At 51.9% G+C, this 70782-nt stretch overlaps 1 protein-coding gene across 1 annotated transcript; it reads right to left on the reverse strand.

The window, feature by feature from the left end:
- Positions 1-19007: 19007 nt before the first annotated feature.
- LOC111154801 (dispatched RND transporter family member 3) lies at positions 19008-48004 on the reverse strand. Its single transcript, XM_022514719.1, has 20 exons — positions 46903-48004; positions 45811-46030; positions 37333-37469; positions 36307-36441; positions 35859-36019; positions 34462-34601; positions 33367-33515; positions 33001-33162; positions 32081-32242; positions 29920-30033; positions 28982-29118; positions 27698-27882; positions 25695-25825; positions 25448-25620; positions 24341-24467; positions 23636-23781; positions 21588-21747; positions 20919-21032; positions 20271-20437; positions 19008-19629 (listed from the first exon to the last, which is right to left on the reverse strand). The coding sequence occupies exons 1-20, from the start codon at positions 48002-48004 to the stop codon at positions 19267-19269; spliced, it is 4185 nt and encodes a 1394-aa protein (XP_022370427.1). The 3' UTR covers positions 19008-19266.
- Between the last annotated feature and the right edge of the window lie 22778 nt (positions 48005-70782).

Raw genomic sequence — 70782 nt, forward strand, 5'->3', positions numbered from 1 at the left:
GCTCCTGGGAAGAAGAGGGATATTAGCCCTGGAGAGTTCTTGTCGTGCTCATGGGGGTGTGACAGGACAGAAAGGATTAACCTGGGGTGTCCCTACCCCACTCGATAAAGGGGGTTCTGGTGTTGTCTCCCGGGATCTTTCCACCCCAGTTGGTCCCCCTCCCCACTCCAGGGAGGGCCTTCATGTTATCAGACCAGCTCTTTGGCTGTTGGGATACAGGATCAGGGAAGATAGGGGGGAAGATCTGGAAAATCTGTAGCTCAGGAGTAGGAGTTAGGGCGGGGGGATTTGGCAGGAAGGAGGCACCAGGGGAGCCAAATACTGTATGGAGAGAGGTGACAGAGACAAGGACACTGGGACATTTTTCTGACTCTGTGTCACCTTCAAAAGGCCTGAGATATGGATCTGAAGAATGGAAATAATTTTAAATAACTTTTTGGTTGCTGGACTGTGTGCCTTCGCCATGGGGCCACTGACCATTTGGGTGGTGGTTTTCGTAGGGTTACATGTCATAAGAACAAAGACAAGAAATAACACCTACCATCTCCTGAGGGTTACTATGTACGATGTATGAATAAGAATTATCAAATAGCCCACATTTCATTTAACAACACTATTCTGCTTTTTTCTCTTTTACACTGCAAGTTTTGACCTCCTCAGGACTGCTTTTTTTCCCTTCTGTGCTGACTAATGGAATTCCAATATCGGGTCTTGAAGCTGTAGGCCGTTATAACTGCTGGTGAAAGAAATCTCAGCAAGATAAGAGGTTAAAAAAAAAAAAAGTCTCCATTTTCCCTGCAGCTATAGGAAAGCAGATTCTAGTCTGCATGAAAAATCCATCCTTGCAAATGTTATTTCGAACAAAAGAGTTTTATATGGCACCCTGACTTCAGAGATGGTTACAATACTCCTTAGTAAACAGTTCTCACTCTTAAAGAAAATCCCCCGTAATTCTGATTGATTGTCATACTTAATAATTTATTACCCTGGTGATAATATATAAGTGGATATTTCTGTTTTCTGGAAGGCATAAATACTTGTGAGTTGTCTTTGTAAAACCAAAGAAGAAGATGGGCTCTGTCTCTTCTCCTGCACGAATGAGCATGATCAAACCCAGCACTGTTGGAATTCATATTTAAACAGGGAGTTTGAGAGAACCTTGTCTCATTTCAATTAATAGGAACAGAGTGCAGAGTCCTTACCTGGATTATCTTGTTTAATCTTCACAGCTACTCCACTAGGTGGGGGCTATTTTCATCTCTCTTTCACAGACGGGACAATGAGACACAGTGAGACTAAGGTGCCAGGGAACACACAGCTGACAGGTGGTAGAGCCAGGAGTTAGAGTCAGGCTGGCTTAGAGACCACAGTCTTAGACTGAATGCTGTGTACCTGGGGGAAGGCAGTTCTACTTTGTCATGTGGTTTGATGATTCTGGAAAGTAGAGGATGAAGAAACTGGGGACTTCTTGAGTATCTAAGCATTCAGAAAAGGGGAGAGAAAGACCTGAGAGACAGGGCAGTTTTGCAGAGCCTGGAGGGAAGGAATAAGCACAGAAGCAAGCAAACAAAAAGGAGCAGAATTTAGAGAGTGTTCCTGAGTCAGAATCCAGGAAACTGTAGGGGGAACAGGGGAGTGAGAGGGGCTCAGGAAGGGGCTGGAGGGGCTCTGAGAGGGACTCGCCTGGGTTTGGTGGGTGAAAAGGACAGGGACCTCGAGGTCGATGCACTGACATAGTACAATGGGGTGGTGGGCACCATTTATAAGGAAAAAGAGGTGAGTGGTAAACCCTGGACTTGGGCAGTTTAGAGACCCTGCTTCGAGACACTTTGCTTAGAGGAGCAGCCAGCACACTGAATAGAAGAAGAGGGAATAAACAGGAGAGCTCACTAAGTGCTCTGACACTCTGCCAGGCTAATTGGGCAATAATTGAGGCCCAACACCTGGAACAGACCAACTTGTACATCGTCTTTTCCACACAATCACTCCGGCCAGTAATGAAAGCTGGTACATTTAGAAATGGTGGGCCCCGTGGGCGTTCTTCAGGTGTTAGATATAGTACTTGTTTGCCTGATGTGCTTAGCCATCTGCCTTCTAATTCCTATGGGAAATGACCTCTCCAACACCACCCCCTTACACACATGCACACACACACTTCTAGTGATCTTTCACTACATAACCCAATACACCTAGACTTAGTTGCTTGAAACAACCATTTTATTATGATCGTGGATTCTGTGGGTCAGGAGTTGGGGAAACATGCAGCAGGGGTGGCTTGTCTTTGTGTACATGATATATGGGGCTTTACAAAGGAGGACTGACTCTAGGGGCAGGAATCATCTTGAGGCGATGTCACTCACGTGTCTGGTGGTGGTGTTGGTTGTCCGCCTTAACCTCCCCTGGGTCTGTCAGTCAGAACACCTGCCCTTGACCTCCCTACATGCCCTGGGCTTCTTCACGACATGGTGGCCTTGAACTTCTTAAATGGTGGCCCAGAGCTTCAGAGATGAGTGTCTCAGAGGTAAAAAAAAAAAAAAAAAAAAAAATGGAAGCTGCCAGTTTCTTTTTTTTTTTTTTTTTTTTTTAAGATTTTATTTATTCATTTGAGAGAGAGAGAGAGAGTGAGAGAGAGAGAGAGAGAGCACACAAGCCAGGGAAGAGGCAAAGGGAGAGGGAGAAACAGACTCTCCATTGAGCAGGGAGCCCGATGTGGGACTCGATCCCCGGACCCTGAGATCATGACCTGAGCCCAAGGCAGATGTCTAACTGACTGAGCCACCCAGGTGTCCTGGAAGCTGCCTGTTTCTAAGGGCTGGACCTGGAAATGGGAAAAACGTTACTTTTGCCATATTCTAGTGGTCAAAGTAGCCACAAAGTGCCCGGATTCAGGGGAGGGGACATACACTTGCCCATGAGATGGAAAGAGAGTCAATGTTACACTTTAAGAGACCATGTAGGATGAGACATATTGTGGGAGCCATGAATGGAAAAATACAACCTACATATACTTAGTGTGGTTGTCAATAATGGTGTTCTTCTAGTCTGGGAGTATATTTTGGACCTATGGTGACCCTCTTGGCTACTGGCAGAATGATTCTAAGCTGACACATGCAGAGCTGAGAGTTGGAAAGAGACAGAGTTCTATCAACATTGCTTGATCCTCTGGGTAGAGTCATGCGCCCATCCAGGTCTTCTCCAGGATTTTCATGTTTCTGGCACAACTGAAAGAATTCTTAACAATAAAGCAAGGGAGACAAAGATGATTGTAACATGAAGGTAGTGTAAGGACCAAGATTTTGGGCCCAAGTCTCATTCTGTCGGGGAGAAACTTCCTTCAGAAGGAGGCAGAACACCTTTCAGGAGAGAAATAGTGGGAGACTGCTCTGGGGAGTTTCCATCTCCCATGGAGTATATCACCCCCATTCCTTCCTCTCCTCTCACCATGAATTTATCCCCCAAAGAATCCAAGAATCATGGAGATAACCTAGAAGTTGGGCAATTAAAGGTAGCTGCTTTCCATTCCTGTGATATTGAGCAAGTCACTTAAATCTCTCCTCACCTCACCATTCTCATCTAAAATGTGGAGATCATAGGGTTTTGGGAAGTTTAAATGGGGTAACACATGGGAAACCCTGAGCACAGTCCTGGGCACACTGCAAGCTCTTCATGACTGGAACCTATTACATGAGCTCTTTGGGTGGTCCAGTTTCCTCTAATGTTAACACAAAGAAGTGTTAGCACAAAGGAGGTTCCTCACCTCTCAGATAGCCTCAGGCTCTGCCCCGCCTTCTCTCAGTGCAGCCTGTGGAACTATTAGAAATGACAAGAGGCTCTCTTACAGATTTATATGTATGGGCGAGTGGTAATTTCCATAACAAACACAGGCACACACGGGCGGGGCACACATTCCTCCAAGGTCCAGGAGCTGCAAAGGGAACACCTACTAAATCAGAATGGGTGAATAAAGCCCAGATTGTCTTCCTCCCTTTCCCCATGCTAATGAGCTGATATATTCCAATTATGAACCCAGTGGAAGGGCCTGGCCATGATGGAATTTGCCAGTGGCCTTGAAACTGAAGTAGCAATGCATACCCAGAACCTGCAAGTAGCACAGCCATCTTTGTGCCTGTGTACTCCTCCTGGGTATGACCAGAAAGGTTTCAGGATAGCCAGGGCCCAGCAGGCGCTTGAAGGGCCTGGCAAAAGGGGAAGGGAATGTCTGGAATGAGGTGAGTAAGGCTCGCAGAATGCACTGCTGTCAGTTCCTTCTGGAAGAGTTAAGATATACCTGAGCGAGCTGTTACAGCATTTAAACCTTCTGTTATGTTATAGCATTCAGTTGGTAAATTTCTGACAAGTGCTTGTGACCTCAAGTCCTCAGTTTTCCCATCCTGAGAAATGGACGTAATATTACATGCTTTCCATACTTTTTTGGGATTTGGAGAGGACAAAAGGAGATTCAAAAGAACGTGGAAAATTAAGGTCCTAGGGCCATTACAGATTCAGAGACTTTTTGAGCTAGAAAATCACGAGGTTCAAACAAACCCCCTACTTTACAGTTGAGAAAAATGAGGCACAGGGAAGGGAAAGGATCTGCCTGACATTCTCAAGTGCATTCATGAATGAAATGAGACCAAGTGCCAGAGGTCCTGATGCCAAGTCAAGTAATCTTTAGTTTTTTCCCCTCATTGCTCAGTTTGCTCCCTTCCAGGTGGTCATGTTGGATGTCAATTCCTAAGGCTCTTATGGCTGGCAAGATTGGGTAGAGCAGGGGCTTGCGCACTATGCATTTGTAGTCTCTCTGGGTCCTCTGGCTGGTCTGGGAATTAATATCCCTGTTACATTAATGCTTTAAATATCATATATGTTGATGTTTTTATTCACTACATAATTAATAGTGTATAGTCTCCCCCATTGGCATCCCATCAGCATGAGCCTACAATTCTCACTGGCTGCATGAGGCTATTTCTCAGATGATGAGCCATGAGGAGTGGATTAAGTGCTCTGCATGTCCTTCCTCCCCAAGTGGTAACCCATGAATTGAAAGAGTGAGAAGAACTGGCATCAGAGAGGTAATAGATTCTATTTCTAGATGAGACAGGCAGCTCTGAAGCCACCATTTATTCATTCTTTCAATGGCAAATAAACCATAATATGTGATCCTGTGCATATTCTCTCATAATATCTCACAATAACTAGTGTATGGCACTGGTTACAAGAGGGACTGGAGAAAGGGAGCATGGATGGCTCAGAGAAGTGCATCCTTAATCTTGGAGATTAAATTGCATATGGTGGGAGGTGAGAAGGGGTTATCAACACCATTGTCTCTCAGTGAACCATTGCAACAGCCTAATTTGGTCTGCTATCTTCCTCTCCTACCTCCCCAGTCCATTCTTCACATAGTTAAAAAAGTAGGTTGTTTTAAACACAAATCAGATCCCTCCCATGCTTATGATCCAAATGTCTTATATGACCCATAAAGCCCATGTTGTCAGATTCCTTCCTACTTCCTCTCCTAGTTAGAATAGTTCTCACTGTCACCACATAGCCCGTTTCTCTACTTACTTTCTTCATAGAACTAAAATGAACGGAAATTACCCTTGTTATTGATATATTTGGCTCACCATTATTTACCCAGGGCTTAGCACAAGGCCTGACACACTAGGCTCTCAATAAATATTAATTGAATGAATGAATGAATTGATTGTGCACATAGGTTAAAGGAAAGATTCTAAATGACCTTGCTTTTCAATCTCTCAGAGAGGAATGTATTCTTGCATCTAGGTTTCAGAAGGAAAATAAGTTGGGTCCCAGAGGTTCTGTCCTTCTATCCATGCATTCCACTGACAATTCTACATATGAGAAACCCCATTTACCTGGGCATTCCCTGAAGCACAGGTCCCTTGGGAAACACCTGCATTGGAGGAAGGAGGTGGAGGTAGAAGGGAGGTAAATGTTGGGTGTTTTCCAAACCAATCTTCTCATCACACATACATTTTTAATGCTGTCAGAATTTAATTTGTTATACAAAACTGGAAGCAGTAGCGTTGTGTGTAAATAGCAAACTGTGGGAAGATTGCTCACTGCAAATACGTTTCGCCGGACCAGTGTATCCACAGCAGGTTAATGCATGGGTCGCTGTCCCCAGTGCTGAAACAATAGAATCAGCAGCACCTGGTGTTCACCGCCGGGGGCGGGGGAACCTCTGTGCGAGGTGCTGAAGTAGCCTCAGAGCTACCAGTGGCATGCGGTCACCAAGCCCGGCCACGGTTGGGTCATTGCAATGATAGCTATTGGAAATCATAAGGCTGAACTATAATTCAATTGTAATTTGGCTTCTCTTGAGATTAATCCAGGAGCTTCTGCGACAGCCATCCTATTCTGCCGTAGGGAGGGTAGCAGGGCTATGGGACGATAAGAAATTTGGCAGCTCCAAGGGGCATGTCCAGCCTCAGGCGTTGTCAGCCACATCAATAATGTCATGAGGAAGGACAGAGGTGGCACAGATTGCGGTTCACAGCTGTACTCACCATGACATCTGTCAGTTCAGCCTTACACTGCATGGTCTGAAGCAGAGCCTCTGCCCGAAGATCCCATGCCTCATTATCCTCATTTGCACAGTGGGAAGGTATGTTTCCATTTCCCTCAAGATGGAGAATAAAGCACAAGTTTTCTGAATTTCATGGTTCTTGAGAAGTGAATGACAGGTGATGATTTAAATTTTGGGCTGATGTAGTGGAGTGGAGTGACCATTTAAAAATACTTATTAGTCATTTTGAGGAGTAGCTTGTATAAAGCACACAGATCTTCAGTATACAGCTTAAGTGTGTGTGTGTGTGTGTGTGTGTGTGTAACCACTATCCATTTTTCAGTACCTGCTCCTTGTGCTGCCTCCCGCCAAGGGTAACCCTTTTTCTGACATCTGTCACCATAGATTAGTTTTTCTTGTTCTTGAACTTCACATAAATGTATTTACTCTCCTCTGTCTGACTTCTTTCATTCATCATTATGTCTTGAGATTCATCCACGTCACTGCATATCAGCAGTTCATTCTTTTTTATTTCTGTATAATACTCTTTTGTGTGAATAAACCACAGTTTATCGATCCATTTGAATGTTGATGGACATTTGAGTTGTTTCCAGTTTGAGGCTGTTATGAATAAAGTTATGAACATTCTTGTGCATGCCTTATGATGGACAAAGCACACATATTGGGCTTATACCCAGGAGTGAAATTGTTGATCATGGCATATATATATGTTTCTAAAATGGTTCCATCAATTCACAGTAATGTTTTGGGGGAAAAAAAAGGATTTCTCCTTTCTGATTTTGCCTTTCTTCATCCTTTTAATCAACAGAGAAGATGTTCTAGGGAAGACTCTGTTTAAATAATGTGGGTTTAGTTTTTTTCTGGAACATATTATTGGTCAATATTGATTCAATGACTATTCCATACTAATCTCTTCCTAGAAACCAGAGACAGTCTTCTCTCAGACCTTTCTTGTCTTTGGTTATCACCATGACTGCCCCCTGATATGGAATGTGAATGAAGTGATGCAGAGCTTAGAATGAATAACCTTCTCCTTCTTCCTCCACACCCCAGGTATGACATGTCTGAGAGAAGAATCTGGTCAAGAAGAGCTAAGAGCATGGTATTTACCCCCACTCCCCCCAGTGCAATGGAGGAATCTTGGGAGTTCCACACACTTAAAGCCCAGTTAAAAATCTGCAAGGAGTTTTATGTTCCAAGAATGGGATGGGGATAGGCAGCAGGGGAAATAGCTAGTGCTTCCTCCTTTGTTCTTTCCCATTCTTGTCTTTTCCGCAGATTTTATGAGATTTGGGAGCACTGTATCTACTGTATCTACTGCTAGTATACAATGTTTAGATAATTTTAAGATTCAAATTAGGACTGTATTATAGACAGCTCAACAATCTCAAGGGCACACAAGGATTATTTTACAAATTGTCCTAAACATTGATCCATTCATTAGGAGACCCAGTGCTCACAGTCTGCTTCACCTCCCTGATCATTCTCCCTGACCTTGGGGTCATGAGATGTTCCATTACACATTTACTCCTCTGTAAAATTTCTCTCTCTCAGTTGCTCTATGCTCTCCTTTTTAAACACTAGGTCTCTGTCATTCTTCTCACTCCTTTCCTCTGGACCTCTCACTTTTCCCTCTCTGCTTCCCCTCCCACTCCTTTGGTCTGGCATACCCTTTGGAAAAAAAGATCTCTGGGTTCAGAACAGCCAAAAAGGCTGGTGAAAAATAAAATGAGACTTCAACGTTCTCTTGAGATGGAGCTAAAGTTTCTTACAGCCCCTTTAGAGGTAGCAATAGAGGTGGGTAATGGTTTGTGCTTTATGAAATGGAAGCAATCAGAGCTATGCCAAAAGAACCTAAGAACTTCCACCCTGCCTTTCTGAGTTGAGGTTGGAGAAGCTCTTGGCTGAGCTGAGAGTTAAAGGACTTGAAACTTAGGATGAGGAAGGATAGTAGAACACATTTTTGGTATACCTTGACTTGGATCCCTTTGGCCTAGGGAGTTCGGGGTCAGATAGGCATGGTGGGACAAGAGAGGATGCAGTGTTCACCCTTAGGCCCTGGGGATCTTGGAGGGTCTCATGGGTTCTTGACATGCCTCTAGGGAGTTGCTGCAAGACTAGGATTAAGAGTTTTGCCTGTATCAAGGTTATTTAACTTCTTTATCAGCCATCAAGTCTATCTGCAGGTCATACAAAAAGTGATCTCCAAATCTGCCATGACTGCAGGATTCTCCTCTGGCCCACCCCATCCCTCTGGCCTGAAGATGGTCACTGTCAGCACTTTCCCTCTCTATGTAGATCAATAGGGCCCTTGGATATGACCTCAAGTTCAATTATGACTTCAATTATGGAATAAAGAGGCCGTTATTGCACACCTACCTCTTATTAAAAACACTGCACTGGGGGGCTGGCAGAGAATGGACCTGGGGGAACTCATTAGCCCACTAATTTGAAATCAATTTAAAGTGCATTTGCTTAATGGCTTAAGCATAGTGAATTATCTATAAATTGTTAATTTAGTTGAATGTCACACCAGATTTTCATTTTATAAATTGCATTTTGGGGTTTGTAAATGTATGTGTCCTTTCTCTCCCATCCACCCATGCTTCTTTTCTTTTTCTAAAACAAAGCTTGATAATCTATCTTCTGGGATTCAACCTATAACAGGAGGGTTGAACACAATTCAAGCCATAATAGGAGGCCTTATGTGCTCCCACTCATTCTCCAGGAACACACTGCCTTGTGAACGAGTCTGGTGAGTGACATATGGCCCCACGACCCCCCATTCCTCCAGCCTGACAGTCAGCAAAGCCCCCAAAGCAAAACCACTCAGCTAACCTACAGCTGACTGCAGATGTAGGAGGGAGCCTTTAGGATTGGAAGAACCACCCAGATAAGCCCAGCTTAATTTAATTAGTTTACAGAATCATGAGCTAAATAAATGGCTACTGTTTTAAGCCACTAGTTTCTGAAGTGGTTTATTAGGCAGCAATAGATAACTGGTATACTGAGACTCAGAGAGCTCATGTGGCTTTCATAAGGTTGCACAGCTATTGGTGATGGTCTGGTTACCACACCACTGGGAAAGGATGTGTTCCAAAGTCCCCCTGGGCAAGGGTCCCAGGGTCCCTGAGTGTGACCTCCAGAATTCAGTGATCCAGGGGACAAGGTGGGAGGAGTCTTACCTCAGCTTCGTTATTTGCTATGATACCTTGGGAGAAATCACTTCACCTTGCCAAGCCTCAGTCTTCTCCTCTGTAAAATAGGTGGTAATAGGTCTGCTTGGCAAAGTTAGGAGAAACTGGGGGGATGGTGGCTTGTGAATTGCATAGTGCTGTACACATTTTAGGGCATCTCTCTTTTTATTGTAATAATGTCATCGATGCTCTCTGTCCCCTTTGATCCTACCTGCACCACTGAGGCACACCACATCACTGCTCAGTGTGGAGGCAGTTGCGTGCGGGAGAAACCGACCTTGGAGTCAGACAGCCTGATTAGAATCTGACCACTGGGTGAAGACGAGTGACTCACTGTTTTCTTTGAAAAGTGGGGATACAATCCTCCTTTCAGGGAGGGTGGTAGGGAAGAAGTGATTTCAAGGCATGTGGAAGGGACTCGGTTACATGTCAGCTTCCCTCCACCCCTCCCTCTCTCGCCTACCCTGCAGAATTCTACCTGTTCTCACCAAGGCAAGGCAGATCTGCCCTGAAGGCACTCTGACAGGCAGAGTGTAGTGACTGTTTGGGGACAGCCTGGTCAGAAGCCCATCTCCTCTTCCCACACAGGCCAGAGAAGTACAAGCAGCATCTCTGTCAGGTAGGCTTGTGTAGAGCAAAGGCTCCACTGATCTGCTGAGAAAACATGTCCTTCACCTTGAGTCCTTTTGACAAGAGGTGGGGGAGGAGGTGAAGGCAAGGAGGGATGCAGGGTTGCTGGAGAGTAAAAGCTGCTAATTAATCCCCTTGCAGTGAAGCACAGCCTGGACATTGCTCTGCCCCGGTTCTGATGAGATGGTTCCCGTTTTACAGGTAGGCAGATGGAGGCTTGAAGGGGCAAGAAATTAATTCAGTCAATAAATATTTACAGTGAGCATGCCCTGTGCCAGGAGCTGGGGATTTTTAGCCTTTTGCCTTCACGGAGTATGCCCTTGTGGGGAGAGAGAGACAAGTAGAAGATCACTAAAAATACAGGACAGAAGCAATCCAAAGGGCTATGGGGTCACATCCCAAGATGACCAGCCCAGACTTGGTGCACTAATGAGGGCTTCCTGGTGGAAGCTGAGTCTGAAGGGTAGAGAGGAGCTATGAAGATGCAGTAGGGGAGGAATGTTCCAGGCAGGGAGGACAGTCTGAGTGAAGGCTGGAGGTGAGCCACAGCACCACATGCATCAGGACTGAAAGTTTGGTTTGGCTGAGATCTGAGGTGCAAAGTGGAGGCAGTAAGTGTGAGATAAAAGTGGGGAAACTGTCAGTGAGATCCTAAAAGAACTTGAAGAACCTTCAGCTTTATTCTGAAAGTCATGACCAATGCTTCAGTCAGCTACTGTTGCAATAATGCTGCAAAAAAAATCTCCCCAAACTCAGTGGCTTAAAATAACAGCCACCAGTGTCAGTTGAGAGTCAGGTGATCTATGTTGGGACCAGCTTTGTTTGGCTCCAGACTACGGCTTGTGTCGAGTCTACTCCACATATCTCTCAGCCTGCTGGAGCTAGTGGGCTCCCTGGGGAATGTCTTTCCCTTGGAGAATCAGAAAGTCAGAGGGCAAGTCCCTTCGGACAGACATATTTCAAGTCTTTGCTTGCTTCTCTCCTGCCAGCATCCCAATAGACAATTCAAAGGCATATGGCTAAACCCAGCATCAATGGGACAAGAAAACACATTCCGCCCACAGTTGGAGAAAGACTAATTGGGGAGCAAATAGTTCCTGTTTATTGAAGAGCTTTGCATCTCTAAGTACATAAATGCTACCCTGAGTTGGGAGAAATCTATTTTGTAACAATGCTGATGGTCGTGATGATGGTTTAGCAGGTATCGCTATGACCAAGCCCTCGGCATTATATTACCTCATTCAAAATGCAACAACCATGCACCATGGATTATTCTATTTAATGGATGAACAAACAGGTTAAGATAGAGCAAATGACTTGCTCAAATTCACACAGTTAATGGAGGCAGAATGAGAACACAAACCCCAAGTTCTAGGACTCCACACTGACACGGCTACGGAGCCCAGACCCAGGCTTTTCCTATCACCCTGTGCTGTCCCTCCCAAGCATTCCTTCTGCATGCTCAACTCCAAGGGGGAGAGGGAGAGGCATCAGGCAATGCCACACTCCCAATCACTTCCAAGGCTCTGATTAAACTCTTTGGCTACAGAGCAGGTGACTGCCCCATGTTTCTGCTTAGAGAAGGAGGCAGGGAGGGTGCCGCTGGCCGCACTAGCTCCCAGCAGTGCCTGGGTTCGGACAATCTCAGCTAATGTTCGTTGTCGTCTTTTCTGAGTGGGGAGGTGCACCCCTCCTCTTCTTCCTCACTGCTCTCCCTGCCTCACTCTGCCTTCCTCCAGCCCACCCTCTGCCCTGCAACCAGAGTGAGCTCTCTAAGGAACAAATGAAAGCCACATCTCTCCTCTGCTTAAAAAAAAAAAAAAAAAAAAAAAAAAAGAATCATCTAGGTACTACATTCCTGCAGTCAAAAGAATCCAGAATGTGAGAAGATTTATAAAAAATCTTCCTTCAGTTGTTTTCTGCCATATGCCTGGTACCGGCCCCCCACGCCATACCCACAGGTAACCAGTGTTTTAGCTTTTCTTGTGCTTCCTTCAGATGCATACACAAGCAAAAATGAGTATATATCCTCTCACCTGCCCCCCTTTTTAAAAACATAAACTAGCACATTTTACACACTGTTTTGCAACGTCGCCCTATTTGACAGCTGGGTGATGTTTCACATACTAGCACTTAGCTTCCTCGTTCTTTCTTTATAGCTACAGAGTATCCTATTGTCTGAAGAGACAACTTTATTTCATTGGTTCCTGTGCTGATGGACATTTAGGAACCCCCAGTCCTTTGCTATACCAGACAAGTTTTCAGTGATTAGTTTCTACATTTGACCGGTGTAAGTTTATCTTCAGGATAAATTCTCAGAAGTGGGTTTGCCGAATCAAAAGGATCGTGCAGCTGTGATTTTGAGAGTTATTGCCAAATTACCCTTCATAATGGCTGTTTACACTTCTACCAGCAATGCGTAAGAGAACCTGTCTCCCCATAGCCTTGCCAACAGAGGGTGTTATGAAACGTTTAGATTTTTATCAACTGGATAAACCCCAAATGGTCTCCTGCTTAAAGAAACCCTTCATTTTATTCCCATTTCCTTGGGATAGAGTCCAGCTTCCTTGGGCAGTCCTGGTGGAGGGCACAGCTTTTTCCTTTCTCAAGGGCTTATTGTCAGCCAGAAAGGTAGATGTGGACACAACTCATGATAGCATGGAGCTTGGCATTCCAACAAGGAGCCATGAGAATGAAGAGGAAGCCTTCGTGGAGAAGGTAGCATCTGAACTGAGCCTTGAGGGACAGGTCAGAGTCTGACAAGCGTTAATGGGGAAAAGAGAGGGAGACATGGGTGCATAGTCCAGAATGGAGATGGGGAATGTCTGGGCCAGAATGTCTTGGATGGCTGGAGGACCTTGAAGGAGATGAACCTGAAGCCAGGGTTGAGGCCAGATCATGATGGACCTTGAATGTCTTGCATAAGAGTTGGGGCTTAAACCAGTAAATGATAGAAATACTTGAAGCCTTTGGGGGAGACTCTTTAGTTACGATTCTTGATTTAAGGTGAAATAGAACCTTACTCAAAGTGGCTTAAGGAAAAGGGGATTTATTGGCTTAAGAAAGAAATCTAGGCACATTTAGCTTCAGGCATGGCTGGATCCAGAGGCTTAAGTGATATTATCAGAAATTTGACTTTTACCCTTTGGTGTCTTTCCTCTGTTTTGGCCTAACTCCTAGGTAGGCTCCAGACTTTCCTCCCACACCTAGAAATATTGGTCAAAGGAGAGTCTACCTTTGCCATAATTCCAGCAAGTCTGCAGGAAGACATTCATTGGACTGGCTTGGGTCAGCCCATCCCTCAACCTATCACTATGACCAGAAGATGGAATGTACTGATTGGCCAGGCCTGGGTTACGTGCCATGCACACCTGGTTGGAGGGTACTGTAAGGGGGTAACTGGGGGAGTGTATGTGGGGGACGGTGGCCTCAGCTTCACCTGCACCACAGGTCTGGGATGGGGAGAGAGCCTCAAAGAAAAAAGATTAAGGCACAGTGACCAGAAGAGGGAAGAATGGGTTTGTATGAGAGACTGATTAAAGGTGGGGAAACCAAGGAGGAAACAGTCAAGGCTGGGAAGAGGATGAGGGAACTGGAAGAAGCTCCCTTGGAGCCGCTCTGTTGGAGCTGTGGTGTGGGCATGCTGAGTGCCTCTCTGTGGCTGGGAGGCGCACTCTACCCTCCTGGTCTCAGGATGCAGACCTCGTCTCTAAGGCAAATCCAGGCAGCCTTGGAGGGTGGAGAGAGAAAGGACATCAGGCCCCATGCCAGCCTGACCCCTAGGGACAGTCATGTGTGGACCCATGGCCCCCAGAGGCTGGGCTCCTGTTATACATCTGTTCAGAGTGGCCAGCGTTTCACAGGACTCCACTGGGCCTTGAATGCCAAAGGCAATGGTATTTAGCCTGCTGGAATGGGTGTGACTACCACCCCGAACTCCTCTAGAGGCCTCAAGAGCCAAAGGAGACTTGGTTCTTTCTGAGCAACTTTCTCTGTAGGAAGGGAGGCTGGCAGGACAGCCCTGTGCACAGGACACTCCATGTGCTTTGCTCGGCTCTCGTTCGATTCAGCTGGTGGGTTGTGTGTGTCCCTTTGAAGCAGATGTTCTCTCCTGGGCCAGTGTATTGTCCCTTTCCGTGTCTGCTGCCCCAAGAAGGCTCTGGCCTTAATCCCTCTAAGGTCCAATGAATCCCTTCTTTTATGCCTTCACATCAGCCTGCAGTAAGATGTCCTTTGGCTCCAGAAGGCATGTGTCTGGTGGGATCAGCACCCCAGAGGCAAGGAAAGTGGTCCTCATCCTTCTCCAGGGACCCCTCTGCCAGCCCCGACTTCATGGCTTTGTGCCCTTATGCCTCACTCCTCTCCCTCACTGCCCTCGGGTTTGTGTTTTTATGTTTGAAGAGTTCTTCTATGAAAGTTCTTTTCCCCACCTCAACAGTAAGGTCAATGAGGTCAGGGATCTGGGTCTGTGTTTGCATTCCCTTGTATCACTGAGGCCTGGAACGGCGCCTGGCACATAGTAGGTCCTCAGTAACCAAGTTGTTGAACACATGAACGCCCAGCTCCAGTGTGGATTCTTCTGCTTATGAGATGTGAACAACGATGAGAACAAGACTCACAGGGGACGGTCACCGGTGGTGGGCATAGGGCAGCTTGATTTCAGGAGACTCAAATTCTGCCAGCATAGCAGAGAACAGATCAGAGCTCTGGGTGTCATTCCGTCCCCTGCCCCATTTCCCAGATTAAATGTTCAGTGGCTTGTTCAAAGTCACCTGGGTAGGACTGGAGCTAAGACTTGGACACTGGACTCTCAACTCCAGATCGGGTGCTCCTTTCTCTCAGAGCAGCACACAGGTGGGCAAGCAGCTGTTGGAAGCTGGCCAGCTGTCCCTGGAGTCAGATGTGGTGCATGCTGGGAGGCCGTAGGGGACACAGAGCATGTACTCAGGAGTCAACAGCCCTGGATGGGAAGCCTGGCTCTGACTCTCACAAGCTGTGTGAGCTCAGGCCAGTTACTTCATGTCTTTGAGCCTCAATTTCCCTTAGCAGTGAAATAGAAACAGAAACATTCCCTTCTGAGGAAGGCAGCGAGGATTCCCAAAAGTGCATGGATAGGACCCAGGACACAGCAGGCGCTCCAAAAAAGCTGGCTCTCATTAGTACCTCCTGGCCTCCAAGAGAAGGAGGGAGAGAAGCAAAAGCAAAAGCCCCTTTTGGAGGGGACAGGGGTCTCTCTCTCCTGGGCTCCCTTTGTATCCTGTGGCCCTCCTTGGCCTGCTGAATGCCTGCACCTCCGCGCAGACCCCAGGCTAACTGCTGTGCCCGAGCTAATGAAGGGCTTCTCATTAACGCTCAGCAAAAGCCCATTAAGATCGTGAGCTGTGCATCAGTAGCAAAGGAAGGTCAAGTTTCTTCTCATGGGAGTTAGTGCTTCTGGGACTCAGTGTCAATATTCACAAATAAGAGAAAGGGGGATTTATCTGTAGGCAAGTAGACAGCCGAGGGTGTGGCCCCAAACAGTCACCCAAGTCCTTCCCCCAGCCCCTGGGAGGGAGAACATCACATCCCGGGAGCTGGACAGATGTAGGGCCTGAGGGACCAGGACGGGTCAGTTTTGATGAGGAAATTAAGATCCAAAGTTGAGAATGTCACCCTCAGGGGGCAGGGTGGGGAGGCGGCCTGGTACTGCCCAAAGCTGCCTTCCCCTCTCGGGGCCCCGGGAGCTCATCTGTGAGATGGGAACCCAGCTCTGTGGAGAGCCGTGAGGGGCACCAGAGCTGTACGTGGGCTGGGCAGCCCTAGTCACCTGGGGGGGGGGGGGGACAGTGACACCAAGGCCTACCTGCTCAAACCCCGCGCCCCCCCCAACACTGGGAGAGAGCAAAGATCAAGGGGAAGGAAGTGGAGCAGCTTCTTAAAAGGAAACGGGCTAAGTGAGGTATTCTTTACAAATGGGCATTATTTGGACTGCATGCAAATGACATGCAAACGACTCTGCATCCCCATTAAAACTAGGTTGTTGGAGAGGTTATTGGACAGGACAGTCCCTTCTCTGAGCGCCTCTGGGATGCCTTGTCACCTTGCCAGCTGCCTCCCTGTCACCCCTCCCACCTGAACTCCTCCCACAAGCTTGCCTGTTCCTCCCACAGCACCAATCACCAGAAGGAGCCCTGGGATCTCCGGCCTGAACCCCTGAGAAGCCCCTTCAGGGCTGTGTGGTCCCGAGCTCCACCTGCCTGAGCCTCTGCTCTTTGCTGGGCCTCCGAGGGCTCGGGTTTCACTGAAGGTTGATGGGAGAGTACTTAAGGGTGAAGTATTATACACATTCAAGGGTTTCCATGCCAGCTTTTCTAAGAACAGGCCTCTTGATTTGACCACCAACCTCGAATGTCCCCATTGTCAGGCTTTGCTACAGTTATCCCCGAGGTTGTATACCTTTAAAGGTTGAGTACACCTTAGGGCAGATTGGCTGGGGTCAAAGTCTGGCTCCGCGCTACCAGCTGTGTGACCCAGCCAAATTAATCTCTTAGAGAGCTTTGGCTTCCCCATCTGTAAAATGGGTATGATAGCACACACTCTGTAAGGCTCATGAAAGCTGATACACGTTGACCCCTGCTGGTTCCGGGCTGAAACGTGTCCCCCCCCGGAGATACACTGAGGTCCTAACCCTGGTACCCATGAATGTGAGCTTACTAGGAGACAGGGTCTTTGCAGGTGATCGAGTGGAGCCACTGAGGTAGACCCTGACCTGATAGCACCAGTGTTTTTGTAGAGGGCAGAGGATGTGAACATCACAGAGAAAAGATGGCCACGTGAAGACGGAGGCAGAGATGAAAGTGACGTGTTTCTACAAGCCCAGAAACACCAAGAACTGTCCACAACCAGCAGGAGCCAAGAGAAATGCCTGGAACAGATTCTCCTTCGAAACCTCCAGAAGGAACCACCCAGCCAACACCTCGAGTTTGGATGTCCAGCTTCCAGAACTGAGAGAATAAATTTGTTGTTTAAGTAGTCCCCCCCCCTCCCAGTGGTGGCATTTTAGTTCTGGCAGCCCCAGCAGACGATACAAATCCTGAGAAGAACATCTGGCACAGTAAGTAGAACCGTGAATTACTTGGGGTCTGGCTTCACCATAGATGGTGGGTCCAAAGTCGGCTATTCCCCAGACAAATACCGAGTCCCCACTTGGTCCCAGGCATGCACTGGGTGGGGACACGCTGTTACACCTCTGCCTTGTAGACCCAGCCCCCAGATAATATTTCCAGATGACCAGATGAGCTAACCCGAAGGTCACTCAGGACTCAGGGCTCAGTTCCAGCTGTTTGTGTCCGGCTTCCTAACACTCAGGGGGCAACATGTGCCCCAAGGAAGGACGGTGCCTGGCACACCAGAAGTGCCCCGAAATGCCCCGGCTGGGGTGCCTGGGTGGCTCAGTCAGTTAAGTGTCTGCCTTTGGCTCAGGTCATGATCCTGGGGTCCTGGGATCGAGTCCTTATCAGGCTCCCTGCACAGTGGGGAGCCTGCTTCTCCCGCTGCCCCTCCCCCCACTCCTCTCTCTCTCAAATAAATAAAATCTTTAAAAAAAAAAGCCCCAACTGACAAGCCAGACAAGCTCCTTAAAAGAAGGTTCACTGGGGCGCCTGAGTGGCTCAGTGGGTTAAAGCCTCTGCCTTCGGCTCAGGTTATGCCCCCAGGGTCCTGGGATCGAGTCCTGCATTGGGCAGGGAGCCTTCCTCCCCCTCTCTCTCTGCCTGCCTCTCTGCCTGTGATCGCTGTCTAATAAATAAATGAAATCGTAAAAAAAAAAAAGAAGTTTCATCTACGGAGCCCCATTCCCACAGTGCTACTGAGGCTTCCAACCTCAACCTGGGCCCGCAGAGCACTGTGGGGCCTCGGTCCCGGGGAGTCTGGCACCCTCCACCCACCTCCATCTCCCTCCAGCCTCCACCCCCCACCCCCGTGCTGGGCTCTGGCCAAGCAGCCTGTGAGTACTCGTTACTACAACGTGGAGAACGTGCAGCCCGTGACGCTTACGAAGCTCGTGTTAGTGGCGGCCGTCTGCAGTGTTATTTCTCTTGAATAGGAACCATCTGCTGTGAGCTGGTGGCAGGCACAGCCAGCGCCCGACCCAGGGACTGCCTCCCCCAATTCCAACCCCCAGAGTCGAGTGGGGGAGATGGGGGCTTGGATCAGTGAGGAAGGCTGTATTGGGGAACCCACAGCACCCCTGGGGAGAAGGAGCCCCTTGAGGCCAGGGGTAGGACATGCAGAACCCAGGCCAGTCTCTTATGCTCTCTGGCCAGGACCAAAAGGCCTGGGAGGGACCACAAGACCACCCAGCATTGGCCTCCACAAAGCTGGTGGGGAGGGGAAGAAGGGGTAGAGGGGTGCAAGGCCCCTGCCCTTGAACCCACTGTGCTCTTCCTGCAAATTCTCTGACCAAGGCACAGGGCTCAGGAGGCAGTTGGGCTCTGCCACCGAGCCTTCTACATGTCAGTCAGTTCGCCTCCTGGTGCCTCAGTGTTCACATCTGTAGAATGGGGGCCCTGTAACAGCCCTGTGGGAGGGCTGTCATCAGCACTGAGGCAGTACAAGGGGGAAGTCCCTGTGGTGAGCCGGCATGGAGGGGGGCTGGCCGCCCAGCAGAAGGGGGGTGGTGGCCGGCTTCCCACCCAGCTCTGGCTGGGTGCCGTCATGAAGGCAGTGCGGGCCACGCGGGCAGGCGTCCACTCCCACACTGAGCGAAGGGGTGCCTTTCCCGGCCCAGGCCTGGGAACAGAACTAGTTAGAGCCAAGCCGGGAAACAACGGGCCTCTGGGGTCAGAACGAGTACCTTGTCCCACACCCGCCGGACAAAAGGTGCGCTGGTCAGGACCCCGAGTGCCAGGGCTATAGGGAGGCCCCGGCGGGCAGGGGAATCTTATAGCCGCTCCGGAGGAGCACGAGGCAGGCAGCCAGCCCCAGGGCCCCTGCCAGGAGCACGGCGCCCAGGGCTTTGAGGAAGGAAGTCCTGGTCCGGGTGAAGGAGCCGGGGGCCATGATGCCAAGCAGGGCCGTGCTGACCGTGAGCGTGTAGAGGATGGACACCCCCGTGTTGAGCGCGACGATCTTGCCAAACTTGGCAAATGGGGCGATGATGCAGAAGAAGAGGGGCACCGTGGCGATGACCGTGGTCAGGGCGCTGGACACGATGGCCACTCCCACGTGCCGCACGGCCTCCAGGGTCCGCCACTGGCGCTGCGAGTGGGCGTCCTGGGTGCAAAGGTAGGGCAAAGGCTGGGGCCAGGGACCCGACGTGCCAGGGGGATCCCTCCCTGCGTGGGGCCAGCCTGTTTCTGGACGGCCCCAGCTCTGCTGCCAGAGACGGGGCCAGAGACGGGGCCAGGGACGGCCCCTGCTCCCCGGGCTTGGTGGGAAGATGACCTGGTTCCCTGACGAGGGCGCGCAGGCAGGCGCTTAGTGGTTGCTGGGACAACCAGGCTGCGGCGGTGTGCGTAGTAGGTCCTCAGAAATGGCCCGGAGGGGAACGGATTTCTTTCTTTGGACCAAAAGCAGCTAAAAACATAACTGACTTAATGTATGTATTTATGAACGTTTCCACACCACCACAACTCCAAATTAGGAGAAAACAAAGCCCTTGAAAAGACCCGGAGCTGGTGCTGAGTAGATGAGCGCGTTCTCACGAAGCCACAGACATGTGGGGGGTGGTGGGTGGCTTCAGAGTCACGACTAGAATGGGCCACCCTGTTCTCCAGGCTGGAGAAGGAGACTTGGACTCAGGGAAGCAGGGAGGCCTTATGCTCATTAGCGGAACAGGCTGGTTGGGAGTTGGGCACCAGGGTGTCCAGCTGGCCTCAGGGGACGCCCTGGGGTCGGGCCGGCAGGGTGCTCACCTCAGCCTGGTGGGGGGGCAAGCTCTCTCCGGCCAGCAAGTAGCCCTCCACCAGATGGACACAGTAGTCCACAGACGAGCCGACGAGGATGGACAGGGAGATGGCTTCCACGGCCCCCATCTCCCAGCCGCTCCAGTACATGATGGTCACCACGAGGCAGACGATGCCTGCAGGGGGCAGGGGACAGTGGGCAGGCGGCTTGGACCCAGCCTTACCCACACAGTCTAGAGGGGCACTGGGTAGACTCAGAGGGCCCCTGGGGGAGGCGGCAGAGCCTAGAGTGGAGCCCCCATCTCTGGAGACAGGAGGGACCAGGAGGGCCAGGGTCAGAGAGAAGTGGGGGTTCTGGGGGAGGGACAGGTGCAGCAACAGGTTACTGGGCCAGGAGCTACCACCTGGCGACATCCGGGTCCCTTCCGGGAGCACACACGCTGGTGGGGGACAGTCCTGGGAGCGACCATCACACGGGGTCTTTCTGCTGGGAGTGGATGTGGGGGTGGCTGGGAAACCTTCAATAAGGACATGTGACAGTTAAGGATGGAGAGGAACCTGCTGGCCTGAGACCACCTTCGGGACTCCTGCCCACCCCTGGCCCCAAGAGCCTGATGTCTGCGTATTAGCCCCCACCCATCCCCCCGGCCCACATACCAAGGATGCTCAGGAGCACGGGCAGAAGGAGGAGCACGTGGGTGGTGAACACGGCCACTGCGGCCACGCAGATGAGCAAGGACAGGGCCAGGCCGTACAGGGCACTCTGCACCCCTGGAAGGCATGAGAAGAGGGTCCTCAGCTGGGCTTCATGGGGGGCACCTATAACTACCCCCCACTGCCCCTCCATGGTTCAGAGGTTACTGGGGTCCCAGAGATGGCCACCATCATAGCTGGCCATGTCACTCTGGGTGAGCCACAGGACCTCCTTGAGCCTCATCTGTAACACCGAGCAACAGGAGTACCCACCCCACAGGCCTTCTCTGGGGTTTAAAGAACATGGTCAGGCCCTTGGCACAGGGCGTGGTCCCGGGAAGGGACCAGAGAACTGCCACAATGGTGATCATTGTCACTGTTCAGGGGACCAAATTTAGGAGAAAAGAGTGGGGCTAGGTGCCCCTGAGCAGGAGACCCACACTCCAGCCTCTGATTGGTGCTCCTGGCCACTGGGCCATTCCAGTTGCCCCGGGCTCTTGGCCAGGCTGGAGAAGATGACAAGTGGGCAATTCAGACAGGCCACACCCTGCCCTCCCTGCCCCAGGTAACCTGCTACCATCCCCCGCTTCAGACCCGGGGAGTTAGGGGGTGAGGGGCTGGGCTGCCGCTTGCCTATGATCTCCATGAAGATCTGTTTCCAGTGCTCACACGTCTGGAACCCTCGGCGCAGGGCTGAGCCCTCAGGGAACGTCTGTAGCTGCTGCTGCAGGAAGCTCTCCCAGCGCAGGTAGTCCGAGTACGTCTGGAAGGAGGACTTGCCCTTGTACGTGGTCTGTGGGGCACATGAGCCAGTGAGATGGGTAGGGGGCAGTGTCCACTCACGCTTCCCAGGTGATGGCTGGTCCGCCCTGTGGCAGGTGCAGCCAGCCCTTGGGCACCTGCACATGGACAGTGCCCCAGTCCGGGAGTACCTCCCACCAGCCTCTGGGTGCGCGTGTGAGCCTTACAAGGGCAGTAGGTTCTGATGCCACCAAAGTCCCTGCCCCTTCCCAACAGAACCAGTGGCAGCTCCCAGAGCCCCCAAGCTCTCACGCCCCAGCCTGTGCACACAGTTCCCTCTGCCCGCACAGCCAACTCCCAACATCCTTCAAGCCTCTCACGGGCTCTGTCTCCTCCAGGAAACCTTCTTGGAAGCCCTGAGACGGGCCTCTGCTGGGCTCTGCCGGGCTTCCGCATCAGAGCTGTTGTCACGGCCCAGCATCCTGCCCGTCTCCAGCCCCGAGCTCTGCAGAGCTGTTCCGCGGGAGGACAAGCACTCAGCCTGCTCTGGGACCTTCGCACGCGCACTCCCACACCCACTTCTGCTCTCCCCGAGTGTACCACGTTACGGTGTGTCTGTGCACATGTGTGTGTCTGAGCGTTGGTGGGGTCTGCTCGGAAGCGACACTCTGTGGTGTGGCCAAGCCCGAGAGGGTTTCTGTCCTCTCTCAAACTGTCTAGGGCCTCAGCCTCTGAAAGGCAGAGGATTCTGACACAGGCCGGACCTGGGTGAACTTGGGGACCGTTATGCTGAATGAGATAAGCCACACACAAAAAAACCAGTGCTGTCGATTCCGGTTACCTCGGGGGCCCGAGAAGCCAGGTTCCCAGAGACACTTCGTAGAACAGTGGGTGCGAGGGCTGGGGGAGGGGCGGGAGGGAGCTGGTGTCTCTCGGGACAGAATTCCAGAGGCGGCATCACAGCGTAAATATCCCTAAGCGTTACTGAAACATTCTTCCAAAATGGTTAAGATGGTCAATTTTACGATGCGTATTTTACCACAATTTTTTAAAAAACTGCCTGGGGCTTTGAAGTGGTGTCTACATGAGCCTGGGGCTCCCTCGGAGGAGGACTGGGAGGGGCTCTGGGGCCTTGTGACTTGGTGTGGTGAGTGGCAGATGGCGGGAAGGAAAGCAGGGCCCCAGGCCAGAGCACGAGGCCTGGTTTTCATGCCCCGCATCTCTAAGTGACGGCCCTGCTGCTTCCCGGGACTGCCAGACAGCGGGCAGGGACATATCACCCTGTGCTTCAGAGGAGGCCTTGGAGGCCGGTGGGGAGCCGTGATTGGCACAAGGAGACACAGAGCGCTCCAGCATCAGCGCTGGGACTGGACCCTGGGTCTCAGCACACAGGCAGCAGCGGCAGGCTCGGCAAGCCTCTGGAGCCAAGCGCCATGGCCATGGGGCCTGCAGAGGCCCAGGTCAGGCATGCTTGCGCGTGCGTGTGTGTGTGTGTGTGTGCATGTGGGCCTCCCTCCTTGGGCAGAGTCCAGGCAGTGTCAGGATGAGGGAGAAGGCAGTGAGGGGTGTGGATGGCTGGTCCCCTGGCTCCCAAACTTCTTGGAGGCGGCCCAGCACCCAGGACTGTGGCCTAGAGCCCAGCGTCCCAGAACAGCAGAGGGGAGCGTCCTGAACTTTCGCCAGGGCTCTCCACCCCAGAGGCGACAAAGCAACACAGGCCCTGGCATGGTGGGAACAGCCTGCATGGTAGAAAGGGCAGTTCCCCGTGGTCAGACAGCTGGCGTCACACTCGATGTTGACACCCATAACCGTGTGAGCCGGGGGGAGTCTCTTCAGCTCTCTCGGCTACAGTCTTCCCCCCTCTATAGAGCCGCCTCTCAGAAACTGGGCTGGGCACTGCAAAGAGAGCCCTGGGCCTGGCGAGGCCACAGGGAGCTCACCGACTCGAAGGCCATGGAGATCCACTGTACCCGGCCCTCCTTGACGCCCACCGCCCCATGAGACAGCTGCCCCGGGAGCAGGTTGGGCTCAGGTAGCTCCTTGCACTCAGGATGCAGCATCTGCAGGAAGGACGAGGTGCTATAGCCTGTAGGGAGAAAGGGAAGGGAGAGAGGCGGTGGGGTTGGGGACCCTGGGAGCATGTCCCTTCCCCTCCCCACCTTGTCCCATCCAGGGCATGTATGCACCTGCTGGGAGGGCATGTGGGAGGGGCCCTGCCCTCCCCACAACCCCCCGGCCTTAACACATGTCTGTCACCAGGGGCAGTGACCTACAGCAGTCATTTGCCACTGGGGTGGAAAAGGACACCTTGGGTCTCCTTCAGCAGAGCCCTGGCATGACCTCACCCGGGTTAGTGGCGTCCACCCCAGCCCTGGCTGGGAAAAGCCACTCTGGCAGGTGTGCCCACACACACGGCACACATCCCGCACACGCATGCACCTCCACACCAATCCGTGTCTGGACACGATCTGGCTCTAGAAGTCTCACCCCCTGCCCCTTGCCCCAGTGGGGACACAAACTCAAGCAAGGACGTGTGTCTGCCGGACTCCTGCCAGGCACGGAGGTCCTCGTGGCTATCCACCCTGGGAGTGGCAGCACGGCCGCCCCGGTGTGTCCTCCCTCTGGCAAATGGCTCTCCCACACACCTGAGGGCAGACACTGGGCCCCGCCTGGCTTCACCAGCTCCGAGTTCCCCGCGATGGCCTTGCAGAGGCGACACAGGTGCCCAATTTCTTTGAAGAGATCAAAGCTGCTGTCATAGACGACACTGCCCTTTCCCAAGGAGACACAAGTGGGCACGGGCCGCTCAATGAGTTGGGAACTCGGTCCTGAGCCCCACCCCAAGGGAAGAACCTCCCCAGCCCCCGGCCACCCTTGCAGACATCAGGCTGGAGTCTCTGCACGGTTGCCTGAGCCCCCTGACCGAGACTGCTGTGTCCTGCTCCGACCAGTACCTTCTGCTCCCAGCACAGACCCCTAGGCTCAGCCCCGCTTTGACTCACAAGCTCTTACCCTGGGCTTCCTCCTGTCTCTCTCTGCTCCACCCAGCCAAATCTCCGTCCTCCCTCAACTGCTTAGTGTCCTCCCCGCCTCCCCACCCTCCTCTGAACACCTGGGGGACTCGCGGTCAGGACAGAGCACATGGATCCGGATTATCCCGGCTCCAGAACTACTTCGGGTCTGAAATCCTGTATACCCAACCGGACGGACTTCTCAAGGCAGGAGCTCTGACCCTGCCACACCCACGGTCCTTTCCACCACACACTCAGCACCCACCCGTGTCACACAGACCCCACGGCTCCAGCAGTTTCTCTCCCTTCCAAAGCCCAAGAGCCCAGCGCAGGGCACAAACATCTACAGGGGGAGGAGCCTACACAGAGGGGAGGGCCACTTAGTCAGGCACAGAGCAGGGGCTGTGGGTGCAGGGAACGGCCTTCTGCAGGGAGGGGAGGGCGGGGGGGGGGGGCGCGATTTACACACCTACATCTCCCTTAGCTCTGTTCTAACCCCTCACGGTGAAGGGCAACCGGCTCAGGCCCACAATGTACCCAGATTCCTGGGTGATTCTGAGAGCCCCACCCTGATCGCTCCTCAAGAGAAACCACCCCCGAGGGCCCGTCTGGGCCTCAGGAGCAGTCAGAGGAGCAAGAGGATGTGTGGGGAGCTGGGCCAGTGGCCACCCGGGCTGGCGTTTGTTTGCACATCTGGTGTGGTCTGGCCCCTTGACATCTGCCCAAAGTGGGCCCACGTACCGGGTCTCCGATGACATGGTTGTCCACCTGCCGCGTGCGGTTGACACCAATAATGCCAAAGACCACGAAGACCATGGCCCCTGTATCCACCAGCGGCCGCACGGCTGGCTTCCCGCAGCCCGTGTTCACGCAGGGGTTGAAGCCGAAGGTGGCCGAGAGGCGGGCCTTGGGCACTGCAGAGGGAGTCACATCTGTATGCGAAGGTGGGGCTCAGCCTCCCAAGGCCCCACAGCCTCCCCACATGTACCTTTCTCACTGGGCACATAGAAGAAGCCTTTGGTCGGGCCGTCGGGGCTGGAGCTGAGCAGGCAGCCGGGAGGCGCCGCGCACACGCGCCCGTGGAAAGGAGGCTTGTGGGACTGAGCAAAGTACACTTTCCTGTGGAGGCAAAAGAGACTGGCTGAGGATGGGAAGGCCAGGAGGTGCCTGGGAGGTGAGGCCAGCACCGCCGCGTGTGGCTGTGCACAAGGACAGGAAGAATGCGGGGACGGATTCGGGTCCCTACCCCCCCAGCACGAGGATGTAGTCTCAGGTTGGGGGCTGGGATGTGGAGGTCACTCCTGGTCCCGCCCCTGCCAGGGGCGCCTGCTCAGCAGCCTCCTGCTCTGTGTGGGTCTCCCCACCCGTGGCAAGGAGGGTGGAGACCAGGAGTTTCCAAACCATCCTCCAGGGAGTGTAAGAGTTTGCAGAGGGGCCCCGGGCCAGCCTGGCGGTTCCCTGCTCGGAAGCACCCCTGCTTTAATGGGAACAGTTACTGAGCCTCAAGATTTTGCGTGAAACAAGGTTCCATGGTTAGCTTGTTCACCACTGGACCTGACATAGCTCAAGGTTCTTTCTAGAAAGTTCAAAGCTCCTCCAGGCAGACTGATTCCATTTGCTATTGTATATATGCAAAGCAAGCCCAGTCCTGGGCTCAGGGGAGGATGGGCAGAGGGACCCCTATCCCTGAGCCCAGGTACCCTGGGCTGGAAGGGCCCAGTGAGCCTGTCTTGGTCACCTCCCCCCACCTCCATGCCACTGCCCTCTGCCCCAAGGGGCCTCCAGCCTCTGTGGGTGCCCAGTGCCCAGAGGTCAGGCTCGGTCAGAGACTAGAGCCCCATGTGTCCCCAGGGCAGGGTCCGCACTATCGCTGTCCAGGCCCAGCACTGCTCCCCCTTCCAGAGCAGAGCACGTGCCAGCATTTGCAACGACACTGGTTGACTTGTTAGCTGTTGTCTCCCACTCGCCAGCCTAAGGGCAGGAGCCACATCTGTCTTGTTCACCACTGACGCCCCAGCAGGAGCAGGGTGTCGGCACAGACTCGGTGCCCCACGTTTGTTCAGTGAGCAACGAAATACAGTCTCAGTGGACACATGAATGTGGGGCCCTGGTCTGAACACAGGTGCCCCCAGCTGCTTGGAGCCCCCCTGCCTCCCCAGGAACAGAATGCTGTCACCCATTAAATACTCTGGGGCACCTTCATGTGCCAGGCACTAGGCAGGGCCCAAGTATACAGAAGGTAAATATAACAGACAGTCTCCTCTCCCGCCTCCTTACGGTCTGGCGGAACGGGGGTAGGGGGGAGGAGTGGTGTGGGGGGTGGCATTTATTAAATATTTACTAAATTAATTATATGGAGAGAGTGAATAGTGCCTTGGAGAGGAGGTAGAAAGTGCACACGTCCACTCATTTGGCCAGTGTTCACCGAGAACCCCCTGGGTGCCGGCCCGACGCTGGGGACACAGCGACAGAAACGGTCAAGGAGCCTGCTGCAGGATGCTCCCGAGGAAAGACAGGTTATAAACAGGTCAGAGTGATTCCAGGTGGTGATGGGGGCAGGAAAGGGAGCAGGGGGAAACACACAGAGAGGGACCGGGCTTGGTTCTTCTGGACGGGGAGGGAGTTCCCATCAGGGACAGCCTCTCCCAAGAGGGGGCCCTGGAATGGACACCTGAATCCCGGAGAAAAGTCATCACACCCGAGGAGCTAGGAAAGAGCATTCGAGGCAGAGGGAGCGGCAGGTGCAAAAGTAGCACCTGCTACTGCAGTGAGGGGCGGTGCGAGCATGAGGCAGGGGGCAGACAGGGAAGCAGGTCCCCCGCCCATCCTCTGCGCCGGCATCCCCCGCTCCCCAGCCCTGGGCCGGGAACTAGTTGAACACACGTGTGCACATGGACGGGTGCCTAAAGGCACCTAAAGGTGCCTGCTGACATCTCTCGGTGGAGGGTATGGTCCGGCTGGCGAAAAGGGGCTGATCCACGAGGCTGTTACCGCGTGTGCTGCTGCTCCTTGGCGGCCGCGTAGAAGCTGAAGTCAAACTTCCAGCCCCGCTTGGCATCGCAGCCCAAGGTCGTCACCATCCACTTGCGGGAGGGGCTCGCCGGCTGGAGCAGCCCTACTGTAGACATACAAGCGGTGAGCTTCTTGGTGAAGTTACCCAAAGGCGCTCTATACACCTAAGCAGTGGATCGACAGAGACAAGACAGGTGACTCTGGGGGGCTGCCTCGGCCTGGGCCCAGCCTCAGGCTCCGGCCCCTCCCTCCCTCCTGGGCAGCTCCCCTGACCCTGCCCCAGCACCCGCGGAGGGGTGGGGCAGAGCCCTGGGCAAAGGCTCAGGAGGCCTGGGTTCGAGTGTGAAGATGGAGCACGTCCTTCCTTCCCTGTCTGAGCCTCGGTCCTTCCCCCAGTGGGCACCTACTCCGCCCAGGTCCTGAGCTGGGCAGTGAGCGTCCAGCAGCGAGCAAGATGGGCTTGGGCCCTGTCTCCGGGGAGCCCCCAGGCACGATGGCTTTAGGTTCTATTGGGGGCTATGAATGTGCTAGGACGCGAAGACCGGGGATACATGGGCAGGGGAGGAGGAGGGCAAACCGAGAAGTGGGTCAGTGCAGGGCTATATGAGGGGGTGACATTTATGCTGAGGCCTCAACGAGGGGCCTGCCATGCGTTCCGCTGGAAGGAAAGCTTTCGAGGCAGCGGGAAGAGCAATGCAAAGTCTCAGAGTCAGGAAATGCCTCAGACACCTCACCATTCAGATGGAAACAGAAACCGTGAACAAATGAGTTGACACAGGGCGTAACTTGTCCAAGAAACACAGATGATTCCTGAGAGGGAGAAACTGGAGGACTGGGGTGGCCCTTAGAGGCTCTTTTCTGGGGTGCTGGGGCAGCTGCCAAGAACAGTCACCTAGCTACCGGCTACCAAGCCCTTCCTGCGTCCTAAGCACTACCTATCATTACCTCATGTACCTCCAACCCTGGCTGTCATTTATGCACCCCATTTCACAGATGAGGAGACTGAGGCTCAGAGAGATTAAGCAATCTGCCCCAAGACACACAGATTATAAATGGCAGAGCCAGGACTCGAACCCAGGTCTGCCTGACCTGGAAGCCCGTGCTGTCACTACTCTGTGGGTACCACAGACCTCGCTGGGAGAGGGTCCTCGTCTGCCTCACAGACCCTGCCTCGCCCTCCCGATGTGGCCAGGGTCCACCAGCATGGCTCTGAGGGCCCCCTTCCCCATACTGGCAGTCCATGTCACTGCAGCCCAGGCTTACCTGGAAGGAGGGCACCTCCCCGTCCCCAGGGGACACGATCTGCCAAGGGGCGGGTAGGCTGGCGTTGAGGGAGAACCTGTACACAGCCGGGTGGCCTTTACTCTTCACCTTGGAGACATACACGGTGCCTGGGGAATCTGGGAGACAAATGAAGGATGGAGAAGGGGCAGACGGTCACCTTGCCTGGCTTCCCTGGACTTGGAGCAGCCCACTCTCTGTTCTGTGGCCCGAGGAGCTAAGCCCTGACTTGGGCTCTGTTCCTCTCTACTGGACCAAGCCCATGGCCATGATGGGGGATGCTGGTGGTGGACGTGGGGATGGGGTGGTGGGCATGGAGGAAGTGGGAGGTGGTAGTGGTCCCTGGGATGGGGTGGCACAGTAGGTGGCCAGATTGACAACGACGTTACAAGTCGTGGGAAGATGTGGTGTCTGGGCTAGGGTAGCTGCTCTGCTGCCTGTGATGGGGGTAGGGGTGAAGGGCAGGGCCAGAGCTGTGAATGACAATGGTAGGGAACGCAGATGGGTGACGACAGCCATGGGGTGACAAGGACACACAGAAGTGCCCCATGGGGGAGCTAATTCCCACACGTGTCCCTGTGTCCCAGCGCTGATGGGGATCTGGGCAGGGATAAGTCACTCTTTGGGGCTCAGGACACTCCTGCCCACCCCCAGACTCTCAGGAAGGATCTGGCACGCACAGCAAGTCCATGGGATGCCAGAGGCCTGGCTGGGGTGGTGCAGGAGGGGATGCCACTGTTCTGACTGAGGAGAGCTAGTAGGATAGTGGGCGAGGGCCCCGAGTTCAACTCCCAACCCAACCCCACCTCAGTGTCCCCAAAGCACAGACTCTTGTTCTCATCAGGAGCACCCTAGTACTAAGGCAGGATCTCCTAAAGCCACCCCCCTCCCCCACCAGCCAGACCACACTCCCCACTAACCCTGTGGGGTGGCCTCAGGCCGGCCGGCCCAGGAAACCCCTGAGCCCCGCTTCTTCTTCTCCAGAGACGTCCGGATGTTGTTCTGCAGGCTGTGGGGCTTCTCCTGGAACAGACCTACCCCCGCAGCTCCTTAGGGACAGCCGGGCCTCCCTGGCTGAGCCCGGCAGGGAAAGGCAGAGACTAAGAGAGCTGGCCACCCTAGGGACATGGGCCTCGGGGCCCTCGGCTTGGGGGACGGGTGACAGGGGTCTGAAAGAAACTGGATAGAACTGAAAAAAAAAAATGCCAAATATTGATTTTGCAGGAATCTTAAGGCAAAAAGAAGGCACCTGTCTGCTCCATCTGGAGAAAGACACTCTGACACTTTCCCTCCTCATCCTCGCCGCGCCTCACGTCCCTCCTCTGTCAAATGGGGTAATGCCGAACCTCCAGAGGGTGGGCGGCAGGACCAAACAGGACACTGCATCTCACGCATTTAGCTGATAAATGCTCCACGAGCAGGAACAAGTAGAAATGGGACGCCATCCACCAGCCGAGATGACAGGAGACTGTCCTGTTTTGCCTCAACAACTGGGGATGAATTTTCTGGTTTCCTTTGTTGTTGTTTCATGAGAGGAATTTTACACCTTCAAAGATGCAATCTTCACAGTAATTCTTGGAGGTCGCTATCATTAACCCCATATGACAGAGGAGAAAGCAGAGAGGTTCGGGGAGGTTCTGTGACCTGCGGAGGAAGTGACAGGAAGAGCCTCATTTGGATCCTGTCTTGGTGGCCCTGAAAGCCCTTTCTGCCACAAACCCAAAAGGCCTCCCAAAGGGCAGTTCAGGGAGACAAGAGGGCCAAGAGGCTGGGGGCTGGACTTGGGCCAGCATTCTGGCCCTTCTCTGGACAATTTTAGGAGCTTCAGCACCATTCTGGGTTTCACCTAGCTAGGAAACGGGGACTGGCTTTTTGACTCTGAGCCCCGAGGGACAGCAGGTAGCCTCCGAGCAGCAGTGGTCATGGAGTCTGATGCGTACGCACGGGCGGGAGAGGAGCTGGGGATGCGGCCGGGGCTGGCTCCAATTTCGGAGGCGCTCTTCAGGCACCTCTCTGAGCTGCAGTCGATTATCGTGCATTTGGCTAATGCCATTACCGAGGGGAAGGCCAGGTTAATGCGAACACCGCCCTAATTAAATGAAGGCAATTACAGCAGTCGGCGAATCTTCTCCTAGGAGCTGGAAGGACAAGCCCAGCATCTTCTCATTTGATTCTAACGGACCTGGCAAAGCTGTATGACCTTGTGCCAACCTCCTCTGGCCCCAACCCCAACCTCCTGCTTCCCTCGGTGAAATGAGGGCCTGGATCAGACAACCTTTAAAGCAAGGGGACATCTTCAACTCACCTCCTTGCTCATTCCTGACACCCACTCCTCATCACTGTTTCTGTGGATTTCATCTCCTCAAAACCTCTTGACTCCACGGCCACCGTAAGCATGCTGGCCCCAGGCCCACTGTCTCGTGCTCAGATGAGGGCACCGGCCCCCGGTCCCCAGCCGGCTTCCACCCTCACCCTCCCATCCACATCCCCACAGTGCCCGGGAGACTCAATCATGGCCCTTCTCTGCCTAAAATCCTCCAGGAGCTCGCCTGACAATTAGAATCAAATGCAGACTCCAGTCCTCCAGTCCTTGGCCCGGCCTGCCTGCCTTGCCTTAGCTCCTGCGACTGACTCTCTCACACTTGGCCTCGGCCTTGCCCATCGCTGGTGCTTCCCTCTGCCAAGACCTCTTCTCTTCTCTCTCAGCCTGGCTAAGTCTTGCCCTTTCTTCGAGTCTCGGCTTAGACACTGCCTCCTCCAGGAAGCCCTCCGTGATGCTGAGCTCCCCAGGCTCCCCGTTCTTCCTCCATCACAGCTATCTACTATTCCAATGCCGGCCCCTAGAAGGCAAATGGACTCCCAGAGCTCAGGAAGCCTGTCTGGCCCACGACAGTTTCCCCAGCACCCGGTAAATACCTGTTTCAAGAAATGGGGAAACACTGAGGCTCAGACGTGAAATGATTTGCTGAGGTTGCACAGTGATGGGAGCCTGGACCTTGTATCTCACAGGCTGACAGTCTTTGAGACCTGAACTCCAAAGAGAGCAGGGAGCCCAGGGGTACACCCCGACTGAACTCTCACCTGAGCAGGTGATACAGGATATGCCCTCGGCACTCAGGTTGTACTTGAGGTCCAGCAGCACCTGGATGTTGGTGTCGGGCCGGAAGAGCAGGGGGGCCCGGCTGGCGGGGCGGAGCCGGCTGACGAAGACCAGGGACAGGATGAGGACAGAGATGAAGAGCCCTGCCAGGAGAGGAGGCATGCTAGGTGGGCCCGGGAGGCTGGGGGCGGCCTTCACAGCCCTGGAGAAGAGCTGCTCCCTTTATGGGGGAGCAGTGAGGGGGCAGGGTCCCCAGGGAGCTGGCAGAGGTGTGGCACGGCAGCCTGCGGGTGAAGCTGGTCAGGGACTAGTCCTCTGGGGTTCGGGGCTGGATGTTATTTGTGTCACTTGGGGAGGCAGACTAGAAGCTGCAAGGTTGCACTCTTGGGCAAGAGAGTACCTAACAGTTTCTAAAGAGCCTATGCGTCTGCTTGATTATACACAGCCCTAAATACAGTCCGTGATTAGAATAAGAACAGCACTGAGCCTTTATTGGGCACTTACTGCGTGCCACACCCTGGGCCGAGTTCTTTCCTTGCACCGTGGTTTGCCCTCCTTCTGCCCTAGTAGATAGATACTATTCTTATCCTCAGGAACCAGTACATGGTAGAATTAGGATTCCAACCTGGCCAAGCTGGTCTGACTCCAAAGCCCAAGAATCTGCTCTACAGCCCGGTGTGATGACTGGCACACAGCAGGCGCTCCATCAGCAACAATTATGGGGGACCAGCTCCGTTCCACACAGGAAGGGGAGATGCAAGACGCCAACCCAGGGTCATTTGCAGGAGGGATGCTGGACTCCCACAGCCAATGCGTCCTTTGGGGGAGTCTGTTCCTTGTGCCTTAGGCACTGGGGAAAAGCTGCAAGTCAGAGGGGAAGGAGGGCAGAGACCCCACTTACCCACGATCACCCAGCGGCTCTTGACAGCAGACCACAGGGCCCAGTGGTGCAGCAGCTCCTGCAGCTGGGCAATGAGCTGGCCACGGCTGCCCTGGTTGGGGGCTGGCTGGAGGCTCTCGGGGGGCACAGACACCAGGGACACATCTCCTAGCTCCAGTGACACTGCCAGGACAGAGCAGCAGCCCCTCAGAGGTCAAAGGCCACCCTGGTCCCCATCCTCTCTAGGGAAGCCCAAATGCTTGATGAAGATGCCTGAAACTGTGAGCACCAGCCTGTCCTCACACTGTCTCGTCAAAAGTGACCTCCCTGACAGAGGTAGGCTCAGCTCCCGCCGGGGTCAGCAGGGCAGGTTGAGGCCACACTCACCTGGCTCCTCTTCAACATTCAGCAAGGGAATGTCATCGTCCAGGTAGGGCACGGGGCCCTGGGCAGGGCTGTCCCCAGCCCGCTGCGGGGTGGCGAAAACGTCCCCAGGAAAGTGCAGGGAGCTCTTGCGGCCACACTTCTGGTGGCAGCTGTGGAGACAGTGGGGGGACAGGTTGAGCCCCGAGGACCCCAGGTGTGCAGGGCAGGTGGGCAAGGCCCCAGCTACCATATTGAGCCCCAACATGCTGCTGTGGACGTCTCCTGGGGGACATTCAGCACAGACTCCCAGGAGCCCATTGCCTGATTTCTTCCCGGGTCCATCTCCCACCCCCTCCACCCAGACCTCCGGTGCCACCACACTTCCTCTAGGGAGACAAAGGATGACGGCAGCCATGACCCAGGGAGAGGGTCTCCTGCCCTGGTGTGGCCCACCCCAAGCCCAGAGCCCCTGTCATTCTTAGTACCCAAGCCCAGCCAGCCACCCAGGCCCGACTCCATGTGGCCTCCCACCCTCCCTCCTTTCCTCTCTTACCTTCCCAGATCACTCAGCCTGGAAGACCCCAACCCTTCACCTTCTGGCAGCAACTGGGGGCTGACCCATCCAACTTTGCACACAGTTCACTATGTCTAAATATGTTTACTCCACCAAGGCGAGAACGCGAGAAGCATTTAACATGGAGGCTGGCGTGGGGGCCATTCAGACCACTGGGTTGAAATCTTGCCTCTGCTGCCTGCTGAATGGGCGACCTTGAGAATGTCACCCACCCTCCCCCAGCCCTTGCTTTCTCATCAGTAAACAGGGAGAAACAAGGGAACCTAGCTCCAAGGGTCCTGGGGGGGAATAAGGTCTTATATAAAAGCACTTTGCCCACTTCCTGGCATGGAGTAGGTGTTCCCAAATGGTAACTACCTGGCAGGATCCTCTTCTCCCTCCTCGTACCTGCAGGAGTGCCCAGCAGAGAACTGGGCACACAGAAGGTGCTCCATAAAGGATCAGAAAGCTTTTAGAAGGGGGGGTGCTGGGGTTCCCGGAGGACCTGTTATGGACATTCAGTGGGAGGAGGGCACGGCCCCTCCAGCGCTATGGCCGCTCACCTGGCCTGGCAGGCGCTCTCCAGCGGTGCCATGTAAAGGCTCCAGATGCCCAGGGCAGCTGGCATGGTGAACAGCACAGCCAACCAGCAGCAGGACACGATGAGAGACATGAACAGGCCAAAGTCATGGACGGCTGGGATCTGGCAATGGAGAGGTACAGGTGGGCTGTGAGGCTGCTCGGGTCCGGCATCCAGGGAGCCTGCATGGCTGCCGCCAAAAGCACTCAGGACCCCAGACCACTCCCAGAATGCGGGGCGGGGGGAGTCAGGAGGCCGAGGCTGCCAGGAGGACCTTGTAAGGCAAGGGACTGGTGGAAGCTCAGGTCCACATTCCGCCTCGCTGCCCACAGCGGTGTCCGGCACGGAGTAAGCGCTCGCTAACGGTCGTTACCCGAGTGACTGGTGCTCGGAGGAAGACAGCCTGTTAGAGCAGGCCACAAGTGAGTGAGGGAAAGGGAGAGAGTACTCACAGGTGTTCCCGGGGCTGCGGAGCAATGGGGTGTCCCAGGGACACACACGGGGATGTGGCGGTCAGAGGAAGACTAACCAGCAGCATGTAAGCCTTCGCTGCTTGTGAAAAACTTGGACAACCACCTTGTTTCAGTCCCTGAATAACCCACAGAGGAGGTGAGTGAGGCCTGGAGGTCCTAAGGTCACACAGTCAGTCACAAAGGGAACCTAGAACCCAGCTCTGCCTGTTTTCGGGACACAGTTCTCTAGCGAAGCCTGGATACTCCCAAAGCATCTAGTGGTTTCTAGATGCGATACTTGGCCCAGGTCCTTAAATGTTTTGAAGGCTCAGGTGGGCTCACTGCTTTTCCGGTTCTGTCAGCGCCAAGGACCTGGTCCAAATTCAGTAACTCAGATCCTTCTCCTGAGCCCAACTCAGGGGCCTGAAGGAGCATGGGGCCAATGAGAGGGACATCGATGAGAAGGATGACAATGTAGGGTAAAGATGCTGGGTGGGAAGAGCTCTGGATTGGGGGTCCATGGACTTGGTCAGGCTCACCACTGACCAGCTGTGTGACCTTGAGGAAGTCATGTTATCTCTCTGGGCCTCAGTTTCAGTATTAGGAAAAAAGGGATGTAACTGTACCTTTCTCATATGTCTTAAAAACTAAATGTGGAAGAGCTTTGCAAATTGCCACATACCCTTCAGGGCAGAGGTTGGATTACTGTTAATGAGCATTAATAATAAATACTATTTGTATTTTTGTAATTTCTCCATTTGTTAATTTCTGGCAATCATCCAGGAGCAGGAATGGAGTCTAGGGACATGGCAGGAGCCTCGAGGCCAAGGCTGTGTGGCTGCAAGAGAAGGGGTGAGTGGGAGGAGCGAGCCCAGGGTCTATGGGCATAAGAGGGGAGGCTGAGCCCGGAACAAAGGCCATCTCTCACCTGGGAAAAAACATTAGCTGCGTAGGCAGCGGCCGTGGTCAGGGAGGTGAAGAACGTGGCCTTGCCGGCTGTCTGGATGGTGTGGATCATCCGCAGCTGTGGGTCCTCCAGGTGGCTGGCCTGGCGGTAGGTGTTGACGAACACAAAGACATCGTCCACACCTATGGGCGGGAGGCCCAGGCCAGCAGGGGTGGGCTCAGGATCACATTGCTCTCTCCAGAATCAGACCCACGCTGGGCCTGCACCAATCCTGAGTGGCCCCCCAGGAGGTCAGGCTCCCAGGAAGTCCTACTTCTCAGCCTGGAGTTTGGAAAGACCCATCTGACTTTGCAACCCCCACCTCCCCAGAATCCAAGTCCCACCCTCCATGTTTCCCCAGAATGAGGGCCCTTATTCCAAATCTTCACCTCCTTTCCACCCTTCCTGCCATGCCACAGAGGCAACTCACCGATGCCCACTATCACGAAGGCAGCCACCCCATTGAGGATGCCCAGGTACTGGATGCCGAAGACCACGTGGTACAGGAAGAGTGCCACCAGGCAGCTGAGGCCAATGCTGGCAATCCCGAAAAAGGACAGGAACACTGGGCAGGGTGAAAGGTACATGGGTTAGAGTGGGAGGGTCAAACAGACCACACACCCTTTGGGCATACCACTGGGTCCTGCCTCATACCCTGTGTCCCCGCAGAGTGCCCTCCACCGCCCGGGTATGCCCTGAATAGTTCTCATGCCCAGAGAGAAGGGTCCAGGCAGGAGGCCAGAGTGGCAGAGGGAGCCATCTGAGTGGGCGGTTCACAGGCCCTCACCTTCATAGAACTGACCTCAGTTGCTGGTAGGGAATTATTATATATTTCACATCTGTCACCCCAGCAGACTAGAGATTCCATGGGGCTAGTAAATGTGTCTGTGATGTTCATCACTGGATCTCTGGTGCCTCAGGGCACCCGACACATAGTCAGTGCCGAATTTGTATTTGTTATGTGAATGAAAGGATGTCTTTTCCATTTTTGAAGGTATGATGAACCTGTCATTTGCTTGGGCAATAGAGAGTACCTACTGTATACACAGTAAGAAGCAGCCAGGATATGTGGGAAGGTAGTGTTAAGGTGAACTAAGGGACAAAAGGGCAGCTGACCTGGGACTATAAAACATGCAATGGAATAATCCATAAAGGAGGGCCTGATATTCCAGACCCCCAAAACAAAATTTTTAGCAAGGAAACAATGATCAAAGGGTACAAGGTTAAGCATGCAGGGTCCTGGGAGCAGGGGTCCTCAGATATGGCCCGAGCTGAGTCTGGACTACAGTCCACCTGCCTGGGGTTGGAAGGTGATCTCTGAGCACCCCGCTCCACCAGCTCTGACACAGTGGATTCAAGACGTGGCATTCTGGAGAAGGCAGGCTTTAGTGGGACAGGAGCACACGGGGAAGGGGGAGGGGAGCTGGCTCCTGCTGGGCCTTCTGAGGAGGCCTACCAGAGCAGGAGGTGAGAATGTAGACGAGGGCCGCAATGCAGCTGCTGCTGATGAAGGCCAGGAGCATGTCATTGTTGAAGGTCCTGCGCACCTCATAATCAAAGAGGTCCGTCCCCCCGTACAGAACCTGGACTTTGCTGGAGGGGTGGAGAGGAAACACAGAAGTGGGTTGCAGATGGCTGTTGACACTTGGAGGAACAGGAGCTATCCACCTCTGTAGTAGCTCTTTACTTTGGCTCTATGTTGAATCACCTGGGGGCTTCCAAAAATCCTGATGTCCAGGCTGGACACTAGACAAATTAAACCCGAATTTCTGGGGTGGGGTCGAGTCATCAGTGTTTAATCCCAGGTGACTCAAATGTATGGCCAATGTTGAGACCCTGCTCGACACAGACAATAATCAATCACTGTCGAATCCTTTGTCATCTCCAATCCTCAATATTCACTGCAAAACCCTAAATTCAAACCAGCTTCCACACAGCTATTCCATGTGTGGAGAATATAAGCTATTCTTAATAATAACAAAAACATAACCAGCTGATGACATTGAGTTTTAAAATACAAACAGGAGGGACATCTGCCTCTGGCCATGACGGAGTGATAAGATGAGATCTAGATTTACCCTCCCCCTAAAATTAACAACAACAACAACAACAACAAAGAAAGAAAATATATAAAACGAGATTCTGGACACGAGACAACACAGGATGATGATACCTGAGAGATGAGAAGCAAAATGGATCCTGTGCTTATCTCCACTTATCACCTTGAGAGTTGCTGGGCTCCCAGGCAGCATAATGGGTTATATATCTCATCCACCCAAAGGAGAGTGAAACTTTCCCAAACTTGATGGAAACTATAAGCCTGCTGATTCAAGAAGCTCAAGCAACTAACTCCAAGTACAAAAAAAAAAAAGAAAAGAAAAGAGACCCCCCCCACAAAAAAAAAATCCCCATGAAATGACAACAATGCCCATCATAATCAAATTGCTCAAAACCAGTAATCAAAAGAAAGTCTTAAAAGCAGCCTGAGGAGAAAGGCCCAACACATACAGAAGAACAAAACTAAGGATGACTTCTCATCAGAAACCATGCAAATGAGAGGACAATGGAACAGTACATTTTACCTATCAGGAAAAGAGCTGACCCAGAATTTTATACCCAGCAAAACTGTATTTCAAAAGCAAAGGCAAAATGAAGACTTTTTCAAATACACAAAAGTCCAGGACATCTGGACTACAAGAGATGTCAAAGGAAATCCTTCAGGTACAAAGGGAAGGATAACAGATGGAAACATGGATCTACACAAAGGAATGAAAAGAACTGGAAATAGCAATGGCATGAACAAATATGTAAAACTTTCCTATTACTTATTTAAGTCTCTTTATAAGATAATTGATCATTTAAGCAAAAATAATAATGTAGTGTGGTATTTATAACATGTATGAAAATAAAACACATGACAAAAATAACATAAAGTCCAGGAGGAAAGAAATAGTAGTATACCACTGTAAGGCTCTCACATGATATACAATATGTGTAACATCATCTGAAGGTATGCTGTGATAATCTAAGGTTGCATACACTACGCACTGAAGCAAGCACCAAAATAAATAAAAAGTTATAGCTAAAAGGCTAACAAAGGAAATAAAATGCAATAATAAAAAATACTGAATTAGTCCAAAAGAAGGCAAAAGAGAGGAAAAGGGAAACAAAGAATGTATGACAAGTAGAATAAAATAAGAGAGACTTAAGTCTTACCATATTAGCAACTGCATTAGCTATAATGGTCTAAATACCCCAAGTAAAAGGCAAAGACAGTCACACTAACTTTAAAAAATCAAGACCTAGCTGCTACAAGAAATGATTTTATGATTTTTTGAAGATTTTTTTTTATTTAAGTAATCTCTACACCCAACGTGGGTCTCTAGCTCATGACCCTGAGATTAAGAGTTGCATGCTCCTCTGAAACCCACTTTAAATGTAGACACAAACAGGTTAAAATCAAAAGGATAGAAAAAGATGTGCCATGTTAAGTGAAAAGAAAGTGGGAATAGTTATGTTAATAACAAATGAAGTAAATTTTAGAGCAAAGAATATTACTAGGGATAAAGAAGACAATTTCAAAATGATAAAGGGTTCAATTAATCCAGACAACACAATCAACCAATTTGACCTAATTGATATTTATTAAACACCTCACCCAACAATAGCAAAATCTGTGTTCTTCTTAAGGGCACAAGGGAATATTTAACAAGACAGACCACAATCTGGACCATAAAACAAGACCCAATAAATTTAAAAGGACCGAAGTCATACAAAGTATGTTCTCTGACCACAAAAGAATTAAATTAAAAATCAGCTACAAAATGATATCTGGAAAATCACCAAATATTTGGAAACTAAATAACATACTTTTAAGTAATCCATGTGTCAAAAAAAAAAAAAGAGAGAGAGAGAGAGAGAGAGAGAGAGAGAGAGATCAGAAAGGAAAATAGAAAGTATTTTGAGGTGCACCTGTATGGCTCAGTAGGTTAAGTGCCTTTGGACTCAGGTTATGATCCCTTGATCCTGGGATCAAGACCGCATCGGGCTCTCTGCTCAGTGGGAAGTCTTCTTCTAGTTTTCCCTCTCCCTCTGCCCCACCCCCCTGCTTGCGTTTTTTCTGTCTCAAATAAATAAAATCTTTTTAAAAAAAACTATTTGAATTGAATGAAAATAAAAACACAACATATGAAAATTCATGGGATGTGCTAAAACAATACTGAAAAGGAATTTTATAGCAATAAATGCCTATATTGGAAAAGAAGAAAGGTTTCAAATTAATGACCTCAGCTTCTACTTCAAAAAGTATAACAAGAGAAAATTACATGTAAAATAGACAGATGAAAGGAAATAATGAAGATCAGAAAAGTTAATGAAAAACAACAAAACCAATAGAAAAAAAATCAAAGAACCCTAAAGCTAGTTTTTTGAAAAGAATAGTAAAATCGATAAACCTCTAGCCAGACTAATCATGAAAAAAGAGAAAAGATACACATGAAAGAGGTGACATCACTAGTTCCTATAGATATTTAAAAGATAATAAGGGAATATTATGAGCCACTTTATACCAACAAATTTGACAATTTAAATAAAATGGACAAATTTCATGAAAGACTCAAAACTACCACAGTTCATGCAAGAAGAAATAGAAAACATTACTATCCCTATGTATCTTTTTGAAATGAATTTTTTTAAAGTTGAAATAGCCCTGTGTGTGTGTGTGTATTTTTTAAAATATGCAAATAAAGAAATAGATTGATGAAACAGAACAGAGAGTCCAGAAATAAACCCACATATATAAGAATGATAGATTTTTGTCCTAGGCGCAAAGGCGATCTTTGTTGAAGGGATGATATTTTCAATAGATGATGTTGCAACAATTAGATACCTGTATAGAAATATGTGGCATCTCCACACACTGGATTACTGCTCAGCATCTAAAAATAACAAACTATTGATACCTGTAACAACATGGATATAACTTAAAATAATTAGGCTGAAAGAGGTCAATTAATGAGTGCATACTGTATCATTCCAAGAATATAAAATTCTAGAAAATGAAAATCAGTATACAGTGATAGGAAATGGAAAGTGGTGCCTGAGGTAGGGGTGGACAGACAAGAAGGGGGAGGATGGAGTCATTAGCCAGGGTACAGAAGGAAACTTTTGGGGCAGGTGGTTATGTTCACCATCTTGATTATGGTAAAGGTTTTATGGTGTATTCATGTACCAAAACTAATCAAGCTGTAAATTTTAAGCATATGCAGCTGGGTTGTATGTCAATTATATCTCAATAAAGCTGTTTAAAAAACCAAATGGAACATTTAAAAGCCAAGTAGAAAAGATCTTTGGATTATCTACTTTGTTGAACTAAATAGGTTAATGGATCTTTCATTAGAGTAGAACACTGAAAGATCAAGCAACTCTTTAGTTATTAATTAATTAATTAATTCATTCATTTGTATAGCATTTATAGAGTGCCTTTGAAGTTCTAGGTCCTATCTTAGTTGCTGGCTATAAAAAGACACAGGCCCAAATTTTTACTCTCAGGTATAAAGGAATAGCTCATGGAAGACAGTATTCTTGCCAAGAACTACAAAAAGTCAGATAAAAAAAATAATCTGAGGACAGTAGAGAGTATATGAGAATAATGAGGAAAGGAACTCCAGAAAGACTCTGGAAAGAGAACTTAGGAAAGGTAAATTGTCCTTCTATGGCTGTTTTCATCCTGGAGGCATCTGCTGATTCTGAACACAGGCAGAAGACTAAAAATTAAGTCTGGGAGTCAGATGAATTAGCAGAGTTTTGGGCAGAAACCTGTAGACCAGCAGAGTAAAATGTCAGTTTCTTTCTCAGTACTTGTACTGAGTACTGGAGCTGCAGGAAGCATTAGGCTAAAAGTCTAAGCAGAAAGCCTCTGAAAAAGTGACATGGAGTTTTGTTTTTGTTTTTGTAGTTTTGAGAAACAAATATTAGAGTTTGTAACCTTTCAGGGGAAAGAGTTGTGCAGAATACACCAGGCTCCCAGTTGAAAATTCTAGAGAATCAAGAGCAAACAAGAGGCAGACTAAGACTTTGCAGGGCTGCAAAACAGCCTTGACTCAGTGAAATGGTTGGCTACTTAAGGTGATCAGTTACAACTGTGCCTAGTGGAGAGAAGGATAAACTTTCTGTGCATGAAAAAAATATCATCTGGACTTCTTTGTTTTTTATACACAATGTTCATCACTCAATAAAAATTACCAGGCATTGGGTGGCTCATTTGTTAAGCATCTGCCTTCAGCTCAGGTCATGATCCCAGGGTCCTGGGATCAAGCCCTGCATTGGCCTCCCTGCTCATCGGGAAGCCTGCTTCTCCCTCTCCCACTCCCCCTGCTTGTGTTCCCTCCCTAGCTCTCTCTGTGTCAATTAAATAAATAAAATCTTTTAGAAAAATTACCAGGCATACTCATAGACAGGACCACATGACCAAAAACCAAGTGAGGAACAGATTACAGAAACAAATCCACAAATTATCCCTATATCAAAAGTCAACGGATAAGGACTTTAAAATAATGATAATTAATATGTTTAAGGAGAGAAAGGATAATATAGACAAGTAAATAAAACTGAAGAATTTTGCCAAAGATTTAGATCAATAACAATGGATCAAATGGAAATTCTCCACAGAAAAATGTAAATTAACCTTCAAATCTCAATAGACATTAATTAGCAGATTAGATATAACAGAAGACTGGAGTATAACAGTGAACTGGAATATCTAAAACATAGAAGGAAATTAAACACAGAAAGTAACATATACCAGAACATAGAAAAAAAAATTAAAACCTCGGGAAGAGCACTGAAAACACATGGAACTCAGTGAAAATATCTAACATTTGTGTAATTAGAATCCTAAAAAGGAATCCTAAAAAGTAAAAGCAATATTTGAATAGGGAATACCCAGGAAACTCTTAAAACTAATGACAGTTATCAACCTACAGATTGAAGAAGTTCTGTGCACCCCAAGCAGAACAAATACAAAGAAAACTACACCAACATAAATCATAGTTTTCCCAGTCTTGCTGAAACCAAAGCCAAAAAGAAATCTTAAATGCAGCCAGAGAAAAAAGATAATTTTCAAAGGGGCAACAAAAATATTTACAGCTGACTTTTCCACAGAAATGATGGAAATCAGAACACAATGGACTAACAACTTTAAAGCATTGAAAGAAAACTACCTGTTTATAATTCTATATAAGCAGAAATATGCTTCAGAAATGAAAGTAAATTAAAGATGTTTTCTAGGCAAACAACACAATTTATCACCAGCAAACCTGCACCAAAAAAACACAAACAAACAAACAAAGAAAAAACCCTACTAAAGAGAGTTCTTCAGATACAAGCAAAAAGATTCCAGAGGGAAACATGAAGTTGTAGAAGGTAATGAAGAGCAACAGGGAAAGTAAATATGTGAGTAAATATAAATGAGTACTGACTCAGTAAAGTAATAGTGCAGTGTCTTATGGGGCTTAAATGTATATAGAATTAAAATGCATGCAACAAAATGCAAAGGCTGAAGGGATATAAGTGCAGTGAACATGTTCTAAGATTCTAGTATTATCAGGGAAGTAGTAAAAGAGATTATGTGTACTATTCTACAATAAGTTAAGGTACATGTTGCCATCTCTTGGGTAACCAATAATAGAATAATAAAAGGATCTGATTATTCTACAAGAAGATACTGAAGTCAAGTCTACAGGGACTCTGCTTGTCACCAAACCTAATGAAGCTCTAAGGGGATGGGAAGGGGGGCAAGAGGCTTTTCTACACAGGTGGAGGTTTTGACGCAGCAGCTGAACATATTACCCAGAAGGAACTGTCAGTATCTGAAACCCTAAAGATCCTCGTCAGCCAGCCCCTCCCAGCTTCCCAACCCAGCAAAGCACCTTTCTCAGGAACACCCCCATTTATTCATCCACCCACCCATCCACTCATTCATTCCCAAGATAAATCCCTACTAAGGGGTTCCTGGCAAAGGGCTAGGCCTGTAGAAGTGAGCCAGGAACAATCCCAGTCTCGACAAACTCCCAGTCTACTGAAAGGTAACGAAACTAGACTTCCTTAAACTTTAATGTGCAAACAAGTCACCTGGGAATCCTGCAGGTCAAGGAAAGGCCTGGAGAGTCTGCATTTATAACAAGCCCCCGGGTGATGCTGACACTGCTGATCGAGGGCTGCCCTTTGAGAGACAAGGAATTAAACAACTAAAATACAGACTGTCAAGGGCCATGATGGAACTGTAGCTCAGAGAGGTGAAAGAACTCACTGGGACTGCCACAGCTAAGCGAAGTCGCTGTTATGTGACCCCAGATATGTCTACCTCAGTGTATGCTCTTTCCTGCCTCCTGTAGAGAGAAGGAAGGGCATGGTGGGCTTTTGATCTGCCCAGGCTGTATCTTAATGGATGAACAGGGGTTTCCTTGGCAAAGAAGCATGACTGGGAGAAGGTTCCTAGTGCAGCAACTGGCATAAAAGCACAAAGGGTAAGGAGTCCAGATTAGAAAGCCTGGGTTTTGTTTTGTTTTGTTTTTTGTTTGTTTGTTTGTTTTTGAGAGAGAGCATATGCAGAGAATCTTTTTTTTTTTAAAGATTTTATTTATTTATTTGACAGAGAGAGATCACAAGTAGGGAAGAGAGGCAGGCAGAGAGAGTGGAAGGGAAGCAGGCTCCCCAGCGAGCAGAGAGCCTGGTGTGGGGCTCGATCCTAGGACCCTGGGATCATGACCTGAGCCAAAGGCAGAGGCTTTAACCCACTGAGCCACCCAGGCACCCCAGAAGGAAGAGAATCTTAAGCAGGATCCACACCCAGTGCGGAGCTAATCTCAGGATCTTGAGATCATGATCTGAGCTGAAATCAAGAGTCGGATGTTTAACTGACTGAACCACCCAGGCACCCCAGAAAGCCTGGATTTTCATGTCATTCCACCATTTATCATTTTGGACAACTTCCTTAACTGTGCTGTGCCTCAATTTCCTCAACTATAAAATGGAGATAATCAGAATGGCACCTACCTCGCTGGGTTGGTGTGAAGACTAAATGAGATGTGTATAAGGGTCTTTTACCTGCTCTGTGCCACATGAAATGTGTATAAGGGTCTTTTACCTGCTCTGTGCCACATGAATGTTAGCTGATTTTCACAGTCATTGTTCAATGTAGTTGTGCAAACTAATGGATGAGTAATGGAAGGAACAAGGGTATTTCAGGCAGAATATTTCCTCCTGTGTATGGGGCTGGCCTGTCAGGGCAAAGGACTGAGAAGCATTCCAGTTGTCCATCAGGACTGACAGATGAATAGCTAATGCCCTTTCTGGGTGAGGACAGGCCTAGTTGTATTTGTAGACACATACCCCAATGTCTGACGGACAACCAAAGCACTCACTGCCTGAGAGCACCTTCACATCTCTTGGCTCATCTCCTCCTAATGCCTCCAGAAGAGTATCAGGACTTACCATTCCCATTTACAAGTAGGGAAACTGTGGCCTAGAGAAGAAGAGCTCTCCAACTATGTCCCTGGATAGTAGACGCAGAGAGGCCAATACTTCCTGGTCAAGAGTCTTTCCAGAAAGCCCTCTAGCACCATCTCAGGAGAAAAGCAGTACTCCACACCTCCAGAGGCAAGAGCTTCGGGACTCCCTGGCTCTGCCAAAGCTGTCATGTCCAGTACCCATTAGCACTGATCAAGAAAAGGGTTTATCAGCTGTCAGAGTGACAGCGAGGATGCACCTGGCTCTGCTCCTGATTCAGGAAGAGAGACTTCCTAGGGAGAAGGTTGAGAGCATGTGATCTGGGGTTTAGGAAAAAGAAGCCCGGGAAGATAGTTTCTTGCCCGAACACAGCCCTTTCCTGGTATACACAAGGGCAAATACACACTGGTGCATTTGGACCTCCTACCTAGTAGACTGCTTGGCCAGCATGGCCACGTAGGTGACCACAAAGCTCTGAAACTTGGCCCGCTGCTCCTCCCAGCGATCGTCCACCGAGTAGTAGTTGGGCAGGGGTGCTCCAAACAGGATCTCGCTGCGCAGGAGGGAGCTCTTGAGGTTTTCTGCGGAGAGGCCCTCGTCCACATACCAGTAGAACTCGGGGTGAGTCATGGCCAGCTCTAGGGAGCCTGCAGGGGCAGGGGCCCAAGGAACTCAGAGGATCAACACCCCCCAGCCCTCCATCAACATCACCCTGCCCTCCTCACCATCTGACTCCTCTCTAAGGAGGTAGGAATCTCCCCCTTAGGCTGCCTCCAACTGTCCCTAACGGGACAGAGAGAGGGTTTAAAGAACTCACTAACCACGAGCAGCAGCCCCCGAGATCTGCTCAGGCAGCCCCCAGTAAATTCACATTTTATTTGCATGTGAACTTCATCTGATACCTAGGCTCAGTCTTTGCAGTCCTAGAACTCCACCTTCCCATTGCAGTCCCCCTTCATCTCCCTAGAACCCTGTCCATGTGTCCCTTAAAAGGCACACTTAAGCCCCCAAGCCCCTTGACCATTCTCTAACCCTCTTCAAGTCTCATCCCCAAATTACCTGGAACTAACACCACCTTGGTCTCCCTTCAACCCCAGTCTCTTCCCTTAGTTAGATGCCCAGTCCTCTACCACCACTCCCAGGCTTCCCTCTAACCAGCCTCATGCCCAACCCCAGTCCATGCTTTCTCTAACTCTCAATTTCCCTCAACCCAGGTATGCGTCCAAACCTCCTTCTTTGCCTCCCTCGAATCCCATCTCTCACCTAACCCTGCTCCCAGCCCTTCAACCTGTCACCTTCAGGTCACGCCCAGCAGGCAGCTCCAGCCTGACTCCGCCCCACGGCCAAGTCCCACCCCATCCTCCTTCAGCTGTGAGTTCAAGGCCAGGTTTCCTATGCGCCTCTAAAGCACCTTGTCTCAACCCCAGGAAAACCCAACCCCCAGCCTCACGGAGGCCCTGCCCCCTTACGAGCCCCTCCCCACCCAGCCCCACCCCCAGACACACACAGGTCTGCTCACCCCGGATGTCAGCCAAGTCCTGGCCCATGCCATCATAGTAGATCTTGCCGCCTCTCTCAGTGGGAAAGAAATAGGTCATGAGCGAGCTGGGTGGGGAGCAGTAGGAGTAGGACCCTAGTGGAAGGTCTTTGAGGACCTCATGGGGCTTCCAGCAGAACTCCCGGAAGCCCGGGTGGTCCATGATCTTGCGCTCAATCTCGTGGATTGTGACCAGCCGCTCACTGGTGAAAATGTTTCGCTCTGCGTCGCCGCGGGCCAGGAAAATGAGCTCGATGCGCCAGTGCGCATGCGTCTGGGTGTTGGCGCTCACATAGGAGCGGGAGTAGTCCCAGCGTGAGGCACCTCGGCGGGCTCGGCTCTGATTGGCCGCAGCCACAGCAGGGGGCGGGGCGCTGGGTTTGCACTGCCCATTCTTCTCCAGCCTCTGGTTCATTGGGCCTTCACTCTGGTTGGCTGCCAGATCCGCCGGGGGTGGGGCCTCGCGCCGAAGACGCCCACTCCGATTGGCTTCTGGCTTCTGGGCGGCAGAAGTGTCCCGGGACAGGCCTGGGCTGTGGCTCCTTGGACCCGCAAGGACTGCCCGTCGGGGCCTGGGGGCCGGCCGGGAGCGGTTTCCCAGATGCAGCTGCTGCAACTGCTCTGAGATAAGGCGCTGGAGCGTCTCAGAAGTGAAGTCGGCCAAGTCGCGCCGGTTGCGCCCCCAGGACCCAAACTGGGACTTGAGCGCCAGCGCGAGGGCGTCAAAGCGCTGGGAGGCCTCGTGGTTGCGGATCTCAAAGGCGTTGTAGGAGATGTCAATGTCCAGCGGCGGGTAGTAGAGGAACATGAAGGCTGACAGGGCCATGGGGATGCTGCAGCCCAGGAAGAGCACCAGCCCCGCACAGCACGGGTTTGTGAAAGCCCAGCCCAGGGTACTCCAGAAGCCCGAGGCCGGGGGCCGGGAAGGCAAGGTCCAACGCCGCCAGCAACACTGCCCTGCTTCCCCAGCTTGCGGCCCTGGCTTCTGACCCCTCCTCAAGGCCTCATCTGTTGCTTCCTCCTCCTCTTCCTGCTCCTCCTCTAGCCACACATCCTGCAGCAAAGGGTCATCCTCCGAGTCCATAGCCTACAGGAGACGGAGAGGGTCAGCAGGCTGGAGAGATGGAGAGGATGGTACCCCGTGGCTGCAGTTGCCCAGCCCTGGGGATTGACCCTGTCCACAAATACTACGATGGAATTACATCAAGCAGGCATTTAACTCAACTGAATCCCATCACTCATACACAACACAGAAAGCAAAAAAAAAAAAAAAAAAAAAAAAAAAAGTTATTTGTCCATCACCTCCCCCACCTAGATCTTGACTTTCGAGGTCACAGAAAAGGGAGAATCACAACCCAGTTGCAAACATAAGAGACATCCCTTCCCATGTAAGGGCTCTTCGAAGGGAACTTTGACTGCACATGATTTCCCAGCTTTTGCTTCATGCTCTGATTTTAGAACTCAAGGCCAATGTGAAGTGTTACTCCATTATAATCACTTTTATTTAATCAGCAACTCTGAGGTACCTTGCAGAAGTATCAGGATAGAAGGGAAAGAACACGATCTTTGGAATCAGATGGACCCGAACTTGGGTCCTGGTCGTTTGAACCTTGGCAGTGTGGAAAATCTCTCCGAATCTCAGAGTCCTTGTCTATAAAACAGAAGTGGCCATCCCTGCCCCACACTATTGCAAGGTAGGTCAAGGGTTGGAGCACGCTGCAGTCTGTGCAGTATATTATTCATTATCTGTCACATAAACGGATTTCTTTGCTCCCCTCTGGGGGCCGTCATGTGCTCAGCTATTGCCATGGGGCTGTGCCAGAGCTAGATGCCTGTCACGGCACTCCTCAAGAACTCTCCATGGCTCCCCACCCCCTCTTTGGGACGCTGCAGCTGCAGCCACTGTTTGTCAGACTCAGACCACTTAACATGCAGCTCCAGCAACGTCAAACCTTTGGGCATGAGCCGGGGCCAGGCATCTGTCTCCCCAAGACTTGGGCACAAGCAGCAGGAGGGCCTGGCAGGAGAGGGCAGGCTGGGCAGCCTGAGGACTCCAGCAGGGTGGCCCGAAGGCAGGAGGCCTTCCAGCATCCCCGGGCATGGCCTGTCCCCCTTGTCCCTCCTGTCCTCTGTTTGGACGGAGAGAGACTCATTATCAAGTTAGATGCCAGGCATTGAGAAGAGGAAGCTAATTATGCCAGAGCTGGCTAATTAATGCTGCCTTTCCTATTAACATTCTCTAGAGTGCTCCATTTCAATTAGACGGTCTGTCCAGGAAGAGAGGGGGCTGCTGACAGCCCAAAGAAAGTGAGGAAGAGAGGGTGAGGGGAAGGAGGGAAGCAGAGACAGAGAGACAGGAAACGGGAGAGATGAGAGACAGTTGGAAAGAGGAGACAGAGAGGAGAGTGGAATTGGGTGGGGGTGGGCAGACAGAGATGGGAATAAGGAAACAAAGGGAGAGAGAAATAGAGTGGGGCGAGGGTAGGTGGGAAAGGAGGAGGGCAAAGCAGAAGACTTGAAAGGGAGAGAGGCCCAGAAGGGGTGGGAACAGCTCGTGTAATATGCAAGATTCCTATGATGAGATAATCAAACTTTCCATTTGCTATGCCCTAAAGCAAGCCTGCCGAGGGGATGCTATCTGCTCCGGGGCCCAATTTGTATTAGCAGAAACTCCTGAGTATGAACCAGAGGGAGCTCAGACTCTCCCTACCTCCAAAAGGCAGAGCTAAGTCGGCCTTTGGAGGTGGGGGCAGGTGGGAGCCTTGGCCCCACTCCCAGCCTTGGAAGGAGGATTCTGATGGCGTATGATGGAGGAACTGGGGTCACTTTTGCCTTTTTTCTGGGGTCTACCCACCCTGTCCCCAGCTTTCGGGGTGTACAGTTTATAATATATTGATGTGTTGTGGTGGTGGTCCAAGGCTAGGATTCTGGGTTACAGCTTCATTCTTTGAGTGATTTGGGGGATCCTCTAACCCACTGCCTGCACCAGGAATGCCACTCCCTTCCCCAGGTGTCCGAGTCTAAGGCATCTTTCAAGGTCTTGCTCAAGTGTCACCTCTGATAAGAAGCCTTCCCAGATCTGAAGCCCCCAGCTGCCTGCCTAAGCTTCTCACCACACCTGGGGGGGCGGGGTAAAAAGTAGTTACGGACATGGAGGGAGAGGCAGAATGTCAAGAACTATGGCTTTGGAGGCAGACAGACCTGGGTGCCGATCTCAGCTGTATGACTTAGGGCAGGCAGGGTAGCTGTCCTGAGCCTCGGGTTTCCCATCTGCAAAACGGGGCTAACAATACCCTTCACAAAGGTGTTTGAATGATGTATATGGCAGGCTGACCACAGGGCCTGGGAAAAGACTGCTACTTTTCTCTTATGTTCTGCTTCTTCCCAAAAGCTGTGAACTCCTGCAAGACCTGCATGGCCCTTTGCGTCTGCCACAGATGGCCACAGCAATCTCTCTCATCTCATGTGTTTTCTCATGGTATGACTGAGACTTCTCCCATCTGGAAGTAGCGTCTGCATTCCTTCCCCTTGAATCCGTGGGGATGGTGGTGGTGGTGTGGAGACCACAGCAGAAGTGGTGCTCTGAGATGTCTGAGACAAAGGGAAAGGCAGCTCCCCCCAGGCTCTCTTGGGACACATTGTCCTTGGAACCCAGTTGCCACACTAGGAGGAAGCCCAGACTAGCCCAGGAGGAGAGACGACAAGTAGGAGCTCCTCTAACAGCATCAACCACCGGACACATGGGTAAAACACCTCCGGTCAAGGAGTAACCCAAGCCTTCAAGTCTTCCCAGCTAAGACCCAGGTACCGTAGAGGAGAGCTAAGCCACCCTCTCCTGTGCCCTGTCCTGACCCACAGAGTCCATGAGCATAATGCATTGGTTATCATACATCCCTAAGCTTGGAGATGACTGCTGACATAGCAACTGGGATAATTGCAATGGAGCCCTGTCCCCTACGTGTGACTCTATGCCCTGCAGACAACATTTGCTGGATTTAAATAACCAGAAAATTGGACACAGCCATTCTGCCTCCCGGTGAGAGCACCACAGCTGGGTGGACATGAACTCCAAGAGAGCAGGGACTTGGCTGTTATGTTCCCTGCTGGGTTCCATGTGGCCTAAAGTACTTGGTTGGGGGGCGGGGGGTAGTGATCAGTGCTTAGTAGATACTGTTGAATGAAAGAAGGCAACCAAATCTCTGGAGAATCTGAGTTAGATATTAGATAGGACCTCCCCCTGCACAGAGGATAGTCACTCAACAATACAAACACATGGCTGAGAGTGTGGTGACTTCTTCCTTGTGGGGGGGGGGGGGGGGGGGGAGGGATCTTGAGGGGGATGAAACAGACAAGCAAGAATTAGACTCGATGAGTTGTCTATGGCGCCCCCTGCCCCCTCCATGCCCACCTTCTCAGTCCACCCCTGAAAAGAAAAGCTGTCATGTAGGAAATGACACAAGATTGGTGGTCGGCCACACTGGCTTCAGACCTGGCTCAGCCACCAACTTTCTGTGTGGCCCTGGGCATGTCCTTCCCTTCTTGGGGCCCTGTCTCACCCATCTGGTCCTGGGATGGTGAAGATCCAGGTCCTGCTCAGTGTGACATCCCTACAAATTGCTGAGAAGTCTCAGTCCATAGGCCAATAAGGGGTGGGGGGCGAGATCTGAGAGACAACCCCCCCCAAGCCCGGGGAGGCCCAGCTGGCAGGTGGGGGGTTGACAGCAATGCCTCAGTGGGCAACCACCTCCCTGGGCCCTTCTACAGGGCGGGCAGCAAACTGCACACTTATTTTCCTTTCTCAAATGATGGGAATTGATTAGCTTAGCAAGAAGCTCCAGCTGCTCCACGGAAAGGAGCTAAGGGCGGCTCCACAGTGCCCGTCATGAGCTGACTGCCAATGCGACGTTATGGTCTTCCATTAGGGTCGGCTCTTGGGGGGTGCTTCTGCTCAGTAACTAATGTCCTCTCTCTCCCACACTCTCTGTCACGCACGCGCGCACACACACACACACACACACACACACACACACACACACACGCTCGCTCACAGAGGTGGCCAGAATTAAACTCTGGGCCTCCCAGGAGCCCGTGAGCCAAGGGGGGCACACATCCACAGAACAAGCTCTCCCTCCTCTTGGGAGAAGCGAGAGGGGCAGCTGCCTGCAAGGAATGGCAGACCCTCGGGGCCTGGGGAGGAAGAAGCTGGCCCAGTTTTAAGGGCCAAGTGTGGGGCAACCCAAAGCCACATTTGAAGTATAACCTTAATTTTATAACAGAAAAAAAATTCTGCATGTAGACGCATTAAAAAAAAAATTTATAGTGGTTATCTCAGTCTGGGAGGATTATGGGTGATTTTTATTTTCTTTTTTATACTTGTCTATTTCCAATTTTTCTGCAGTGATCAGGTGCAGCCTTACTTTCAGAGTGAGGAATCACTGTTATTTAAAAATAGAATGTGTGTGTGTGTGTGTGTCTGTGTATATGGAAGAGATTTTGGTAACAGCCTTCAACTCTTTGAGGCATTACTATAATCAGCCTGGGAAGAGGGTTCTGTCCACCAAGGAGAGAAAATGAGGAGGGGTGACTGAGTTGCAGCAGAAGAGACCCTGGTTAGACAGCAGAAGGAACTGGCCAGTGCCTGATGAGTGAGTGAGTATGGAAATTTCCTGCTCCCCTGAGATGAACAGAAAGGTCTTGAAAATGAACAGGGAGTAGATCATAGCTCCCTGGCCCCAGAAGGGATGTCAGAGCACAGCCAGTCCAACTCCTTCATCCTCCAGCTAGGGAAACTGAGACCCATTGAAGAGAAGGGACTTACCCAAGGTCTTATTTCAGTGGCAGAGGGACTCTTGGCTTGGAGTGCTCAGTCTGCTCCATCGTCAGATTCGGGGGAGGGGGGGTTGGCAGTTCCCGGGAACAACCAGGCATGTGCACCCAAAGAGCCAAATGGGAAAGCTATTTTTAAGGTCTAGGGAAAGAAACATTCTTCAAGTCCCAAGCCAGATGGACTCCCCCACCTGGATAGAATGGGGCTTTGATGGGAGGCAGTGTTGCCTCAAAGACACCCCAAGTCCCCTCCTTGCTCTCCTGTAGAGCAACTCCCAGGGATGAGACCCCATGCCAGAGACTGCCTGCAACCCTGATTATAACTTCCCTCCTCCCCGTAACGGGGACAGAAACCTTCCTTCTTCATTCCCTTATCCCAGCCAGACTATTAAAATGTAATAAAAAAGATCACATTAGACATGCAGATTTGACTTAAAATACGTATATGTATATATAATTTAACGGCAATTAGGAGCTAATCAGCTTTTTCTTCCTGTCTCAGGGTGTTTTGCATCCCTGGTGCATGCAGCAGCACTGGTCCTTGGAAACATCTTGGGGTCTTTGATTCTCCTACCCTTCGGCTGAGCAATTTGGGCGCAAGTTCAAAATGAGATAGTTTGTGCTGAACAGCTCCATTTTCCCCTGACGCTGGAGCAGGGACATTGTGTCCTTCTCTGCTTCCTGATTCTGGGTCTGGTCCTTTTGCGAATTCAGCTCATCTGAGGCAGAGAAGGGAGGACGAGGGAAGGGAGGTCCCTCCTGGGCAGCAATGTCCTAAGTCCTCATGCCCCATCTTTTGAGAATCTGCAACCCTCCCCCACCCCCGCCAGAGGCCCCAGCTCTGTGCCAGCCATCCTGAATCCCAAAGCCTTTCTCCAAGACTGGGGCACTCCATCTCAGGCCAGGAGACTGCAGAAGTATTAGAGACAAGGTGGTGAAACTGGGGCCATATCACACAGACAGGGGGAAGGCAAGAGCCCAAGGTGCTCAATGCGGGAACTGCCACCCATGAAGATAATCATAGTCTAATAATCCACTGCTTGTCTACCAGGAGCAGGTGCTCTATCCACTCTCTCTGGTACTCACATCAGCCCTACAAGAGAGGCATTACGAGTGTCCCCGTAGGACAGCCAGTAAACAGAGAGGTTAAGTGACTCCCTTGTGGTCACACAGCAAATAAGGGGTGAAACTCGAGTTTGAACCTCAGATCTTCAGATTCTGACACCCATGATCTTTTTCTCCTTTGAACCTTAGGTCTTTGGATTCTGAAGCCCATGATCTTTTCTCCATTCCAGGTAGCCCTTAAGTTCCTTGAGAGCTGAGATGTCAATACCCATGGAGGAAACCTACAGCTCTTTAACAAGCCTACACCGGCCCCACAAGACCCCAAATCACTCAGTTGTCATCAATTCTGTTTCCGGTACATGACAGCTCAAGGCATGACTTAAAGAAAGTCCCTACCAGTCTCAGAAACCTGGTCTTCCCTTCAGAGGGAACATGGACTGGTGGTTAATTTTCTGTGGCTGGGCCATGGGACGCCCAGACATCGGACCAATGTGTGGTTGTGGAGACTGAGTAAAGCAAAAGACCCTCCTTAATGTGGGCTTCATCCAATCAGTGGAAGACCTGAAGAGTATAAAAAGGCTGAGTGAGAGGGCACTTCTTCTGTTGGCTGCTGGAGCTGGGGCTTTGGTCTTTTCCAGCCCTCAAACTCTGCCTAAAACATTGGCTCTTCTGGGTCTCAAGCCTGCTGGATTTCGGGCAGGAATTTACACCATTGGCTCTCCTGGTCTTCAGGTGGCCCATTGCAGACCGTGGGACCTCTTAGTCTCCATACTTACCTGAGCCAATTATTTTATCTATATCTATATCTATCTATCTATCTATCTATCTATCTATGTATCCATCTGTCTATCTTATCTCTAATCTACCCATCCATCCATCCATTCATCCATCCACATCACATCGGTTCTGTTTCTTTCTAATACAATTTCCCTAGAGGCAAAGTGGGGGTCATGCAGGGAGCCCCAACTCAGCAGCTAGATCTTAGGTGTCTCCTGGAGTCTTCTTTCAAAAAGCCCCACGTCTTACCCAGCATCTCAAATGAAAATGGTTAAAGAGCCAGGGAATGGCCTCCAAATCCATAGACAGAGGGGCATAGCTAGGTGGCTCTCAGGATACGTCTGAGCCCTTCTCTAGCAAGAGGACCCGAAATCCCCCACCCCTATCCTCCCTGCCCTGGGCTCGAGAGAAACCTGACTTTGCAGCTGTTGCTGAAGCAAGCACCTGCACCTACACCCCTCAGACCTCCTGCCCCCCAAGAAACACCAGCCTCATTAACTAAATGTGCCAGCAGAGGGCAGGAAGTTCGAAGGGATGCACATGGCCACTTCCCACAAAGAAAATCTGGGCTTATTTACCAGGAGTCAGGAGGGGTGGGAGAGGGAGTTGCAGGGGCTCTGCGGTGAGCCTGTCTAGCTTCTCATTTCCCAGAGCAGGGCGGGCTGCGGCGATGGGGCTCATGAAGGACAGCTGGTCTCCCCGGGTTGACAGCTGGTGAGGAAACTGGGCACTGACTCGTAAGCCCAACAGCTCAATATATATCCGGCAAACAAGCTTTGTTCTGGTCAATATATCACCCGGGGAAACGTCCCAGCCAGCACCAGAGGAATCCAGTATTGATGGTTACAAGAGCACCGCAACCCTCTCCCGTTCTGTGTTCTCTCTAGTGGGCTCGGGGGGACAGAACTCATCCCCCCATCACTAAGAAGATTATGGGGTACTGAGAGCACCAGGGCCTGATTCTGGGGGGTGGCAGTGGGGAACTAAGCACAGACTTTGCAGTCCGATAAACCTGGGTTCAAACCTCTGCCTCCCTCTGGGGGCCTGGGGTCTCAGTTTCTTCATCTGTACAATGGCAATGGTGACACCCTGCTCGCTGAGTCACAGCTGCTAGTATGATCGTGATGAGCTTCAGAGATGGGGAGAGCCCCAAATCTGGCCCCTGCTCATGAGCAAGGGTGGAAGTTGGCCAGAGCCAACTCTTATTCTCCACCACCTTAACCCTCAGACTTTAACATGGGTCAGGCACCAGGTGCACCTGTTCAAATGCAGATTTCTAGGCCAGACACCAGGTCCAGTCAATCAGACTCTCTGGGGACGGGGTGGGGGCGATGGGTGGGGTGAGGCCCAGGAACTTGTAGTCATACCAACTCCCTGGGTGATTCTGCTGCAGGTGGTCCAGGATCCTTTGAAAGACCCTGCTACCCTGGTCCCTTCCCCAGTCCCCAGTGACTTCTTCAAAGAGGTGGTCTAACCACTGGCATTTCCCTGGCCCGGGCCTCACACTTGCCTCTCTGCAGGCTTGCCATACCCCTGGTCCTGAGGATGGACTCAGGCTCCTGGGTCTCTGGCCAGGGCTTACTCCTCCAAGCGCCTCTTCCTCCAGCGGTGGGGAAGGACGAAATGACAGCCTCTGGGCCAGGAACAGGATTCTATGTCCAGGGAGATGGACCCAAACAGACTGCCCAGATCTGCCAACCAGCTCTTCAACAAGCAGTGAAAGGAAACAGAAGGCCAAGGGGCTTACGGTCTGGCAGAAGCTGTGTGAGGGACTTGGGCAGGGAGCTCTGATTCCACCAAGCACTGCCATGTGCCCAGCACTGGTCACTTGACTTATCTATGTCATCTCTGATCCAGCCGCGGCTCTAGGAGGCAGGGTGCACGGGTTGGGGGTGGCTGTGGTCTGGGCCTCTGCAGGCCAATGTCAGAGCCCCATCATTTTAGCCTCTGTGTTCTACTGCTAGGGGGTGTTATAACCAGACTGACCCACTTTTGCCTGCCTCCCCCCTCTTCCCCCTACCTCCTGCCGCCCAAGAGTTCAGGCCTCACGGCCCAGACCCATCAGTCCTGGCTCCTGGAGCCCGCCAAGAAGCCTTGGCATCTCTGAAGAAAAGGCAATGAAAGCTTAATAAAATGAGTAACACAGCCAGGCCCCTGGGTGCCCCCTTGCCTGAAGGGTCGGAAGGTTCCTAAAAACCCTCACTATATGCCTTAGGCAAGATGTCCCCCTCCCACCATCTCTTCCCCACCCCCTGTCCCTGGCCATTGTCTGGACTTCAGTGTGAGCCCGGAGGACCCACTGGGCCCGGTGGCCAGTCAGCAACCCAGCCCCCGGACCGCTAGGTGAATAAAAAAATAAAAATAAAAAGATCCCCACAAAATATGACCAATAACCATGGCCATAAAAGCCAAATTGGATTTCTTCGTAGATGATGAACTTGGGGTCCTTCTCTCTCTCTCTCTCTGAGACCTGATTAACAAATATGTAAAACAATTCCCCTATCATCTCTGGCTCCAGCCAGCTCTCCTGGCAGCTCGAAGCTCAGGGATAAGGAAGGAGGCAGAAGCAAGGATTGCCATCGGGGCCGTAAATGCGGCCCCAGGGGCTGGGATTAGGGATGCCCCCTCCCACTGGCTGTGTGATTGAGAGCAAGTTGCTTACAACCCCTGAACGGTGGTCCCCCATCTGGGGAGAGATGCTCTCAAACCCTCCCTCTTTGGATTCTCAGCCCTACTGTAAGACACAGAGACAAAGGCTAGGGAGAGGGCTCCCTTTCATCCCATTCAGAAGCTGTTGTACAACTGGGGGCCTGGGGACATGCAGGGAGGGTCCTGCTGTGACACCAGCTAAGCTTTGCTGGGACGCAGCAGCTGGCCACCTGTCAGTTCTTAGCTCCAGGGTGACTTTGGAGACTCTATCCCTCCCCTCCTCCCAGCATACCCAGACCACATCTGTGGGTCCAGGGACATGGCAAGACCCTTCTCGGCCCCTCACCACAAAAGACAAACTCGGGAGTAAACGGGAAGCTAAAAGATGCAAAGCACATAATGCAAAGTGCTCAGATCCACAGAGAGGTCACAACAAGTGGCCTGGGATGGAGCTCTAAGAAGGCTGGACCACAGCCTGACTGCCCAGGGCTGGGGGGGGGGGGGGGGGGGAAGGGTGAAACCTCAGGGCAAATGTCCCCTCTGAACCCTCAGGGCTCCCCCAGCCCCTGCTGCCAGACTTGAGGCTTGGGGAGGGACGAGGGGGCCAGCACCGGATGAGAGAAGCGCAGCACGGAGATGCTGGAGGCTCCTTGTGTCCCCAGGCCAGAGCCACCACTCTCCCGGCCCCTCCCCCTCCCATCCTGGGGGACCGAATGGGGCTTGTATCTATGCAGCAACTTAAACAGCTTGTAGATCATTTTCACAGGGGTTTCCAAGTCTTAGGAATCATTTCTAATTCGCAAACAAGAAAAAGGAGGCTAAAAGAAGTAAAGGGATTTATTTGAAGCAGATTTCTGATAAGCCTGATACTCTTCTCACTATAGTCGATTTTATTTGAGTCTCACATGTTTGAAAACTCAGTCCTCCTGGTCCCCACTGGTGTGCACACCTATGAGCTCCTTCTTGCTCTCTTCTTGTCTCTCTCTCTCGGTGTCTGCCCCCAGAGTTTTCTGGCTCCAGTCTAGGCTCAGCTCTGGCTCCAGGGAAGGGAGGAGGAAAGCATCAGGGACTAACAAGCAAGTTCATCAACTGGGGGGTCTGGGTGGAAACGCAGCTCCGGTGCCCGCACAAGTCAGTGGCTCCAGGGGAAGGGCTTCCTGGCTACCCTGACGATGGGCAGCTCGGGTACCTATAGTGAGGGTCGAGGGGTCAGTCTCGGAGGGGTACCTTGTACCCCTGCATACATGAGGCCAGCACAGAGGCCCCTGACAGGGTGGGGAGTCTGACACTGGCTCTTAGCCTCAGCCCACACTCCGTGAAGGTGCGACTACCTACGGAGACAGGAATTGAGGGTCGGAGCAGAGCGGTTGGAGCAGAGGGCCGGGGAGGGAGAGCAGATCTCCAAGTATCCTCCTCCTTAACTCTGTTGCCTTTCCCATAAAACGCTTGGGAGATTCAGGCCCCTGGGAACTAACAGCTGCTCCCGGCCCCAGAGGCCAGGAGAGACCCCAGTGAAGCTACCTGGGCTCAAGAATCTCAGTCCCTCTCTGCCCCACCCCCACCTTGCTCATGGCGCAGTGTTATCCCGAGTCAGTGGGAACTCTCCCCCAATCCTGTCACAATCACGGGGCTCTGTCTCCTATCTGCTTGGGCTCTCAGGCTAGTCTTCCTTCCCTTTGTCAAATGGGAGAGCTGGACTCAAGGAGCTTTCAGATACACTGTCCAGTTGTCATTTGGAGTCCACAAAGGGCCAGGACAGAAAAGTGGGACAAGAGAGAAAATGGGGTGGCTTAGGGCTTAGGGAGCAGCTAGGAAGGTGAAGAACATCGCAGATTTCTCAGGGTGCTGGGACTGTTGCCTCTATCAGCTTTGCAGCAACCTGGTTCCGATCTGTGCCATGACCAGAGCCAGAGGGGCCCTGTGACCAGAGGGTCCAGCAGAATGGGGGGTGGGTAGAAGTGAGAGGACAAGGTTCAAGGACTCAGGCTCAATCTCCCTGATCCTGTGCTGACGGCTGCTGTGGGGACAAGAACAGGTCCCTTCCCTTTGTCAGCACTTGGCGTTAGGCTCTGTCAAATCCGGGGCCTGGCTGTCAAAGCCCACTTCCCATTCATTCACTCATTCCCTAATTCATTCATTCACTGTCTTCCTTCATTCACTCGTTGGTGTTCGCTCTTTAAGATAAAGACTTGCTGTTAAATCGTCTTTACTTAACTCCTTTTCCCCAGAAGTCTCTCCAAACCTTCCCACCCCAGATCTGTTCTAATGCTCACTCATGCCCAAGATACGCCTCTTGGCTGACACATCCCTGTTCATCACAAACTCCTGACTCTGTTACTCTGGAACCATCTGCTCAAAGCCTCTGGAAGCCTGGGTCAGAAAGTCAGGAACCCTTACAAGGAGCATGCAGCACCTGCTTCCCGCAATGCTTCTCCAGCTTCTCTGCTGGAAGAAGGGAAGGCGGGGTCTCCTCCTCTGGTCACTGACACTGCTCCAAAGCCTGACTTCTCTCTAGCTTACCCTAATGCATCTCAGTCCTGGAGGGCAGAGAGGAACTGACACCAACATCCTGCCTTTGGGAAGTCACAGGATGACGCTTCAAAGCCAGCAAATACTTTTCAACCAGGGATTTCATACATGCGGTCATGTCCAGAGGGATCCAAGTCCCAGCTGTGTCTACATGGAATGAAAAGGGGGAAACATCTGGAGGAAAGCCAGACAAGGCCTGCCAGTCTGCCAGATGTTGCACACATCTGGACATCTGAAACATGATCCGTGTGACCGCTTGGCAGTCAAGAAGCAAATGGTCTACCCCTGTCTCCCGGTCAACTAGGACACAGCCCCATACCTACAACTTGCTCAGATTACCGAAGGGTCCAAAGGCACTTTGGCTGCAATCTTAAGAGACCCAAATCAAGTTAATACAAAGGCCAAAGCTTCTGTCATCGTATGGTGGCTGCTCTTACGACACCTGAGTCCAGCCTGCCTGCGTTCCACTGCTCACCGGCAAGCTGCTTCGTCTCTCTGCGTTTCACATTCCTGCTCCTCAAAGTGGAGTAATAATAGTGATGTCCTCATAGGCAGGTATGAAGATGGAGTTGTAACAGCTCTAAGCTCTAAGCCAGTGCCTGGCAGGTAGAAACACTCCAAGTATGTTGGCTGTTCTTAGCATCGTCGTCATCATCATCGGAGGCGTCACCTTGCAGAGCCCTCCCAGCCAAGAGCATGCGAAATCCTCCGGAGAGTACAAAGGCCAAAATGGGGGAGAAGGACACATGCCCCTCCCCAAACATCCCAGGAATACCAGTTCGCCAAACCCTTTGCCCAACTCAGCCCCATCTAAGCTGCCTTTCCCAGAGACAAGAAGATCCCCACATTCTCAACCGTGATAGGAGTGGCGTCCAGCCAGGAGTACTGTCTCCCCTACTGAGAAGGTTTGGCACTGTCCAGGTGCCAGGATATGCGTCGGGTGCCTGGGCAGATGGCTGGGCGGGGATGAGCCTTCCCTACCACACCCCATCTCCCAACAAGACATCAAGCTGGGAAGGTCACCCAAGCATGCTGCAGGCACCGCCCATGGGAAGCTTTTCTCCTGACCCTGGAATGACTGCTTGATTGGATCATGTCCTCTGAACCTCAGAGGACACCCGAGTCCCTCTTTTACTTCTGGCAGGGGACCTAGAGGAGCCATCATTTTCCTCCATCACTTCTGCTCCAAGTAGGAGATGCTGGGTGGGGATGGGAGACTCTGGTGAGCCCTACAAGGACAGAGACAGGCTTTTCCACTTCTGCGCCCAGTGTCTGGCACACAGTGGGGCTGCCTGGGCAGACACATGTGGGATGGGGGACTAAGGAGAAGACTTTTTCAGGTAGAGGAGGTTTAAGCCTCTGGACACTGTCTCCCAGGATATCACTCCCTGGTTCAAGGAGCATCCCCTGTAAGAGTCCTAGATGGCACCTGCTGGCATCAGAATCCAAGCCACTCCTTCTCATTGTCCCCGCCACCTCCTCTTTTCCAGTGGTCACGTTCACTGCATAAAGCAAGACCCTAGATCTGCCACGTGATGGCTTTTTCTGAATTTCCCAGGTTCCCAGTCTGGTTCCCTCAAAGGGAGGAACAAAGGAAGGAAACAGGATGCTAGAATCAAGGGCACACTCTAGGGGTTCCACCTGCCCAGTGGGTTTCCCCCTGAGTTCAGGGAGAAACATACCCAGACCCGACACTTCGGTAAAGTCCCCCAGGGAATGGTCCCGGGACCCTGAGCCGGGCTTCTTCCTTCTAGGTTTTGGCAGAGACACAGTTCTTCCTGGCACAAATGCCAGCAAGCGTGACAAGACCTAGAGTTATAGTATAAATAGCTTGCTGCTGCCCATCAGCTCCTCCTTCCCTTTGGCTTTGGTTCCAGACTCTCCCCCTTCCTACCCACAGAATAAACTTGCCAATGGGGGGGCTCTGTGGGCTCCACCTACCTCCTGGTTACCTGTGTGACCTTGGGCGAGTGGGTCAACCTCTCTAGCCTCCGTCCCTTCAGCTGTGAAGTGGAGTAAAAACACCTACCTCTGGGTTGTTGTGGGGATTCCATCAATTAATGCATGTAAAGCATTTAGTACAGTGTCTGGCACATGACAAATACTCTGTATTGTTATGATCAAGCACAGTTGGGGACCTGGGCATGTGAGCAGGGTCAGGCTCGAGGTGGGGGTGCCCTGTGCAGAGCAGAGGACCTGGTGTGACATGCAGTGAAAGCCAGCTGCGGTTCACCCCTGTGCTTGGAAAGGAAGTATTATAATGACCGTCTGCGTCCGCTCAGCTCCTTCCCTGGGGTCCCCTGGATGCTTCCACACACACACACCAGCCTGGCTCCCTGGCTTTCAGGTTCTGCTACCAACGTGTTGCTGCATGATGCTGGGCAGCTCGCCCTCTCTGAAGTCACTTCCCCATCTGCAGAGGCCTCTTAAAGCCCTGACATCTCACAGAGCTAAATCATTTTTCCTAATTCAAGTTTTATAGGAGGCTCCCACCTGAGCCCATCCACAGGCAGACAGGTTTGGACTCCCGTGGTTGGGGACAGAGTCCAAGACACTGAGGCAAAGTCCCCACTCCCAGCGCTTAGCCTAGAAACCACAGGTACCCACCCCCGGTCCCTGAGAGATGGCCAGAGCTGAACTCGGGACACAGCCCTGCCCTTCACCCTTCACCCTTGGTGGGGCCAGCAGAGGAATTCACATTCTTTTGAAAATCATCATGTAACTGGCTTCTCAACAAATACTGTTCATTCAGTGAATGAATGGATGGATGAATGCCAGAAACGATGCGGAGTACTGGGCAAAACAGGGACTTTCGGTTTATTTGATAAAAATCCCCCATTTGGCCTCTCCTCAGTGTATGGCCTTGGGCAAGCCTCTTCACTTCTCAAACCTTGGTTTTCCTGTATATTAAATGGGAATAACGATCCCTACTCCACGAGGTGGTTATAAGGTTGATGAAACAGTATATGTAGATGCTTAGTACGTACTCAACAAATGGCAGCATCGTGATCAGCACCATTATTACCAGCCTGCTGCTCCCACTGGAAGCCAGAGGACCTGAGGCCATTACCCTTGAATGGTGCCCATTTCCAAAGAGTTTCGATGCTCACAGAGAATTGCAGTCCTCCCACCCTTGTGCCTTCCAGCTGGTGAGGGGCAAAGAGTGGCCGTCTGGTCTCCCCGTGGCTGGGCAGGGAGCTGGCTCGCTGGGGAGGCTCTGCCACCTTCCCTGGGCTATCCTGGCAGCACCCACGCCTCTGGCCTTTGTCAAGCAGCTGGAGTGTGAACCACACTGTCTGCCCGTGAAATGCGACTTTCAGAAAACATGCATATTTGGGAGTTGGTGCATGTTTCTATTTCGGGCTGACACTGCCCTCTTTATTTATTTTCCCTGGGCTTTGCATTTGGAACCCAGCTCAGAGGGGCGTTTTGACAGACTTTGACACTGCTCCCGGCTCCTCTGGCAGGAGACATGCTCTGGTGGGGGCGGGGTGGGCAGGGGGAAGAGGATTTAAAATGACAAGCTTTCTCTCAGCTAGGACCCACCAACAATCAGACACCCCTGCCTCACTGGTCCAGCCCTCCGTATCTCCATATGTGGGTGGGAGGAGGAGTAGAAGAGGTTCAGGTGGGGAAACAATTTCAAAGAGGGGGGAGGAAAAAACCAAAGAGGCTAATCATTATCAATACCAATAATGTTATTATCAACCACGGCTGTCACCACCACCACCACCACCACTTTTGGGTGCCTGTTTTTATGACTGACAGTGGCCTGGAAGACTGCCCTTAGGGAAACCACCTCATCTATTGGCATCTCACTGTGCTCATCCGTAAAGGCGATTTTGCAGAACTCAGCTCACGGGGCTGTAAGAAGTGGCCACTCAGTCAAATGGCAGCAGTGACTGTCTTCCCTCCTGGCCTCAGATCTTGGCCAGCTGCCCATGAACAGCTGACTTGGTCCGGGTCTTAGGGATTTGGGGCTGATTGCCAAGACCCTACCCACCAGGCAGGTCTCTAATGGTGTTCTCAGCTAGTGTCTTCTCTGTGGTCATTTACAACCAGCCCAGAGTTGACCTTAACTCAGGGAGGAAGGACCTTAACTCAGACAACTCCGTCTGCCTTTGGATGACCAGATGAGTGAAGGGGAGAGGAAGAGACAAGATAACTGTGCTTAAACTGTTAGAGAAAAGGGGTTAAACCATAATTCTAAGGCTATGGGGGTCAGGAGATCCCAGCTGAAGTTCCTACTCTACTACTCATACATTCATTCATTCATTCACCAAGCATCCACCAGCAGAACCAGGGGTTCATGCAGAATCAATGTCTGCCTCAAGAGAGAATGTGCTTCAGCAATGTGATCTCAGGAAAATTACTTGACATCTCTGGTCCTATAAAGGAAGTCATCTGAACATCCCTCATTCAGGGGACAGGATGAATTCACCAGTGGGGTGTGCTTTGAGCAGGGAGGAAAGGTACTATAACCTCTGAGGTTAGAACCCTGATTTTCAATCCCACCCACACTCAAGAGTGAGCTAATGTTCCCCATTATTAGGATTAAATAGGGGCCCTTGAGGTTCACTTCAGCCAGCCCTGTTCTTGCACAGATGGGAAGCCTGAGGCTCAGAGAAGGGAAGTAACTTGACCAAAGACACACCGGGAGACTGTGGCCAAACTGAGACAAAATGCAGGTCTCCTTATTCCCACTCCAGTGCTCTTTCCACCACATCACACTGGGACTCTTCCCTTTCCAACAGTTTTTGGATATTAAGGCAATAGCAGAAGAGGTATCAAAGGGCAAGCCAGAACATGGGTACCAGATCCTTCAAAATCCCCATGGGATGGGGGCCCTCTGTGATTCCAGAACAGAGGAATCCTGGCCCTTTGGAGAGACAGTTGGGGCTCTGGGGCATCCGGCCCTACACACGTTCCCAGGAAGGGGCCGGAAGCTGCTGAGGCCATGGGCAGGGAGGGAGGCGGTGTCAGACTTTCACAGAGAGGGGAGTGGGGGAGGGGGATCTGCCTGGAGAATGGAGTCAGCTCCCTCTAAGGTCAGCTCTGTCCATACTGGAGCAAAGACTGACTGGGTCAGACCCAGGCTAAGGAAAGTTGGTGGAGAGTGAACTGGGAAAGACGGTGGGGTGGAGGTGGGGGGTCAGAGAGGTACATAGGAGAGCAGAACAGAGCAGGGAAACAAAGAGAAAGTGCAAGCAAAAAATGATGCAGAAAGAGTGGTGTGTACCCTGGTACACATTTGTCTGGAGTAGGGTCTGAGGAAGGGGAGCAGGTCTGAGGGTGGTGAGCTGAGCAAAATGGACTCTGAGCCTAAAATCCAGATTCTGTAAGGCCAGGTTTCTGCCCATAGCTTCCAGTGGGCCACAGCCTTCTCCTTCTGTTTGGCAGATGCCTGGCTTCCTGCTCAGGTCTGCATTGGGGGTTGGGGTGGGGGGTGGGGATTGCTTTCCCTCACCAAGAAAGTGTGTATGTGTATTGTGTGTGTGTGTGTGTGTGTGTGTGTGTGTGTGTGCGTGCGTGTGTGTGTGTTGTGTGGGGAGCCCAAGTAGCTCTGTGAATCACTGGGTATCTCTGTGAGCACCCAGAAAGGAGCTCTGGAGTCGGGCTTAGTAAGATGTCCAGAGACAGCGGGACCTGGAGGAAGAGGCTGCACAGATGGTAGTGTTTGTGGGAAGACCTGAGTTTGCCCACGTGTGAGTGGATGGATCGCCCCTCTGTGTGTGGACTGTGAATGGATATATATTTGCATGTGTGGACTCTGAATCTGTGTGGGGATTGTTTGCAGGTGGTCTGTAGGTCGGTGTGAGTGTGCGCGAGGACCCTGGGTCCGTGGGCGTGTGCGCGGGGGCTGTGCATCTCCAAGGCAGGCTCGCGGCGCTGTCCGCGGTGCTGAGCCGGGGCGTGGACGGGATGGCACCTGCGTCCAGCCTCAGGGGGGCTGCCGGACAGGGGCCTCGGAAAGGAAGTCTCCAAGTCTTCCTTGTAGGCGCCTTCCCAGTCCGAGCTGCGGATCTCCCCGGGGAGTTGGGAAAAGTTCTCTCCCAGCGGCGGGGTTGGCTCACTGGACTCCGCGCTACTCGCAGGAGGAATCTTACCCCAAGCCTCAGCGCCACCACTGCCCCCCAGCTCAGCCCACCTCCACCCTCACTCGCCTCTCCGCAGGGCCCGGGGACCCTATCGCATTCGGCTTCCTCCGCCCGCCCAGTCTGCCTCAGAGCTCCCGCGCGCCCGACAGGACCTGCAACCAGATTAATTGCTTTCCAGGACTCGGGAAATGTCCGGCCGAAAGCACGAGTGCGCTAAGGTGGGGAGTGGATGGAGAGGAGGTCATTAACCTTTTCCTCCCTTTGCTCTAGCCTGGCCGAGATCCGGATCCCAGGCGGCTTCCAGACCGACACTCAACTTTTACAGAATCAGTCATCCACCCGCGAGGACGAGCAGGGGGCTGGAGGTCGGAAGCCTCCCCGGAGACCGGAAATCTCGCCAACTGTGGATATCAAACTGACCCACGCAGACCGAAGCTGCTCCGGCCCCGGGAGGAGTTGGTGCGCAGCTGGGGCCCGGCCGCGGGGGGCAAGCTCCGGGCTCTGTCCACCACCAGCTGGCTTTCCCTGGGACGCCAAGGCCTGCACCCGGGGCTGGCTGGAGAGCTAGAGAACTTCACACACAGCCCCGCGCAGGCCGGGGTGGGGCGGCGCGAAGGGCTTGCCCCTTCCTCCGAGCAATGCATCCCCCAGCCCTGACCCGGATGGCGCCCAGCGGCCGTCGCACTCACCTCGGCTGGCCAAGCTGAGCTGGCTGAGCCGCGGGCGCTGGAAGAAGGCGCACGGGAGGGGCTGGGGGCTGCGGCCACCCCACCGGGAGGACTTGTCGCCTCGCGGAAGTCTCAGTGAGAAGCTCTTCGGGGCTGCAGGAGGCCGGGGTTTCCCGCTCTACTCCAGAGAGCACAGACCGCGCACAACCTGGTGCTGATCCTGGTCCCCAGCGCGCAACCCAAGCTCTCCGCCCCGCCGCCGCCTTTTATTCGCCGCCCGCCTTTGTTTGGGTCCCGGCTGCTACCACGGGGTGTGGGGGTGTCCGGGGCAGGCTCTGGAGCTGCACGGCCCCCAGACCACTGGCGCCTCCCGCCTTCGCGCCGCCTGGCCTTGCGTCAGTGGCCGGTGAGGGCCTGCGGTCCGCCGCTCACTGCTGTCTCTGGAGTCCGCCGCCAGGCGCAGCGGTGGCCGCCTCTCCCCCTGCGGGAGCCGCGCGGTGGTACAATCGGGCTCCCAGTGCCCGCGGGCGGGGCTGCGAGAGGCGTAGCGACCCCTGGGGGTCGATGCACGCCTCTGCAAACGGCCCAGGCCGTGACTCCTGCCCCGCCCCCAAGTTTCCTAGGTCCCCAGGTCTCTCTCTGGCCTGCGCTCATGTCTCCCCTTCCGCACAGCCTTGGCAGATCACCAGCCGCCCGGACACTCGAGGGCATCCCCGGGTCTTCTCCGGAGGGAGCTGCCAAACCCGGGCTCCTGGCGCCATCCCCTCTTCCCTCCTTTATTCACCTTCCTGGCACCAGAGCCCAGAACCATGCCAGCTCCTGGGACCGGGCATCCCTCCAGCTTTAGCACGTGGTCTGCCTGACACCCCCGTCCAAAAGGCCACAAGGAGAAGGGACTGGGCATCAAAGGCCAGTGCCTGGCCCATTTCTGTCCATCAGGGCTCAGAAGGCATAAACATCGGTGTCACCTGGGGAGCGCTGAGGGGGTCGCCTCAAAAGTGGGGTAGCCACAGGGCCCCAGCTGCAGAATGCAGAGGTTTTCCTTACAGAAGCCAGGAAGAAGGGAGGCCACCACCACTGTTGTGTGAGGGGTGAGCCAGATTATCATACATCCTCAGAGTGTGTGCGGAGAGGAGCAGGGAATACAGAGATGGGGGAAACACACTCAGCCTGCAGCAAGTTCCCAGCTTCTGGGAAGGATAAGAACAGGAGAGAATTCTAAAATGAAACACTAAGCCCCACACTCACACACAGGTACTCAACCCATGCTGGTTTCTCCAGCCCTTCCCTATAAAAGAGGAAAGCTGAGTTGAGGGAACTTCTAACTCCAGGGTGCTGAGTGGAGCTCCTGCCCTGTGGCTCACCTGTCATTCCTGCTCTGTGGTGTCCAGTCCCTGGGAGCTGTACCCGCTGGCTCGCTGCCAACTAGACACATTGGTATTTATGACCCTGGATGCCTTGAGAGCTCCTCTATGCCGAAGCAAATGGCCCGAGCCAGTGTCCCTGCCCCAGCACTCACTCCCCATGTGCTCAGGATCCTCAGGGGAGCCATTGCCAGACTGGCCAAGCCTGTTAGGAAACTCCCAGTGGCTTCATCTGGCCTTGAAAACATTTAGGGTTGGAAGCAGCTCCTGACTCAAAGGGTGCCACCCTGAGCTTGAGGGGCGGGGGACAGACACAGGAGGCCTCTCCTGAGAAGTGGGGAGTATGTGTGTTGCTGCCCCCCAAGATCAGTGGCCATATCTGACATAGGAGTACAAAGGAACAGACCTAGCGCCACAGTGCACACTTTGAGTCTCCCTTGCCACATCCCAGAGGGAAGCCAGAAAATGTGGAGCCATGGGAGAGGGTGGGAAGAAGGAGAACAGGGAAAAGATTGGTTTTTAAGGGAGCAATAGGGGAGATACAAAATGTGTTCCCAAGCCCAGCTGAGAGCAAAGGGTTTTCTTTGCTGGGTGAATGGCTTACTCTTCCCAGTTGGTTCCTGGAGTTGCTGCTTCCAGAAGTCTTCTTAAAGTTCTCCAAGCCTCCAGTACTGTAGCTCTCAGTCTGACAGATCCACAGAGAATGTCACTGGGGAGCCCCCAAAGTGCGGTGCCACCCCCAGCTCACACCTGGGGACACAGCCCCCGCTCCCCTGGGAACTATTTTTAGCGGATGGGGGTCCTAGCTTCATGCCACCTAGCTAGCCACAGCTGTAGCCACCTTAACCACACCCTCCTCCAAGCCCTCTCTGCCTCTGGGGGTCTCCAGATGATCTCCAGTAGGGGATGGGCTTGCTCTGCCCTTGTCCAGGGATTTCTGGGTACTGAGGATGCAGAGGCAGAGGCCCACAGAGTGGGGGAGGAGGTAGGGAGTGTGGTGCCCAAGAACACTGAAAGGATGCAATTTTCCCAGGCCATCAGCAGAGTTTTAAAAATGCAAATGGAACCGGGCCTTTGAAATATGCCTGCCATAAAGTGGAACTGGTGGTGGCAGCGGGAGCTGACGCGGGTGTGGAAAGTCATGAAAAGCCTCCTCACGGGGCCTCATCCTCAGATTTCCTTCCCTCCACTGTCCACTCTGCCTCTAGGACGCATGTTTATGGGGGACTGGAGATGTTGGACTCAGAGATCCCTGCCCAACCTCAGGGCACCTCCCTGAAGCTTCCTTTACCTCAGTTATCTGTCCTGCAGAAAGGAGGCAGAGACCGAGATTCTCCATCTCCCACAGTCCATACTCCCCCCTTACCTCCCTACGCCCCCACCCCCCAGCCCTCAACCCCCCGTGCCCCGCTCCAGTGCTGTCTGCTGGAAGTTCTTCCTGGGTCTGATTTAAATGCCTCTTGGTGCCGATAAGCAGCTTCCCTTATACTCTGTCTTCACAACTAATTTAAAAGCTTCTTTTGTAATGGGTTTGAGCTATAAAGGGCTGCTTTGTCCTTCATTCCCATCCCTTTATTTCTGTTTTCATTTTCTCTCCAGCTATGTCTGAAGCAGAGCCTCTGAGCCCAACCTCTGAGTCCACCACTCCCAGTAAAGCCATATTTCTGTTCCACCCCTTACCAGTTGTGTGACCTTGGGAAAGTCATTTCACCTTGCTGAGCTCAGTTATTTTGTCTATAAAATGGGAGTGGGAGAAGTACTTATCTCATACTAGTGGTTATGAAGAGTTTATTAAATGAGTGAATCTCAGTGTATAATAGCACTTAGCACAGTGCATGGCACAAACCAAGCTCTAAATAAATGTTAGGTGGTGATGGTGATGATGATGAGGAGGAGGATGGCTTGCTGAGCAAGAGATGGTCTGGAGCTGTGTTGCTGGAGGTGGCCATAACCTTTCTCATTTCTTTGCCCCACCTCCGATGAGATGAGCTGTGTAAAATCAAGTCTCTCATGAGATGGTTGAGCAGCTCAAGGGAAGAGTATATGGGGAGGATTGGAATTGTCTATCCTGAAAACTACGGAAGAGTAAGATAGTTGCTTCATTATTCCAGCATCAAGGAATAGAATAATTACATTTAAAAGTAATTCCCTCTTCAGTCTGCTAACACACTGACTTTGGAGCTCTTGGCCCCAACTAGTCTCACCTCTCCATGAAACCACTGAGTAGAGGCAAGTGGACTTGGGTGTGCTGGAAAGAGTTCTGGATGTAGAAGTCTTTTACTAACTCTATGACCTTTGATAAGTCACTTCATTTCTCTGAGACTCAGTTTCCCCAGTGGTGAAATGGGAGTATAATGATCTGTGCCTACAATATTCCTGTAATTATCTTCTCGGCTGAGGCAGAACACAGATTTATAGGCAACCATCTGATAATTATTTATATATATAGTTATATGTGGTTATAGTTATATGTAGAGATAGGTGGAATGATCAATCCCTCTTTCCATGACTTTCAGGGTTGACTGCACTTCCTTTCATATAATGGATGCAAAAGAGCTCAGGCAACTTGCCCAAGTTCATGGTGAATCAATTTCTGACTCAAGGTGATGTAAGAAGTTAGTGGAAGAGTTGGGTTGGACCCAGGCCTCCCTGGGTTCAGTTTTGAGCTTCTACCAAGGCACCATCTTTCCTCCTTCTCCATGGAGCTCTGTTCAGGAGGTGAGTGTGAGTTTATGGGGAGCACAGGATAGAGGGGTCAATAATTCAAGAGAAGAGAGAAAGTTCTGGAAAAAGGTGTTAGGGCCAGACTGGGATAGGGGCGCTAAAACACAGGGCCTGGGGGAGGCTGGACAGATGGCAGCACTCTTCCGCCTCCAGAATTCTGCA

The sequence above is a fragment of the Enhydra lutris genome, unplaced genomic scaffold (assembly GCF_002288905.1).
Source record: "Enhydra lutris kenyoni isolate GAN:26980312 unplaced genomic scaffold, ASM228890v2 scaffoldscaffold38, whole genome shotgun sequence".
Classification (NCBI taxonomy): domain Eukaryota; kingdom Metazoa; phylum Chordata; class Mammalia; order Carnivora; family Mustelidae; genus Enhydra; species Enhydra lutris.

Excerpts from the sequence above, each read along its gene's own strand:
- LOC111154801 (XM_022514719.1), bottom strand. The coding sequence starts at position 48,004 with ATGGACTCGGAGGATGACCCTTTGCTGCAGGATGTGTGGCTAGAGGAG. Across the intron at positions 36,020-36,306 it reads CTTCGTGATAGTGGGCATCG|GTGTGGACGATGTCTTTGTG; the intron begins GTGAGTTGCCTC and ends TCCCGCCCATAG. Across the intron at positions 32,243-33,000 it reads GAGCCGCTGGGTGATCGTGG|GGCTCTTCATCTCTGTCCTC; the intron begins GTAAGTGGGGTC and ends CTCTCCTGGCAG.